This window comes from Lycium barbarum, chromosome 6 (genome assembly GCF_019175385.1).
Source record: "Lycium barbarum isolate Lr01 chromosome 6, ASM1917538v2, whole genome shotgun sequence".
Taxonomy (NCBI): domain Eukaryota; kingdom Viridiplantae; phylum Streptophyta; class Magnoliopsida; order Solanales; family Solanaceae; genus Lycium; species Lycium barbarum.
Genome location: NC_083342.1, coordinates 100,091,704 through 100,163,792, shown reverse-complemented (window position 1 = coordinate 100,163,792; position 72,089 = coordinate 100,091,704). Strand labels below are relative to the sequence as shown.

Below are 72,089 nucleotides of genomic sequence, written 5' to 3'. Positions count from 1 at the left end.
TTTTGAATGGAAAAATAATTTCACTAAAATACACTCAAACGATGTATTGCATTTTTTCTCTTGTAATAAAGGGGGAAAAACTCATATTCAAATAGTAAAAAGTGTTCGACTTCTGAACTCATGCTTTTAATTTGAAATATTATTTAATACTATTAAAGTTGAGTAAATTTCACCGGCGGTCATTCAACTGTGTGTTTATCACGCAAAAATCATTGGTATATTTTGTTACACTAGTCTCTACGTATGTGCGTTGCACGAATATCCCTCATCAATCTATTTGTTTTGATTGGAATTTGGAAATGCTTTAAACTTGCATATTAAATTGGTAAAAGGACATCAACCAATATAATATCAGATATGAGCATAATATTTCATCACAATGTAAATTAAATTAATAAATGAAAATCATTTGCTATCTTTATATTTACATCATGTCTAGACATGTTCATATTTTTTTTAAATGATCCCTGTTGTTAATCGTAAAAAGAATCATGGCCTTTTATTCTCAGTATTCCAATTAGCACAAAATAAAAGTAATTTTTTTACCAGAGAGATCTTCGAGTCCGTCTATAAGTGCAATTTATCCTAATCTGGAGATCTTAGTCGGTCTTCTAGAAAAACTTGTAAATGTCATAGATGTTTTTGGTTTTCAATTTAGACCCTAACTTAGAATCTTCACATAGTTTTAGAAGGGACTACGTTTCGATTCAAAGTGGCAAATTCATAGATTTTTTGCGTGGATTGCCCTTCATTTGGGGGTGGTCTTTAATTTTTGCCCTTCAAATTGGTAATCTTTAATTTTTACGCCTCGCCTAACACCCCGAGGTTGTGGTTTCGAACCCCAGCTCAGGTAAAAAAAAAAAATCGCTAGGCAGAATTTTGCAAATTTGCCCAGCAAAATTCTGCCTACGCATAGGCAGAATTTCTGCCTGTGCCATGTAAATTCTGCCTGAAGGGCAAAATTTAAGACCACCATTTTGAGGGGTAAAAATTAAAGACCACCCCCAGTGAAGGGTAATCCTGTAAACTGCCCTAGTTAAATTAAGAGACCCAAATATTGGTCCATTTAAAGTTAAAGAGTTAATTGTGATTATAAATTTATCCAACACGAAATGTAGCTTAATTCAGATTTCGAAGAATATAAAAGTTGATCAACATTTTATTTTACTTGATTTCTTATATATGTGTATGTGCGCGAGAAACTTAATATTTCCTACCCAAAAATAGAAACTTTCTTGATACTTCAACTTTTAGTAATTAGTAATCCATTTTAGAGGTTCAATTTTGTTGTCTTTTTGAATAGTAAGAGAAAAGAACTTGGAGAGGGGCCTGAAAGTATGTTTTGATATAAGAACAAACTTTCAACTCTAATTTATTGTTCGAAACAACCACTTGGCTCCTCAAACATATATTACTTCTACTATAATTAGTCGCTCCACGCAAAAAAAGCATAGAGATGAAAAGTTATCGCATATAAATATATACTACTATACCAATGATGAGAAGGTTTTCTCAATAGGTTGTACACTTAGATTGTTGGAGTAGTAAATAATATTATTTACTAAAATACTTGCGTTAGGTTAGGTTGTCTACATCACACCCAATGAGGTGCGTCTCTTTTCCGAACTCTGTTAATGTCGAACTCTGTTAACGTGGAATGCTTTGTACATGCACCGGACTGCCTTTTTAGTAAATATGACAATGATTAACTAAAATGCAATTTAAGATTTAAGACTAAAACAAAGCAAAAAAATAATTAGAAAGAATATTTAGAAATAAAAGGGAACAACATTTATCTTTTGTACATCTCAAATACCAAAAGCCATCTTAACCCAGTTTTGGTACTCATTCCTCGATCGTGGAAACATTACCCTAACTTGGATCCTCATCTCCATCAAACAAGAGTCTTACTAACCTTTGTCTCGGTAATCTTTGCCAGAAGAAGCTAAATAAAAACATTCCTAATCTTAATTTTCTTTTTCCTAGTGATTATCTCGAACATGGGATATATCTAAATTCTTGATAATAAAAAGGACTTCAAAAAAAAGAAGAGAACATCGTATCATTCGTAAGAACAAAAACGGCTTGTAAATTGAAGTACCTTCTCCAGCATTGGATAGAGAATTAACTTACGAAACATCAATTTTTACATCCAAACCAACAGGAAGGATAAATTTAGGCTAATCAGTGTTTGCAAGAATAAAACTTTGAATCTGCTAAGAAAACTGAAGAAGCGTTTATATTAATTAATTGTTGTGCGGCTTAGGTTTAAGATATTGAGTAACGTTCTTTTAGATTTTTAGGTTTAAGATTTTATGTTTGAAAAAAATTGGATTAGAGCTTATTAAGGACCTAATAAAATTACAATTTTATAAAATCCTTTTACCTGTATGATAATCAAGATGAGGGTGGTATCGAGTAGATCAACAACCTTGAACTTGCTACAAATTAAACAATGGAAAAAATGAAGTAACGGACCTTTCCAAAAAGCAAAGATGCGGCAGCAGCTACCTTCCAGGGTCTGCAGGTACTCAATAAGTTCCTTATGTGCGTTGTTCTTCTAATCCTTAACTCATCAATGTCATTGTCCACTTTCTACTTGAATGGAAAAGAAAAAATAATTATCAGATGCAAGTAATAATTTACACTTGAGTACATTAATTCAATAGTGACTTAACGATACAACATCACGCAAAGTTAAGATTAAATCATCTAGTTAAAAGAAAATAAAAATATTACGGCAAATCAACAGCAATTAAGAAATATAATTGCTATTTATTTAATATTTAAGAGCATAAAGACAACAAACGTTTGTTGGAGAGCAATAATACATGGGATATTATTATATTATTATAAAAAGACAACAAATATAATTGCAATTTATCTTCTTAGGTTAACCTATTATATATGGAGGATTAAGATGATGTAACGACACGTATGGTGGTTTTTACCCTTTAACCCTTGTTGACCCTTCCCCCGAGTCCCGTTAGTATGATTTATGACTTAGTGAAGTCATTGGTTTGATTCCTGCAAGGTTCGAGTGTGATTTGAATCATTAGTGGAAGAACTAGTTAAGTTAACGAGTTAGAGTTGATCACGGTCAACATCGGGTTAAGACAACCCCGTGCCAATGTTTTGAAAGTTACAACAAGTTAATATGATGATTTAACTTGTCCACAAGTTTTGGTGAGGTTCCAAAGAGTTTCAGATGGATTTGGGTTTTGTCGCGCTCGTATTCGATGTTTTCGCCATAGTTCTTTGGATATAAAGGGCTCCATATTGATCAAACAATCTTTGTTTTGTGTTTTAATTGAACCATTAGATCTGTATCGTAATTATGAATCTATAGCAAAAAGAATCGTCGCATTTCGCCTTCGGATGAAGGAGTTATGGTCATTTTAGTGCGGGCTATACCAGCAAGTCCGCTGCAGCAAAGCTAGGGAGCGCTGCAATGACCCGCTTTAGCAAAACTCATTACCCCAGAAGCAAAACCACTGCAGCGAAGCTAGGGACCGCTGCAGCAATCATCGGAGGGCAGAAACCTACTTTTATATTGAAATTTCAAAGTCATTACCCACAAAACCCTAAACACAGATTTCAAGAGAGAAAAAGGCGAATTTTATTCCGTTCATTGGTGAAAGCATCTTTGAGGGTACGTCCCCACCTTTATTTGTTCCTTTACCTTTCTTCTTTAAGTTCCATGGCTAGTTTAAGATTCTCCAATAGTGAAGGAAAATTCTAGAACCCTAGAATTAGTAAACCCTGAAATAATTGCTGGGTTGTTGATTTTATTATTGTCTAATCATCTAGGAGTATATATTATCACTTCCTAGGATAAGAATTCGATTATTAATGATGAAAATTGTGTATTGAGAATTAGGGTTTTCATAAAAAATGAGAACTTTAGCCTAAAATCTGTTTGAAAGGGTTAAATTGATTAGAAAACCCATGAATTGGAATAGTATGATTGTAGCGATAGAAGTTATAAGGAATTCACCATTAAGTGATAGTTCACCCAACTGAAAGGGGTAGAAGTAATTGGGTCTTCTTCCCCAACTGTTATTCTTGTTTGATTAGAAGGTCTATCACTTACTTAGCATTATATTACTAAACTTTCACCGTTCCGAGACACTTCAAAAATAGAAGGCTCGTGTGGAGTAGTCTGTGGCTCCTGTTTTGCATTCAAGGTAGGTTATGACTTACTTTAGTTAGACTTTGATTAGCGAAACGTATATATTGTGTAGAATTAACTGGATAAAGCATGATTAGGTCTTCCGACATGGTGTTTGGTTGGACATTACCTAGGTTGGTATGACTTCTGATTATGTGGGCTTGTCGCCATTACTTTATATATTGAATAGAAGGGGTATTTGTGTCATATAAGAAGGAAGGAGTTAATATATACTCATGTTGTTGATTGTGGCTTGTTGCCCTGTTATGGTGATTAGACTTGTTACCTGAATTGTTGTGTTGTGATACGTGTTGCACTAAATTCTACCTTATGGTGACATATATCATCGGAGAAAGGAAGGCTAATGAGAGTAGACCTGAATTGTGATATGTACTTATGATAATACACAGATGAACATGTGGAGTATGATGTACTGTTAATGATGATAATATGCATGGCATACATTCTCATTTCATACGTATGCTGATATTAAATTACGACTTAGTAATTTTGATGATACATGAGAAAATGGAGCATTTGATGAAATAAGACTTAGTGCGAAGTGCACTTGTTTAATTAGAAGGAAAAGGATGTTATAGACTCTTTATGTAGACTGAGATGGTGTGAATAGTTCATTCCATTGATTTTTATAAGTCTTGATATGGCTTACAGTGTTGTGACTTCCATAGTATATTAATTGGCATTGATTGCATTGATTTAGCAATTTTGCATTCACTCACTCATACATGATAGAAATGGTTCGGAACGATTCATGAAAGACTTGTGGCATGATGCCTTGTGTTTGAAATTGATTGATTAATTATGTGATGAAATGATATGAAATGATAAAGAAGGAGTTCATATACACTCTTCTGGTTGACTTGGAGTAATCCTTTATTCATGCTATTGATGAATTGATTCTTGAGTCTTGATAGGACTTGTGACATGGTGACTTGTGTTCCATGATATTGATTTATTGATTGTTCACATTCCTTATTGATTGTGGAACGGAAATACATTGTGATGAAAAAGATATTATAAATATGAAAAGGCACATTTGACAGGGGGTGTGGATGTGACCTAAGTTAAAGGCTCGTGATCCGAGGTAAGATTCCAGAGTGAGGGCACATGGACACCATGGGTCCTCTGCAGGTTATGACTAATGGGTCAAACATTACCATTTAGCATGTGTGTACGGCTATGTGACAAGTTTGAGATAATTGGCCAGTGCATTGCATTGCATTGCACATCATTATATTTTGCATTGCGCATCATTACATTGTATTCTGCATCATTATATGGCTCGTTTAGTTCTGATTTTGGTGGGGTTGTTGAAATGGCTGCGTGGAATAGATATGATTAATGATGGAGTTAAAAAATGTAGATTAGTGACTCTATCTGAGGCCAGAACTTGGACTTGTGATTATCGGGTGAGATTATTGAGGCTTGACAGACTTGTGGTTTAGAAACTTCATCTTAGGCTGTGATTTATTTATGGGAGATTCTGTGACCTTGATTTGAGTATTATGTGCCTATCTGTTGTTCTTGTTGATTTTATGCTTATGTGTGTGAACAAATCTTAGTCGGCCTATGATATCTATCGGTACATATTTTTTGTACTGATACTATCTTGCTACACCCTTTTTGAGTGCAGATTATGTTCCAGAGATTTCATCCAGACCACATCTCTAGCTTGAAGCTAGTTTGCTTGATTAGATCCGAGGGTGAGCTTCTATCCATGCCATGCCGCCTGAAGATCTCTCCTTTCATTCCAGACATTATTCATTATTATATTTGATAGATATTCATTCTTTAGACATTGTTGGTTAGAGTCCTTGTACTATGACTTTCAGATTTTGGGGATGTAATAGTTAGACTTCCGCACTTACTGTATTTATTATTTATGACTTGATTAGACTATTTATTTATTTATTTATTCACTTATGTATTGATTGTTAGAGAATAAATGATTAAAGTAGTTGAAATTGGCTAGTGATTAATGGGTTAATGGGCAAGGGTTCGCCTACTAGTGATATTAAGGTAGGTACCCACACGATCGGTTGTTAGGGTCGTGACAGATGACAATTACAATATGTTTCCAACATGGACTTTAACATCCTGACATCAACACAGTCTTGGAGAGGAAAACAAATTGTGTAATTGTTATCCAAGTTAAAAACGCAAAGTTGGAGAGCAAATATTACAATTATATCCATATTTATTGAGTAAGAATTTTAATTTAAGGGGTATAAAAGTCGATCAACATCTAAGGGATATTTTGTCTTCAACATTTAGCGAAATTTATTCTTTTAATATATATAGATAGATAGATAGATAGATAAAAGTCATCTGACCTCAAAATCTATCACGCAAATCACTTTTCTATTTTTTATCACATAAAAGCCATTCAACTCTATGAATTATCACGCAAAAGTTATTTTTCTATTTTCACATAAAAGCCATCCAACTTTAGATAAATTATACAAAATAAATATACCATGATTTTTCTAGTTAAATATCACTCCTCTTCATAAATTTTTAGATTTTTCTTGAGTTGTAAAAGTATACTCTCTTAAAGGGTGAACTGAATCTCTTGGGAGTTGACTTAAGAATTAAGATCAGATTCTTTTTTATAGTTGAATGATCACCATAACCAAATTTCTCTGGCTTAGACATTGACATTTTTATTAGTTGCTAAGAACTGTTTCCTGTTTATTGTGTTATTCTTTCGGTACGTACAAGGTTAACAATAGTAAATGAAGACAATTTGAAAAATTATCTTACTTGAAATTAATCTTGAAAGCAGACAGTTTCACAATAGAAGCATATGAGAGTTCATAGCATTAGTGAATTTGTTGATTGGCGAATGTTTTTTTAAAGTAATATGTAGATATCACTTTTTTGGGCGTAAATTTCATAGATGGTCCTATAATTGTTACTTATTTCAATAAAACCACTTAACTATGTTATCTAATACAAAAATCACAAAACTTTGAGCCTACTAGCACAAAAATCACACCTACTGCCACGCCCCGAACAATGGCCTAGACGTAACAGGCACTCGATGCCTGACTACGTATGACTGAGCGAACCACATGGTTTGTTGAATCAACATGGGACATGTAATGACGCGGAATATAAGTTAAAACATGAAAAGTATTAATAAAGCATGTGATACCATAATAATACTAAAAGTACTTTAAAACATGAGTACGGAAGTAGTCTGAAAACATAATAGTGTAGCCCACAAGGCTGAACCTAACTGAAATATCTAACATAACATGCTGACTAGTCTATGAAACCTCTGACATTAGTCTGAATTACTAAACTGTTGCTGGGACAAGGCCCCCAGCATACCTTACTGTCTAACATGATGTGACTACTGCAAACTAAAGACAACGCCCCGAAGGAAGTAGAGCTCACCAAATAGCTGATACGATGATGTCCTAACTAGCAGATCCATCATCCTGTAAATCAATGCATGCATCGTGAAATGCAGGTCCCGGGTAATAGGGACGTAAGTACACTGGAATTGTACTTGTATGTAAAGCAACTAATTGAAAGAACTGTAAGTGAGGTGCTCGAGGAATGGGCAGCCCAAATCAATGACATGGATACATGAAGTAATCTGGAACTGAAACTGTAACTGCAAGCTCAGCATGAACATGAATAACATCTGACATGAATATAATATAACATGAGTAAAATATTTTTTAAGTACATATATATTTATGGGAGAGCATTAGTAAAACTGACATGTAACCACCATATGAGCACCTAACTTCTAATCTCTGCCCGATTAGCTAAGTCATTTTGTACCTTGCCGGGGTATAAGACATGAACATGACATAAATGTGTCCATAAAATATCCCACAATAGGAAACATGAAGGAATCGTCCTAACTGGGCGGAGTGACCCTTATCCTACGCTGGCATATGTAGTTTCAGGTATTAAACCTTCTCAGTAATCTGTGTAACTCCCAAAAATATGAACATCAATATAGGTGGCATTTGAGCCCATGATTTGTATAACATGACTTGTAAGCATGACTTGTAAACTTGAGTTGTAAACATAACTTGTAAGCATGGGTTGTAAACATGACTTGTAAGTATAATATGACATGTATATAGATATTTAATATAACTTGTGTAAAGCATGAAAACATGTAAGATTCAAGGAGTAGAGCAATATTGGTTCATGACTTGTAATTTGAGAACCCATGGAATTCGAAGCATGAGCATTCGTAGATTATAAACAGGTTCATGACAATCATAATGACGTATCAGGAATACAATTAAAGAAACCACAGAATAACATGTATAATCATATTTCATAGATTATTCATGTATTTAGGGTTATCATGAACTGGAGCATAATCTTGATTCTGAGGCGAAATGTGTATCATGGATCAAACGTGGCATGGAGAAGAACAAAGATGTTCCCACACATGGATAGAATCCCTACATATCTTAGTTGCTCCAAAACTTAAAGGAAAAGTCTAAACTTTTGAAGAAGAACCCCAAGAATCTGAACTTGAAACCTTGAGAAGGGTTTTCTTGAAAACCCTAAAATTGTAATGTAGAATCTTGTTAAGAATCCATGTTTACGTATTAGAATTACTTAGTAACACATGGGAGAGACTTATCTTGATGTGATAGGATAAGGAGAGGAGAAAAAAGTCATCCTAAGGCTTAAAGAACTGAAACATCGAATAAAAATTCCAAAAAAGCGACTTCAATGAACCTCAAGTGCGTTTGTGTTGGCATCTGCGCCACATATGGCCTTCTGCGGTCACAGATGCTAAAGCATATCGAAAACAGAATGCTGGAAATTTTGGGATGAAAATTTTGCCTAAAATACGTTGCAGAATGCGTCCTGCGTCACATTTCACAATCTGCGTCGCAGATGCGTGTCCGGCGGACTACTCTGTGACCCTTCAGTAAAATAGTCACAATTCTTTGTATAGATGTTCGTTTGACCTCCACCATATATAGATAGAAAGGTGTTTCAAAGGGATACAAATTTCATGAGGAAGTTTTCCCAAATTCCTTATAGATTTTTCTGCATGCTCACTTTAATTGAGGCCTTGTGCAAACTCGCCTAAAAACATGCTCCGTAGAGTAGCTTCTGACTTTTCTTTGTCCTAAGCTTATTCTTATGCCTTGATTAGGTTCCAAAACCCTTTATACACTCCTCATATCGGTTCCGTTATACCCCCATATTATGAGTCAAGCCTTAGCCAGAAAGTACGGGGTGTTACATTATCTCCCCCTTGAGATCATTCGTCCTTGAATGATGGCCGTGTCTAGAACTGGGACTAACTCTGGAACTTTACAGAAATTTCGCTGAAGTTTCTTTTGTAGATAGGATTATCCCAACATTTCTCAAACGTCTGCTAGCTAACCAGAGCACAACACAAGCCTCACAGGGCATCATAATACATTCGACATGATATAACAAGATAACTGAAACATGATTCTGACTACATAAACGCTTAACTGGCATGAATACGTGAATACTAGCTGTCATGAATACCTTTCTGACATGAACACATGCATATTGAATGAATACTATACATGGAATTTGGAGAAGGATTTGTGGGCAAAATGACATAAGTACTAGAATATGAGCGTGAATGTGACATGATTACATAGATGCGAGGAGCATGAAATGGAACATGAATACTGTATTGACATAAATACATGGATACTAGCTAACATGGATACATGAGTGCTGAATGAACATGAGATCTAAATACGTGAAAACGTATATATCATAACTTGAGATCTGAATGCTGAGTGGAGATCGGGTGTTAACACTGACCTAACCGAGATATGAATACTTGAGGTAGTTACTTAGACATTTTCTGCTCGTCCATTAATAAGTGCGGATATTTGGACTTCATGTCCTCTTCGGCTTCCCATGGAATCTGGAGCTTTCTTGAATAAACTCGGCATAATATTATGTTGAATTGAGTTTCACTAGCTTCTAATTTTAACACTTATCCACGAAATCGGTTACATTCTTCTTCATATCGTTCCACCAATAAACCTCTTTAAGGTCATGATACATTTTTGTGGAGCTTGGGTAGGTATAATATCTGAAGCTGTACGTCTCTGCCATAATCCTCTCTTTGCTTTTGTATACCTTTGGGACGCATAATTCCCTTGGTACCTTAGAGTGCCATCATCTCCCCCTTGTTCAAAAGCCATGAATTTATACATGTGGGTCCTTTACTTTAGCTACAGTAGATAGGGATCATGATACTGTTTTCCTCTTTTACTCAGCTACCAAGGAGGATTCGACTCTGTTTTGTATAACAACTCTACCATTTTTGGGGTCTAAAAGTTGAACTTCTAGGTTTGCTAAATGATGAACTTTTCTTACCATGATTCTCTTTTCTGATTCAACATGAGCTAAACTCCCCATACTTGATTTCTTTCTGAGGCACTTCCTGAAATGTTCATAATATAGATGCTCGCTAAATCTTTGACCAGCACCTTGAAGATTAGAGTCTCGCGCAATGGTAGTATCCTCATAACACTTGTTATGATCGTATACCTTTTCTGCGTCGCTTAATCGACATAACTAATCTTGACACAAATCAATCAATAACCATTCTACTCACTTCGCGTTTATTATACATGTAAGGCACATTCCTCATGAAGACTATCCCACTACGCCCTCATTACTAAACTGAGGTTCTTCATATTCATCCCGACACTTTAGCTTTTCAAATATTCAAGTGGACTTACTAACAATGCACACATCTCTCCCTTAGTGATAAGTTGGTATTTTACCAATTTATCTCTTCTTTAATCTTATATTTTTGCTATATTTGCTTGATAAAATTGTGCATTTAGTATCCTTTACATCTATTTTACAGGTTTTATTTGATTTAGAAATGATCGGAAGAAACCAAGTGAAAATTAAGTCAAAAAGAGGCCAAATGGGACAGTTTTGCAAAAACGGGCCAGATCTGCAATTCCGAAATTCAGTGGGTATTTGTCATTCTTTCAACTTGAAAGAATGAGGTTACTATAAGATGAAAACTAGGGCAAAAAATTAATGATCTTTGGCACAACACACAAGTTCTTGGAGGCTAGGGTTCATCACCAACACCTTGGAAGAGAAGATTTGGAGACACCAATGAGAAATTCTTTACCCATTTCTTCTACTCTTGCTATGTATTGAATATTTATGTGTGTAGTATTTCATTTCAATACTTGAATTTCGTTTATGGAAATATTCTTGATTAAAGTTTGGATTGAATCTCTTGTTTTGCTTATGTGTTGAATGATTTTATTCCTAATGAAGTGAGTTATTGTTTCTTTAATTAATCTCATTTTGAATGATTCTTAAGGGAGTAGCTAACCCTAAGACTTGCCCATTTATTTCGGTTTAAACTTGGAAGAGGCAAACTCGGGATTGGGAAAGATTAATTAACAAGAATTTGGGGCGTTAACCCTCATCTAATGGAAATCGACCTAGGAATAGGCGACACCACTTGTAGCCATATTCGGGTGTTCTTAATGCTCCTAATTGCTTTAGGGATATTCAATTAGGTAGTCTAGTTAGTCTTCGGAAGAAGCTAATTTAGAGTCATTATCCGAGGCTAAGTAATATAAACTCACCATTATTTGTAAATCATGAAGTACATTGGATCGTTACTTGAGCGTAGTTTCCCTTGTATCCATGCTTGTGGCCATTGATCATTTTACTTGCTTTCTAGGTTAGTTTACATTTTTGCATTAGTTATAATTCTCTCAAACAAAACCAAAACATTATCCATCGTTTGGCTTTAGCGTAGTTGGTGAAAATTCCTACTTTTCCTAATCGCCTATATATTGTTCTCTGTGGGATTCGACCCCGACTCATAGTTGGGTAAATTATATTTGCATACGACCGTGCCCATTCTAATTAATAGGGTGGATTTGGACGTTATCAAAAATGGCGCCGTTGCCGGGGAACAATTTGGCGTATTTGGGTTAGTTTGGGATTTAATCTAACTTGCTTTGGTCCAAACTTTCTTTGCTTTAAAAAAAAAAAAAAAAAAAACTGTCCAGTTTTAGCAAAACTGTCCAGTTTCTGAAAAACTGTCCAGTTTTTGCACTTGCAGAAACTGTCCAGTTCTGAAAAACTGTCCAGTTTTTGCTTCTGCAAAACTGTCCAGTTTTTGTTTCTACAAAACTGTCCAGTTTTTGCTTTTGCTAAAAACAAAATGGCATCATATAATGAAAATTGGTTGGATGGTAGTTGTTCATACTTTGATGATCCATGTCCATATTGTGGAGGACCTCACTTTTGGCAAGATTGTGTAAATGCTCCCGGGAGAGAGATGTGTGCACCGTCTCAATCCTATGATGGGAATATTTGTAATATATGTGGTGGTCAAAATGGACATTGGAGTGATTGTCCTAATTATTTTCCTTCCCCTCCCCCAAGTTGTTCTAATGAAAATATTAGTTGTGCTTTTGAGTTTGATAGGAACAATGATATGACAAACGAAGGGAAAAGTACCGGATATGAAGGTATCATGGAATTGCTCCAAGCATACTTTGACCGGGAAAGGGAGGAGGAGCGAGAACTCGTCGGGCAATCCATTTTAGAAATGAACAAATCACTTGAGGATGAAAATTTTTCAATTTCCATGAATGTGCCTATTCCTCAAAATGAAGTAGTTAAAGAAGAGATTTCAAATTTACAAGATGAGCCCGAAAATTCTTGTGACCCCAACAAGAGTTGTGAAATTGAAGAAGTGGTTCAACTTGAAGAAAATGAGTCAAGTCATAAAGAAGAAATCTCCAATACTCGAAAAGAGGAAATTGAGGAAATGTTGAGTGGCATTATGGGGAGAAATGAAAATATGGAAAAATTGTGGCCAAATTGTGGGAAGAAGTTCAACATGGAGATGATGAAACTGTCCAAAAGGTGTATCTCACCATGGATGGATTTTTACAAGAGTTGGATGACTCTCACAAGGAAGAACATCTTGACAAAATGGAAATTTTGAGCCAAGATTGGTTAATGAATCAAGCTCAACAACTTGAAGCCTATGGAAATCACCGTGAAGGCATTTCATGGATGATGGAAGAATTTCTAAAAATACATGTTGAGCAAAGTCAAGAAATGGAGCTGCTTGAAATTACTATCCAAAAATTGGAGGCCGAATTGAATGCAAAGATTGAGGCATGTAATGCTCAATATCAAAGGGCCATGGATTATAATTTTGAGTTGGTTTCCAATGAAGAAGAGGTCAAGATTGATTTTGATGAGCTAATGGCGAATTGCCAACCTACCAACCCAAAAATAGTGAATGATGCCAAGATTGAAGAAATGATACTAGAGTTGCATAAAAAAGTTCATGAAATGGTTTTTGAAGACTCTAGTTCATTTTTGGGTGAGGATGTCAAAAGTCATGCAAGTTTGGAATTTGAGCGCATTGGATCACATTCGAACCATTTTTCAACATTGTGCTTGGTTGATGATATGGAAGTTGAACCAAACAAGCCAATAGAGAATTTTGGATACGAAGAAGAAAGCGTTTTTAGTTTGAAGTTTGCTATGCCTAGAAGACAAAATGGCATTCCTCACTCAAAGGCCAAAAAGTGCAAAATGCGACATCCGAGAGTTGGCCTCTTTGCTTTCCTACCACCGCCTCATGAGCATCACCGGAATCTTGATTCAAAGTTGGGGCGCAAATTCATATCTTCCAAATGGAGGGAAAAGTGGTAAAAGGTAACCGTCGTGCCGCGACGTTAACTTAAGCGCTTGGTGGGAGGCAACCCATCGTTTTAAAAAATTTAAATTATTTTTGAAATTTGATTTTTTAGAATAGTTTTGTTTATGGTTTTTTACTAATCTGCAAAGTTTCAGAATTTTTGGAGTTGTTTTGAGCAGGTCGAATTTTCGGACAGCCCCAAACCAGTAGCTGCTGAAAAATGCAGAAACTGTTCAGTTTTTGCAAAACTGTCCAGTTTTTGCAAAACTGTCCAGTTTCTGCAAAACTGTCCAGTTCTGAAAAACTGTCCAGTTTTTGCTTGTGCAGTGAGGACACTGCAATGTTTTTAGTTGGGGGTGGCATGTCGTAGCACGCTATATTTTGGTTATGCTTGATTGTGTGCCCTTGTCGGGCTTATTTTGTGACTGTTGGTGTGGCTGTGGATAAACGTTACAAATGGAACTTGCTCAAATTCTTGAAAATTTCATTCGTTTTGCATGTTGTGAATTAGTCACTTTTGTTATTTTATTTCTGTTCTTAGTTAGGCAGTTTAGGAGTAAAAATGGTGTTGAGATGTGATTTTTTACCCCTTGGCTAATTTTTGGCTTGCTTGGTACCAACTTATTTAAACCTTAACATATGAACTCTTGATTGTTGAAAAAGAAAAATGATTGAAGTAAGGTTTCTTGTTGTGACTTTTAGATTTAATTTTTGGCTCTTACTTTCACTAATTAGTCTCTTTAGGCTATGAGTGACTTTTTGAGTTCATTTGTTTCAATTGGTTCTTGGATACATATTCTACTTGAGTTTTCATGTGCCATGTGTGATGAGGTTTATTTGTGAGTTCTTTTGCATTATTTGTGGTCTAGAACTTGCCCGGAATGAGTTTCAAGGCCAAATCCTAGACTACACTTGGTTTGAAAAATGATGTTAGGCCTTCCTTGAACCGCTTTTGTGCCTTAAATATCCTACCTTTGCATATTTTCCCTAGTCAACCCCTTTTGAGCCTTTAACCTTTTCTTTGGCAACCATGTTACAAGCTTTAACCTTTTGTTCTTCATTGATCCATCTTTTGGTACCCTACCTCCTTAAGTGCGTTGAAAGTGCAAACATAGGCGAAAAGCCTAAGTTTGGGGGTGATGGTTGGAAAAAGTTGTTATGTGGGAGTTACTTTATAGGCGAAAAAAAAAATTGAACTGTTAAATGGTTCCGTCGTTCAGTGTTACGGACCGTAACGTGTGTTACGGACCGTAACACCCATCGTAACATCATTAAATTTCCAAGTAAACTCTCTGGAAATTTGGATGACGTTACGGTGAGGTGTTACGGACCGTAACGTGTGTTACGGACCGTAACACCCATCGTAACACCATTGATTTCCATGTAAAACTTTCTGGAAATTTGGGTGGTGTTACGGTGAGGTGTTACGGACCGTAACACGTGTGACGGTCCGTCGAATGAGTTACGGTTCCTGTGCTATAAATGAATAACTTGAGTTACGGTTGGAGATACGGCTCGTAACACGATCGACGGTCCGTCGACGGTGTTACGGTGCAATGAAAAAAAAAAAAAACTAGTGTGTGAATAATGGGAAGACTAAGTGGTGAAAGGAAAAATGAAGAAAGGGGTGGAAAAATTTCAAAGGAAGTGTGCTTTGATTGTTGAAAATTGTAGTGCTTAGGGAGGTTTTTGAGTCACTATTTCCAAATTATGTTCCTACCTTAACCATAAGCCTACATTACAACCCTTTAAGTCCTAATTGATTTTGAACCAAGTGTGTCTATATTAGTGGAGAAATACATGAAGGGCAAGCTTATGGTACTACTTGTGCAATTGAACATCTTTGTGAGAGAAGAGAGTTAATTCTTTCTATTTAAATATCCCATTTGTGTTTTGAATTACATTTTCTAAGTGTGGGATTCTCTCTTGAGTGTGAGGGCACATGAGAATTTAAGTTGTGAACTTGTTCCATTTTCCAATTGAGAGGAATGAACAAAAGAAAGTTGTTTTGTGATAAGGAGGCAAATTTTGAAGCTTTATTGTCATGACTTGATTGCTACTTTGATTAACTTGGTGTTTGAGCACTTGAAAAGAAAATGAAGTTTTTAAGAAGAAGTTAGTGATTCATATGTTTTGAATTAATTGTTGGTACCAATCAAAGTCATGTTTTTGTGCTTAAAGTAGACTTCTTAACTTGGTATGATGTTGGTGCACTATTGAGTAAATTCCTTAGAAAGAGATTTTATGTTTTGAATTGCTTGAGGACAAGCAATAGTTTAAGTTTGAGGGTTTGATAAGTTGGTATTTTACCAATTTATCTCTTCTTTAATCTTATATTTTTGCTATATTTGCTTGATAAAATTGTGCATTTAGTATCCTTTACATCTATTTTACAGGTTTTATTTGATTTAGAAGTGATCGGAAGAAACCAAGTGAAAATTAAGTCAAAAAGAGGCCAAATGGGACAGTTTTGCAAAACTGTCCAAACTGGACAGTTTTGCAAAAACGGGCCAGATCTGCAATTCCGAAATTCAGTGGGTATTTGTCATTCTTTCAACTTGAAAGAATGAGGTTACTATAAGATGAAAACTAGGGCAAAACATTAATGATCTTTGGCACAACACACAAGTTCTTGGAGGCTAGGGTTCATCACCAACACCTTGGAAGAGAAGATTTGGAGACACCAATGAGAAATTCTTTACCCATTTCTTCTACTCTTGCTATGTATTGAATATTTATGTGTGTAGTATTTCATTTCAATACTTGAATTTCGTTTATGGAAATATTCTTGATTAAAGTTTGGATTGAATCTCTTGTTTTGCTTATGTGTTGAATGATTTTATTCCTAATGAAGTGAGTTATTGTTTCTTTAATTAATCTCATTTTGAATGATTCTTAAGGGAGTAGCTAACCCTAAGACTTGCCCATTTATTTCGGTTTAAACTTGGAAGAGGCAAACTCGGGATTGAGAAAGATTAATTAACAAGAATTTGGGGCGTTAACCCTCATCTAATGGAAATCGACCTAGGAATAGGCGACACCACTTGTAGCCATATTCGGGTGTTCTTAATGCTCCTAATTGCTTTAGGGATATTCAATTAGGTAGTCTAGTTAGTCTTCGGAAGAAGCTAATTTAGAGTCATTATCCGAGGCTAAGTAATATAAACTCACCATTATTTGTAAATCATGAAGTACATTGGATCGTTACTTGAGCGTAGTTTCCCTTGTATCCATGCTTGTGGCCATTGATCATTTTACTTGCTTTCTAGGTTAGTTTACATTTTTGCATTAGTTATAATTCTCTCAAACAAAACCAAAACATTATCCATCGTTTGGCTTTAGCGTAGTTGGTGAAAATTCCTACTTTTCCTAATCGCCTATATATTGTTCTCTGTGGGATTCGACCCCGACTCATAGTTGGGTAAATTATATTTGCATACGACCGTGCCCATTCTAATTAATAGGGTGGATTTGGACGTTATCACTTAGACCAAAGGTTAAGGTCTTATACTTGTGGATCCTTCTCTCTTATTGGGATCCGACAAACTTTCCTTATCTTCTACAATCCTTTGCACTTTACGTAACTGAAGACTCATCTTTTGACTCACCTCTATGTACTCTTCCTTACTAGGAAAAACTGAATTACTTGCGTAAACGGGGTGCTAACGTTTTCATAACTGATGTATTCTGTCTTAACGACTTATCTCAGCTCATACTAACAATCTCATGGAGACCCATTTTTTTGGTAACTCTTAAAGACCGTTCTTTTGTAGTTTGCTCTCTTACTACTTAGTTGATTACTTCCTCCACTGTCACTGTACTTTAAGTTTAATCTGTACTTCGAGTTTAACTTCAACTCTTTGGGTTCTAACACACATTCAGGGTATTCAAACTGTTATCCCCAAATGAGTTAACATGACTAAATGTCACGAACCAAATAGCCGTGAGTGGCACCCACACAAATCCCCTAGTGAGCGAACCATGCATCTACTTAACCAACTATCCAACTGATTACCAATTAATTAACCACTTTTAGACAAGTCAAGGGTATAACAAATATAATAATCACCCAAATCGTCTAGTCATGCCATAAATAAATAACGATTGCGGAAGTCTAACTATTACAACCCTAAAATCCGAAAGTCATCGTACAATGACTCTAAAACATAAACTGTCTAAGGAAATAACTGTCTGAAATAACATGAGTAATGTCTGAAATGAAAATCGACATTGCTACGAGAAGATCTTCAGGCGGCCTAGCATGGAAAGGAGCTCACACTCAAATCTGTCGGAAACTAGCCTCACGCTAAATATGAGTTCGGGTAGGTGCCGCTGGATCACAATCTGTACTCAAAAGAATGCAGAAAGGTAGTATCAATACAAACATTGCAGCAAAGTAGTATTAGTACAAACACTCTGTACGGGTAGATATCATAGGCTGACTAAGATTAGTATCGTGCATAAATAATAAGATCAATAGAATAGACCGATAGGCACAACAACCCATAATCATATGAAATTATCAACAAGAATCATCTAACACCGAAATCAGATAAGCCCACACAAACAACAATCAACGAAAGTAACTCAACCCAAGTCATCACTAAAATAACCGTAACTCACGAATTATCTCAACTCTGTCACATATTCGCACACACATGCTAAATGGTATTGTTTGCCCAAATAGCCATGACCTGCAGGGGACCCATGGTGTTCATATACCACTCGCTCCGGGACTGACCTCGGATCACGAGCCCATAACTAGGTCACATCCTCACCCCCTGTCAAATTTGCCTTTTCATATTTACATGTTCTTTCTCATCTCAATGTATTTATGTTTCCAACAATCAATAAGGAATATGAATAATTACTGAATCAATATCAAGGAACGTAAGTCACCATGCCACAAGTCATATCAGGACTCAAGAATCAACTCATCAATAGCATGAATAAAGGATCACTCCAAGTCAACAAGAAGAGTATTCATTAACTTCTTATTTATCATATCATAATAGTTCATCACATAATCAATCAATAAATATCAAACTTAGGAATTTCCAACCACACTTTATGTCCGGAGACCTAATCATGTTTTCTCCTATCAATTTCATAACATATACAGTGAACTAATCAAAGTCTAACTCAAATAGATCGTAACCTACCTCCATGCCGAACTGGAACAATGCAAGCTATTCCACGTGAGCCTTTCCTTTCCACAACGCCTCAGAACATTCAAAGTCTAGAAATATAGCGCTACATAAGTATTCGAATCATCTACTAAAAAAAACAACAATTTGGAGGGGAAACCCACTTATTTCGACTCTTTCCAATTGGTTGAACTGACACTTATGGTGAACTCATCATTACCTCTTTCCCAATGATCATACTATTCTAATTCATGGGCTTCTGATCAATTTAACCCTTTTACAAACAGTTTTTATGCCAAAGTTGCCATCTTTATGAAATCCTAAGTCTTAATACATCATTTTCATCCATTAAAACTTGAATTCCCACCCTACGAAATGATAATCTATAACCTTAGATGAATAAACAACAATAAAATCACTAACCCATTCATTCAAAGGTTCTCTTGAGTTCTAAGGTTTCAGTCCTTTCATTCACCATTAGACTACCTTAAACTAATCATGGAACTTAAGATGATGATGGAATGCACAAAGTAAAGGATTGAGACTTACTTTCAAGAGTATTGTAGCCCTAGTCTTAGAAAATCACCACAAGTGTTCTTGGGAACTATTTTGGAGTTATGTGGGGAATGAGTTCGGAATAAAGACTATAAAACGTTGATTCTGCCTCCCGTCGACCACTGCAGCGGTTGACCTCTCGTTGTGGCGGTCCCTTTATAGCGAGAAATATCCTGCTATGGCAGACCTCATTAACTTTTCCCGCTCCGGAGGAGGCGATACCTTACCCGCTACGATAGAGTCGCTACAACGATGCCACAACCGCTGCAGCGGTCCATATTGACCAGTAGCTTGGGTTTTTCCGCCAGTTTTTTGCCCAAAGATCCCAACACCAATTCGAGGCCCTATAGATGTAAACTAAACATGCACACATACATAAAAACACGTTACGAACTCACCCGCAGCCTCGGAATTCTTAACGGAGGTTTAGTTTACTAAGTCACCCCCGTAACGACCTAGGTGGTCGTTACACTAAAGAAATCAAAACTTACTTATGCTAGCTCTGCTGAAATTGTTGGTTTGTTGTATCTACTAAGAAGTTACATACTATTATTCTACTAACCACTTGCTAGAATTATGTTCTCTTATTCTGCTCTGAATAACTAACATGAAGCATAAATTTATTTCTAACTTCCCTCATCATCCAACCCAATTCTGTGATCGCATACTATATTTTCTGAACTATAGACATAGGTCACCTTTAGGGAAATTCCACCTATCTTAAGCGAAATTGGAATACCTAACCCTGAACTTTCTTTACATTTCAAAATCATATCATGTTATACACATCCGGGGAGACACATAATCACATAACCTAAGAGGGAACTATCACATCTCCTTATCTCTTAATAATATTTCTTTCTCGTAGTAATTTACTAATGTAGACACTTGATTTTTGACCCTCCCCGAGGCGTTTCACGTTCTAGTGTCTAAATATTTCTTTTAATTTTGATGTGTCGATTTTGTTCTATTTTATTTAGAATGAAAATAAAAATAAAAAGAACAAAAATATTCACTATTTTTAGAGTACAAGTTTTGTGTTTAAGCGAAAGAAAAATAAAAATAATAGGTTTCTTTTAATCTAGTTTTTTTTTAGTTAATCACCTTTTAAATTTTTCCTTAGTGTAATGATTTTTCTTATTTTTTCTTTATTTACAAGTAGTTGATTAATATTTTATCTTGGTGTTTTATTTAATCAAAAGAAAAAAGAAAACTGAACCAATGATAGCCCACCATATGGCAAAATTCCACCCTATCCAAATCCATGGCATATTCTATTTTGGGGAAAAGAATATCCAAGGATATTTTGGGAAGGTTAAGGTAAAAGTGGCACACCATAAAAGGAAGCTTAGACCTAATTTCTAACCTAGACTCTACACCTAGAAACACACACACAAACCTGTAGCTGCAAGATTTTTTTCCATTTCTATTTTTGCTAAACACACACTACACCCAAGACCCTAACACACCAATCAACTGCATCAACCTAAAAAACGATCTGCCGCAGTGGACCTTTGGAGGAGTATTATTCTTCCTAAAAATTGAAAAACTTAAAGAAGAGTAGACATTTCCATATCTCCTTGGCCCATTTCCACACAAAAGCACCATTTTAAACACCACCTGAGTGCTATGTAAAACGCCATGAATGACAATGTTTCCTTTTCCCCTGTCCAAACATTCATCAACTACAATGAAATTAGCATGTTTGTCGTAGAACAACCATAGCTCCACCCCTGAGTTGAGAAGGTCCAGCGAGGTTTTTCGAGTTCGTCGGTGAGGTTCTCGGTCCAAAGCTGTGTCAAAGTTTACTAATAAAGGTCCCTTTTTTTAGTTTATACTGTCGTTTAATTATTTGATAAGAGTTATTGAAGTTTGAATGAGGTTCTTGATGGAGCTTTTATAATTTGCTCTGTTTTTTTAATGCCCAGCTATTTTTGTCTAAAGAAATGTGTTTCTCTAAGTTTTTGGACTTATTTAGTAGCCTTGCCTCTTCGATGACATTGAATATATTTTTACCTAGAGAGAACTAGCTTGGTCTCTTCATCTATTTCTGTTGATTGTACTTTATTTTTTCGGTGGGCTTATTCACGAATTTGACTATTTTGATTTATTAGTTTTTCTTCCAGTAAGAATATTAGGTTGCTTTTGTACTATTAACTATGTTTGTTGATTAGAAACTTTTAGTTAAAGGAAACATATGATTAACAGGATAAAACTTTATTTTTTCTGATTCACACCAGCAAATTAGCACTTTCTTAATGTTAATATTCGCTATGTGATTTAGTTACGTTGACTGTTCATGAAATAATTTGGAATCATTTTATTACAAGTTTTCCATTCTAGGTTCGTATGATTTTATTGAATTCTCTCTTGGTATTAAATGATATCCATTAATGGTTAAAGTTGGTATGTGTAGAAACGGTACTAGAGTATTATTTTTTTGAATTTTTTCTTAAAAGTTTACTAGTCATCTTTCATTATAGTAATAATATTTGGCTCTGTCTTAGTTTAGGTTCATTTTCAATATTAATTGCTTTGTAGTGGTTTCAATATTCTATCACAAGTTTTTCCCATTTCATGTTTGCTCTTTCTTTTAAACTACATACAATATGCCTGTTACTTCATCTTTGGGTCCGACTTTGACCATGTTTGGGGGACTAGATCAACATTTTAAAGACCCGATTAGTTAACTAATTGTGAGATGAGCGAGATGGGGTGCGAATTATTTCAAACCCCGTTGTCAAGTATTAAAAGAAAAGAGTGAAAATACCAATTATAATGGAGCGAGATGGGTTGCGAACACGTTCAAAACCCATTGTCAAAAGAGTGAAAGTATAACTGAATAACATTATATCTCAAATTTTAGAGACAAATAATTGTTTTTAACGCTAGGTGAGCTTTAGGCACATTTCAAGATGTTTGATTCAATTATGAATGCGGTTACGCATCTTATTTCGTGATGCTTTAAATGACTCAGGGATGCGGTTACGCACATTGGCCAAACTCGTTTTAATAACCAATCTAGTTTCGATTAAAAATGCGGTTACACATCTTATTTTGAGACGCTTAAAAGGTCCGGAATGCGGTTACACATCCGAGTTAAGGCTAATAAAAGTTCAACAATAAAAAGTGCGAGAAAATCAAGGCTTGTAACATAATATATCCAAAAGTAGATTAAGCTAAGTATAAGTCGATAAAGCAACCGTACGAGAACCACGGGACTCGAGAAATGCCTAACACCTTCTCCCTGGTCAACAAAATTCCTTACCCGATCTTTTATTTTAGCAGACCAATAATAAAAGAGTCATTTCCTTTTGATTAGGGATTCATAAGTTGACTTGGAACACCAAAACTCAATTTCAAGTGGCGACTCTGTTAATAAATAATCCCTATTCAAAACTGTCACTTCAAATGGAAAAACCTTTCAATTATACAAACCTGTGTGTCTATCGCGCGAGGGCCCAAAAAAAGGGGTATGACATCTCTGGCGAGTCAGCTGGGGAATAACCAAAATTTGAGCTTTGTAAAATTGATTCGTACTTAGCTTTTAGTATTTATTTTTTGGATATATTGTGTTTGTTGGCCATATGCTACTTGCGGCTCATTTACCGCTTTGATATTACTGAACTGTATTATAAACTGTCCTCTCTCGCGCACCCTCTGAGTCTCTGAAAACACGTCACACACAGTCACAGGAATACAATTATGCATCCTATTTCTGTCAAGATAAAGCCGGAGCGTTTTGGCACCCGGTGAAGGATTTTAGTCACACATGTTAGGCAGGGCTGGATAAGCAATGAAGTCCGAATAACACTGCTACCGATAGTGTTGCCCCTCTCTGGCTCGAGTTGTCCGCTCGGGTGAGTCAGTCTAGATACCTTTTTCCATTATGTATTAAACCTAGCAGAACAGAATCGCAGACATGATTATCCCTAATAGGATTTGCTTATCTGCATCACTTGCATTTGACTTAGAGGGACTCGGCAAAGGGTCCGGGACTGTCTAGGACAGGTATCCCTTTTTCTAACCAACTTGTGCATCTTATGTGCTATTTGTAATATTACTTGGAAGACTTGGTTATGCTAATTAGTGAAACAGACGAGAGAGAAACATTCATTTGATTTTTACGCACTCGTTTTCCTTAAATCTCTAATTCGTCTGGCTCTTGCTGGAAATAAGAAAAGAAGAGTTCAATTCAAGACGAGTTTATTTATTTATTTATTTTTAAAGACAACTCACTAGTCCAATCTGGACGAACTATGCACACCTGATTCCTGTCTTTCGGGGCGATGATACGTAGGCAACCCTCCTCAAGTTCGGTGATCTTTATTCCAAAACAAAAAAAAAAGGAGTTTTGTTCCCTTATTTAAAAAAAGAGTTTTTCTTTATTCAAAAATTCTAAAAAAAAAAAAAGTTTTTATGTTGTATTCAAAAATCCAAAAAAGAGATAGTTTTTATCCTAATTTAAATAAACCCAAAAATAAAGAGTTATTTTAACTCCCTATTAAAGAGAGAGAGAGAGAGAGAAAGATAAAAAAATAAAAATAAAAACTTGTTTTCCTTTTACGTATTTTTTAGGCTTCATTCTTTTGATAATTCAAAATCAAAAAAGTTTTTTCTAAACTTTATAGTGTCTTTACTTTAAAAAAAGGGGGGGGGGGGGGGGGGGGGAAGAATTCAGAAACAAGTTTGTTGATTACTTTACGCCAAGACTTCCCGAACTACGCAAAGAACCCAAGTCGGGTTCGATCGAATTATTTTCAAAAAAATCCCAAAAAAGTAATGAAAGGGCGGAGAATAAAGGAAAAAATAGTGGAGAGAAAAAAAGAGATGATCATAAAAAGAAAAGAGTGGCAATAAAATGTGTGAACCAAGAGGTATGGAAATGAAAAAATGAAAGAGAGAAAGGCCAAATCAAGCGAAATTTGGGATGATATCAAAATAACTTTGTTACCCTTAGAATCATTCTAGAACTGATAATTGTGGATATGTGCATTGCGCGCAGTTCCCTAACCCACTTGTTTTTTTTACTCATGATGTTTGATTTTAGAAGGTGGTTGGTTTGTGCTTTAAAAACCTGGCGACTCATCCTTACAACACAAGGTCGAAAACAAAAAAAGCAATGGCAACCAACGAGGATACTGGGTTGGTTGACGCGAGTGCTGAAATACTGTTGGTTGACCAAAACTCGAGGTTAGCTGAAGAAGTAAGAATGTTAAAACAACACATAGCAAACATGTATCGGCCTTGGGTGATTGGTCAGGCACCTCCTCCACTGCCACCTGGCTTCTCAGACATTTCCCCTATTATGCCGACCTCAACTCGAGCTTTGCTTATTGTGCTTGGTTATCCATTTAACAGTGGGCCCATGTTCAAAACCCTTGATGCTCAACCCTATACTCCAGAACAAACTTTCAATTTCTCTAATTCATATTGTGATAACCCTCACCTTGAGCCTCCCGTGAACGCGAGGGGTCTATCTCGCTCATATACCCAGCCACAACCTCAAGTCTATTCCCAAACTCCATACACTCAACCTCAACACTACTTCCCTCCACAAGACCCTTAATATTTCGTGCCACCTCTCCAATACTTTTCCTGTGGTGCACAGCCATATGCCCAACCACATGCTTACCAACAATGGTGTGCACCAGCTCCATAGGGTTCTTACCCAACCCTACAAGAATACCAACCTCGTATCAGCTCTAACTTTCGACCTAGGCTGGAATACAAGAAAGAGAGACAACAGAGAAGGGAGGCATGTAGAAACTTCTCGGACTATCAATCTCAGTTCCAGAAGTTGATAAGGATGAATTGGTTAAAGAGACACAAAACTTGTTTGCTGAGAATAATTTGATTGAAACTGATAATGGTTCAAGTAATGCTTATGTCTTAGTGGCTAAGATGACAGCTTTGCAATTGAGAAGTCGCTCCTTTCCCACTAGGAAGGAGTCTTGGTAGTTTATTTTGATGTTCTTTCTGTTATCCGGATTATTCTAGGGTTGTAATCCAGATTTTATTTGCTTGTTTTAATGTCCAAAACAAAAACTCTTTTTTTTTAATTAAAAAAAAAAGAGTTTTTGTTTTGTCATTTGCTAGTTTATTTTCTTTAGTTTTTCTTTTGTATAGTTCTTTTTAGGCTGGTTCTCGTGACATGACATGCATATTTTTAGCCAGATCTTGAAGGCCAGTTTAATTACGAAAGAAATGCACCCAAAAGATGGAAAATGGTGAAGAAAAACATGTGAGGAAATAGTAGAGTGTTGAAACATTTTGATAGTAAGTTGAAGTCTGGCTTGAATGAAACTAAGGCGATGACTTTGGGAATTATGAGAATGGTACTAGTGTATAGCAAAATGTTCATCCTAAGTGATTTGAAATGGGTCAATATCAAGAGAAGTCAAAAAGGAAGTTCGCTCCAATTAACATAAGTCGTCCATTGTAAAGAGATACCGTTCAATTTTCACTTCTCATTCTCGAATTGCATGCTTTGTACTTGACATTTTAAAGGATTAGTATGACGAAGGCATTTTATTCTGCTAAACATTGTGTCACCCTTTGCTACCCCTTATGAGCCTTAGTTTTATTTTCTTTCATATCCGTCTTATGGAATCAAAATACAGTAAAAAAAAAGTGTCAGAAGAGAAAAAGTGAAAAGGTAAGGAGAAAGTCAAAATAAAGAGAAAATAGTTGAAAGAAAAAATAAAAAACAAACATCAAAACAAAAGAAAAAAAATCAGCTTCCTAAACTACGTTTGACTTGATTCTTGTCTTGACAGGATACGTAGGTAGCCCTACCTTGGGGTTCGGTCTAACCAAATAAAATCCAAAATTCCCTGTTTCAAAGAAACTGGGCCGAAGTTGTTTTTCTTTTTTGAGTCAATTCCAAAAGTTCTAAGTTTCACCCCTATTATTTTATTATTATCTTCAAGCCTCCATGCCATCCTTTTTTTTCAACCCTAGCCAAAAGCCACATTGCAACCGAAAGAAAGACCTTTAGATCAATCTTTGAGAATGGCAAGTCAAACATGCTTTGAGTGATGATTATCATACAAGGAACAATGTCATGTTACTTGTACAAGGAATGAAAAATCACAAGTGAAAAATGAGAGTCTTGTCGGTGAAAACCCTCACGGGGACCATGAGGTGACGGTGAGTGAGAGAAAGCATCAAATGAGAGAGTCTTATTGGTGAAAACCCTTACAGGTACCATAAAGTGACGGTGAGTGAGAGAACAAACCAACTCTTGTGGCATCACTAGGTGAAAGAGGTTCGTGATGTCGATGCATTTTTTGAAATTTAGAAGTCCGGTTTGGACGTCCAAGTGTATGACAAGAGTTGAAGGAAAGATTGGTTCCACAAATCAGACCACTTAATCCAAAATGCATGTCATAATCATTGGAGCTGCTACCATATTCAGATAAGTGTGCCCTTTTCTTCTTTCCTTAAAAGGGACCCTCTTATCAAGTACTGTTTCTTTTCATTTTTGCATTATTTTCGTTCCTTTTTCTTTGGCTTCTTGAGTCAGTCTATGTCAAAATAAGCAAGAAAGGACTTCAAAATCTGCTACCAACTTCTTCAATTACATAAATCAAAGTTTGGCTGGATCATTAAAGTGACAGGATTTAAGAAGCAGTGATATGCACAACAAGTTTGTTGACAATTGACAGATTTTTAGATTCATGGTTAATACAATGGTCTGGTGATTGGTGAAATGTGAGTACAGTACATTAATTGTGAGGTTTGAGGTTTGAGGTTTGAGATGTCTCTAATGAAAAAGGTTATCGAGATAGGTTGAAATTAAAGCTATATGGAGCAAAGATCCTCAAAGCCAAGGCCACAAACCCACACCATGCGTTTAAACTCACAAATTTTCTTTATTTTGAACAGGGATGGATGTTATCTTTAAATCAAGGGCTCATAGTTTGAATATTCAAAGGTACAATGTCTCATTTTTGTCGACGCAAAACTCAATGTCACAACATAGGCTTGCAAGTAACAAAATTGATCAACTTTTCAATTAAGAATATTAGCACTCCTAGGAGACGCACTTCCTAGTCAGAGTCTTTTAATTTCACCCCTAGGAAATGAACTTCCTAGTTTGGATCTTTTACGTTTAGATTTTAGGAGATACACTTCCTAATTTGAACCAGAATTCCTAGGAGATGCACTACCTAGTTCGAGTCTTTTATGTTTTTGCTTTTAGGAGACTCACTTCCTAATTCGAACCTTTACTCCTAGCAGATGCACTTCTTAGTCAAAGTATTTCAGTTTAACCCCTACGAGACACACTTCTTAGTTAGGGTCTTTCAAGTTTTACTTTTAGGAGACACACTTCCTAATTCGAACCTTTACTCTTAGGAGACGCACTTTATAGTCAGAGTATTTTGGTTTAACCCCTAAGAGACGCACTTCCTAGTCAGAGTCTTTCAGGTTTTGCTTTTAGGAGACGCTCTTCCTAATTCGAACCTTTACTCCTAGGAGACGCACTTTCTAATTAGAGCTTTTCAGTTCAACCCCTAAGAGACGCACTTCTTAGTCAGGGTCTTTCAGGTTTTACTTTTAGGAGACGCACTTCCAAATTCGAACCTTTACTCCTAGGAGACACACTTCCTAGTTAGAGGTTTTCAGTTTAACCCCTAAGAGACGCACTTCTTAGTCAGGGTCTTTCAGGTTTTGCTTTTAGGAGACGCACTTCCTAATTTAAACCTTTACTCCTAGGAGACGCACTTCCTAGTTAGAGTTTTTCAGTTCAACCCCTAAGAGACGCACTTCTTAGTCAGGGTCTTTCATCTTTTGCTTTTAGGAGACGCACTTCCTAATTCGAATCTTTATGCCTAGGAGACACACTTCCTAGTCAGAGTATTTAAATTTCAACCTCTAAGAGACGCACTTCTTAGTCTGGGTCTTTTAGATTTGCACTTCTTAGTCTGGGTCTTTTAGATTTACTTTTAGGAGACGCACTTCCTAATTTGAACCATTACTCCTAGGAGACGCACTTCCTAGTCAGAATTTTTCAGTTTTACCTCTAGGAGACGCACTTCCTAGTTAGAGCCTTTGATTTTACTTTCATCATTGAATTATTTTACATATAGTTTTTGATTTTTTTAACACTCACAAAATTTTCCTGGTGCAAACTGGGGCAGATTTTTTTTCTTCGTGTTGTTTGTCTTTGATGATTTGTAGGACTCGCCTGAACAATGGGAAGCAAGTCAGGGCCTGCTTGAAGAATGGAAAGCAAGCCAGGATCCGCCTGAACAATGGGAGCAAGTCAGGACCCGTCTGAAGAATGGGAAGCAAGTCAGGACCCGCCTGAAGAATGGGATGATAAGGAACCTGCCTGGAGAATAGGGACACCTTCCAATTTCAAGTTCAGGAACCCTCCTGGAGAATAGGGAATATCTTTCATTTTCAAGTTTAGGAGTCCACCTGGAGAATAAGGATAATTTTCAATTTCAATTTCAGGAGTCCGCCTGGAGAATAAGGATAATTTTCAATTTCAAGTTCAGGAGTCTGCCTGGAGAATAAGGATAATTTTCAATTTCAAGTTTATGAGCCCGCCTGAAGAATAGGGTGTACTTTTAGTTAAAAGTAGCAGGAGCCCGCCTGAAGAATAGGGTCAACATTCAACCACCTTTCAATTTCAAGTTCAGAAACCCACCTGGATAATAGGGACATCTTTCAATTTCAAGTTTAGGAGCCTGCCTGAAGAGTAAGGTGTACTTTCAGTTAGAAGTAGCAGGAGCCCACCTGAAGAATAGGGTCAACATTCAACTGCCTTTCAATTTAAAGATTAGGACCTTGCCTGAAGCATGGAGTTTACTTTCAAGTTTAATTCGAGATCGAAGTTTTTATCTCATACTTGGGAAGAAATGAAGATTCAAGTCAAGATTCAAGAGAAGCTGCATAGATAGGATCTTGTACTTGTATTTTCTTTTTGACCCCTATTTTTCATTTGATGTAATAATAGGACCACGGACCAGAGCCTTGATAGGACCTCACTATACTCTCCAACTTAGTATGTTCCACCACCCTTCTTACTCCCTGAACTACACATGACCTGATTCCCTTATAACCCCGAATATGTAGGATGTCCAAAACAAAGGCTCGGTTGCATCCTTTTCTTTCTTCCCCCTCATTTTAGAATAACGGTCGGGTCAAACTAGTCTCTTGGTCTACTTGTTTGTCTGAAAACTCTTCGTGTTCCCAATCAAACAGGGGCAGATGTAGACACGTGATTTTTGACCCTCCCCGAGGCGTTTCACCTTCTAGTGTCTAAATATTTCTTTTAATTTTGATGTGTCGATTTTGTTCTATTTTATTTAGTAAGTTTATTTATGGAAACAAATAAAAAAATAGAACAAAAATATTCACTATTTTTAGCGTACAAGTTTTGTGTTTTAACGGAAAAAAAAAGAAACAAAAAATAGTTTTCTTTTAATCTTATTTTTTTAGTTAATTACCTTTTAAATTTTTCCTTAGTGTAATGATTTTTCTTATTTTTTTTTATTTAAAAGTAGTTGATTAATATTTTATCATGGTGTTTTATTTAATCAAAAGAAAAAAAAATTGAACTAATGATAGCCCACCACATGACAAAATTCCACCCTATCCAAATCCATGGCATATTTCATTTTGGGGAAAAGAATATCCAAGGATATTTTGGGAAGGTTAAGCTAAAAGTGGCACACCATAAAAGGAATCTTAGACCTAATTTCTTAATCTAGACTCTACACCTAGAAACACACACGCAAACCTATAGCCGCAAGATTTTTTCTATTTCTATTTTTGCTAAACACACACTACACCCAAGACCCTAACACACCAGTCAGCGGCATCAACCTAAAAAACGATCTGCCCGGACCTTTGGAGGAGTATTATGCTTCCTAAAAATCTAAGAACTTAAAGAAGAGTAGACATTTTCCATTGGCCCATTTCCACACAAAAGCACCATTTTAAACACCACCTGGTGTCATATAAAACTCCATGAATGGAAATGTTTCCTTTTCCCTTGTCCAAACATTCATCAACTACAATGAAAATAGCATGTTGGTCGTAGAACAACCGTAGCTCCATCCCTGAGTTGAGAAGGTCTAGCGAGGTTGGTCGAGTTCGGCGGTGAGGTTGTCGGTCCAAAGCTGTGTCAAAGTTTACTAATAAAGATCCATTTTTTTTGTTTTAGTTTATACTGTCGTTTAATTATTTTGATAAGAGTTATTGAAATTTGAATGAGGTTCTTGATGGGGCTTTTATAATTTGCTTTTTTTTAATGCCCTGCTATTTTTGTCTAAAGAACTGTGTTTCTCTAAGTTTCTGGTCTTATTTAGTAGCCTAGCCTCTTTGATGACATTGAACATATTTTTACCTGGAGAGAACTAGCTTAGTCTCTTCATTTATTTCTGTTGGTTGTACTTTATTTTTTCGGTGGGCTCATTCACGAATTTGACTATTTTGATTTGTTAGTTTTTCGTCCAGTAAGAATGTTGGGTTGCTTTTGTACTATTAACTATGTTTGTTGATTAGAAACTTTTAGTTAAAGGAAACATATGATTAACAGGATAAAACTTTATTTTTTCTGATTCACACCAGCAAATTAGCACTTTCTTAATGTTAATATTCGCTATGTGATTTAGTTACGTTGACTGTTCATGAAATAATTTGGAATCATTTTATTACAAGTTTTCCATTCTAGGTTCGTATGATTTTATTGAATTCTCTCTTGGTATTAAATGATATCCATTAATGGTTAAAGTTGGTATGTGTAGAAACGGTACTAGAGTATTATTTTTTTGAATTTTTTCTTAAAAGTTTACTAGTCATCTTTCATTATAGTAATAATATTTGGCTCTGTCTTAATTTAGGTTCATTTTCAATATTAATTGCTTTGTAGTGGTTTCAATATTCTATCACAAGTTTTTCCCATTTCATGTTTGCTCTTTCTTTTAAACTACATACAATATGCCTGTTACTTCATCTTTGGGTCCGACTTTGACCATGTTTGGGGGACTAGATCAACATTTTAAAGACCCGATTAGTTAACTAATTGTGAGATGAGCGAGATGGGGTGCGAATTTTTTCAAACCCCGTTGTCAAGTATTAAAAGAAAAGAGTGAAAATACCAATTATAAGGGAGCGAGATGGGTTGCGAACACGTTCAAAACCCATTGTCAAAAGAGTGAAAGTATAACTAAATAATATTAAGTCTCGAATTTTTGGAGACAAATAATTGATTTTAACGCTAGATGAGTTTTAGGCACGTTTCAAGATGTTTGTTTCGATTAAGAATGCGGTTACGCATCTTATTTCATGACGCTTTAAACGATTCAAGGATGTGGTTACGCACCTTGGCCAAACTCGTTTTAATAACCAATTTTCTTTCGATTAAAAATGTGGTTACGCATCTTATTTTGAGACGCTTAAAAGGTCTGGAATGAGGTTACGTATCCGAGTTAAGGCTACTAAAAGTTCAATAATAAAAAGTACGAGCAAATCAAGGCTTGTAACATAATATATCCAAAAATAGATTAAGTTAAGTATAAGTCGGTAAAGCGACCGTGCTAGAACCACGGGACTCGGGGAATGCCTAACACCTTCTCCCCGATCAACAGAATTCCTTACCAGGTCTTTTGTTTTCGCAGACCAATAATAAAAGAGTCATTTCCTTTTGATTATGGGTTCATAAGGTGACTTGGAACACCAAAACTCAATTCCAAATGGCGACTCTGTAAATAAATAATCCCTATTCAAAGCTGTCAGTTCAAATGAAAAAATCCTTCATTAATAAAAACCTGTGCGTCTATAGTGCGGGGGCCCAAAAAAGGGGTCTGAAAACTAACATCGTATTCTCTAGTTCTGGTCCAATCAAACTTAAGCTAACTACTCTCTGATTCTAATGTAATTCAACTTAAACAAACTAAAATTATTCCTTGACGTTTAATATCGTCTGCTCTTGGTTCTCATGTCGTACATAATCTTACACACCTGTATGGCTCATACGGAAAAAAAAATATACTTCTTCTAAAAAGTTATAACATTTAAGAATCATCGACAATTTGCCCTTGGGCACCCTTTTTGTTCAAAACGGTGGCAATTAATTTCTGCCCACTGTGGCTAAAGTCATAACACGCTATCCCGTGGGGTCTTACATTAGAGTTATCACCATCATACCTGTGGCGACATCTGGGGATGTCTCTGGGTCCTGACGACTTAGCCAACTATTGTCTGATTCAATCATACTTAAGCTAACTACTCTCTGATTCTGATCTGATTCAACTTAAACAAACTAAAATTATTCCCTGAAATTCAATATCGTCTGCTCTTGGTTCTCATGTCGTACATAATCTTACACACCTGTATGGGTCATACGGAAAAAAAATACTTCTTCTGAAAAATTATAACATGTAAGAATCATTGGTAATTTTCCCTTGGGCACCTTTTTTGTTCAAAACCATGGCAATCAATTTCTGCCCACTGTGGCTAAAGTCATAACACGCTATCCTGTGGGGTCTTACATTAGAGCTATCACCATCATACCTGTGGCAACATCTGGGGATGTCCCTGGGTCCTGACAACCTACTAAAGCATACAAATGGTTCTGACGGAGGCTGTATCACCACACTTAGCTGCATTAAGCCCTGCTTGGGCTCGAGGGTTACAAGGAGCTGCTGAATTTGTGGATTGAGCCATATTACCTCCGGTACTCTGTCTCACTAATGGGCAGTTTCGTAGATAGTGACCTTGCTTGCCACACCCAAAACACAACATCGATGCCCAAACGATACACCCCTTGGTGTCTCCTATCACACTTGTTGCACACATGAATTTTGAAAATCTTTGTAGCCTACACTGATTTGTGACTTAGAGCATGATGCTATGAAAATCTATTTCTGGCTGAAATGACCTTTCTAATCATATTTGAAACTCAGGACTGGAGCACTGACTGCAGATATAGCGGGTCCTAATGACCTCTTATGGAAAAACTGTCTGCCTCCACCTTCTTGAGATCCTCCATGGCTAAAGTTACCTACAAACTTGGCTTTTTTGCTGATTTCTCTACCTTTCTCTTTTTGCAATTCCTCATCCCCCTTTTTTGTCCTCAAATCTCTTCTGACATAATTCTATGAAGTCATCACATTCCCCTTCTTAAGTATGTCATTATTATATGACTTTCACATCCATAATACAATTGTCCCTTATCAGGCGATTTGCACTTTATCCGACTTTTAATATCATCTAAGTCTCATTCGGTACTATCAGACACTTCTCAATCATTCCCTGATGGGTCACATCATCACTTTGCACCTTGAATTTTTTTTCTCATCGCTTGTGCATTCGATACATAAGGAATTCGATAAGAAGGGAATGTTAGTTACTGCTCTAAGCTTCATAGCACGATCTAGAGTAGAAAGAAGTGAGACAGTTCTAAGTGTCTTGGTAGTTAACCATTTATATATGGGGCTGGCACACACATATAAAGGAAACTCCACTGGACACAGTTTCATAGACTCCCTAAGACACTTGAACTTAGTGTTCTGATACCAAACTTTGTCATGCCCCGAACCATGGCCTGGACGTAACACGGTACTCGGTGCCTAACTGCATGTGAATGAGCAAACCACATGGCTTGCTGAATCAACATGGGATATGTATTGATACGGAATATAAGTTAAAACATGAAAAGTCTGAATAAACCATGTGATATCATAATAATACTGAAAATACTTTTAAAACATAAGTTATGTGCTCAAACCCACAATCAGATTTTCAAATAAAGTTAGGGTTGTAACTTTTGGCGTGTACAGAGTACAGACTGCAGTGTTCTCTTTTTTCTTTTCTTCCTTTTTTCCCTCATTTGTTTTCCTTTTATATATGTTTAACAATTTATTCAAAAACTGATTTTCAATCATTAATTCTAAGGCTATTTTGAGCTTTTATATTTATCAATTTTGCTCGTTTTCCTTTGTAAGTTCAACGCTAGAATCCCCGATAAGCTGACAAGTATACAATTTCTTTCTTATTTCTAATTTTCTTATATAGTGAAATTTTTTCCTTTTCTATAATTCGCAATTTTCCATTGTTGAAAGCATATTTCATATGACTACTTTTTGAAGTTTTGGAGTTTATCCAACTGTTACCTATTGGACTGTTATTTTAATTTCAATTTGCAAAGTTTGCATAATGCACATGAGGTATTTGAGGAAATTCCTTAGTAATTTTATCATTTATATGACTCGTTTTGTTTGTTGTGATTTTATCGCTGTGATTTATTGTAAAATGTTTAGAGCGTAAATCTAGAAAACTCAAAACATATAAGATAATCACAGTAAAATATCCAATTCGAAGTGTTGTTTGTGTTTTGTGATTTTAGGATCTTTAAGCAAGAGTTAAGATGATCACAAAAAATTTCAAGCCTCAAACTCCTTTGAATACCTGATGATGTGATCATTGACCGTTAATAGAACATGACAAGTCAGTGAGTGCAATTATAATGGAAGTTTTTATGTTTATCTAGTGTTTAAGTGGTTGTCGCTTTTAAAATTTATAGTATTTAATATCGTTACTCGTTTGTTAGTTTGACAGTTGTTATATATTAGCATGATGTCATTATCCTGTTTGAACCCATAAACTTAAAATTCTGGCTCTGCCTCTGTGTTCAACACTACAATGTTGTTAGTACCCACAACCATTCTCACAATATCAACACGTTGAAAGACAGTGTAGCCATTTATCAAGATGTCAATGACTCATTTTCGCACACACTAAAGGACCAATTTACGTAAAGTGTAACCAAACAGAGTAGTTTTTGTTGGAATTGACATCTATCATGTACATTAAATCTAGCTCATTGACAGTATTAATAAGAGGAGCTTAGTAAAGAGCTTATGGATATATGTTTGGCACTATAGAAGCTGACTTTATGGAGCTTTTTGTAGATATGGGCTTATCAGAATTTTGATGATACGTCATGATTGATCTCCAGAACCGATTTCCACCCCAATGATCACCACTAAATGATCACCATAAGTTAATGTCAAGTTTTGAGTTCTCATCTCTACACCTTATTATTTTTTAGTTATGAAAATTGTCCCTTGACCAAATTTACCACCAAGATAATACACTATTAAAACATCTTTCGACAATGATTAATATGTTTTTGTTATTAATAATTGCTATTGTAACACTCTGTAGATTTGGATTAGGTGTGAATGTGTTAAATGAGTGTTAACGTGACATTTTAGCCATATGAAATCCCATCGAAATGAGTTTAGGTGGAAATAGTTGTTTTGGAATGAAGACGGATAGTAAAGTGCATAAGATTCGATAGAATCGACTAAGTTTATGGAAGGTCTGTCTTTAAGACTGATTTCGTGAAAATGTGTTAGGAATTTGACAAAACTTAAAACATGAAAGTTGTATCCCTTTGAAATACATTTCTAAGGATATATTGTGGAGCCCAAACAAAGCTCTGTACCAAAAGTTATACCTATTTTACTAAAGTACGCTCAGGACTTAGCTAGGGCCAAAGTGAGGTTTAAGCTGGCCCTGGAGCTCGCTCATCAAGCTCCAGAGCGAGGGGTGAGCTTGCTAAGCTATCCAAGGGGTACTTCGCCCCAGTCCTATAAAAGCGACCCTCAGACGATTTTATGTCATTTTTGACATTCCAACTTCGTTCTAAAGCCCTAAGCAGTCGTTTCTCTCCTCTTCTCATCCTCTAACGTCAAGGTAAGATCGATCTAACATTTCCTAAGTAATTATAATATTAATTCATGATTAGGAACATGATTCTTCAGCCAAAATATAGGATTTCTAAGGTAAATCCTTCTCAAGCGATTCAAAGCTAGAATTTGGGTAATCTTCGTTAGAGAAGCAGTTTCGTTCGTTAGATTGGAGATATTACAGGTATGTAAGGCTAACTCTCTATGTGTGGGAATGTTATTGATCTTCCCCACGCCTCGTTCATCATGATTACTATGAATTACATCAGAAATAGAGATATGCCCTAGTTTATGAAAAGTTTAGAACTTCTATCCTTTGAGAATATAGTTTCGTAGTTGTTCATAACTATCATTCTAAATATTGTGAACTCAGTACGTAATCAGTATAAGCTCCTGTTTGACATTCCATGAGTATTAGTCACATACCACAAAATGCTTATATAAAAGTACTACTTAAATCCCATGAATAGTTCATGAATCCATGTCTCAGTTCAATACAGTGATAGTTAGTACTCCATATCAGAATCTTAGTATGAACTCATGTCTCAGTTCAATATAGTAGTAGTTCGTAGTCCATATCAGAATCTTAGTATGAATACATGTCTCAGTAAGTCATTTCTCAGTATGCCAGTATTGTACTTTTCAGCATGATTCTCAATTGTTTTATGTAAATTGTTTTATGTTGAGTACCTGTGTTTTGGGCCTAAGGCCACAAATATGTATACGTATACTTGGGCCTGAGGCTACATACTTATGCACTTATATGGGCATGAGGCCACACATTATATGGGCTTTAGGACACACTTTATATGGGTCCAAGGCCACATGTTATAAATAGGTGATTCCACATTCAGAATAGGAAGTACTCATAACTTCACTTGTTTGTTTGTTTGTTTGTTTCAGTTATCAGTTATCAGTTTCACACTTGTTACATGTTTATTGATTTGGGCTGCCCTTTCCCCGAGCACCCTACTTATAGTTCTTTATTTAAGTTGTTTTACATATCAGTACAATTCAAATGTACTGACGTCCCTTTTGCCCCCGGCCTGCATTTCACCATGCAGGTATTGATTTACAGGATGACGGATCGGCTTGCTAGGACTCTCGTACCAGCTACTTGGTGAGCCCAGTTCTTTCAGAGTGTTATTTTTATTACATTCATGTTTTCAGTATTTTAAATAGACATGTATGCCGGGGTCTTGTCTTGGTAAATGGTCAGTATCTCCAGTACTTTTCAGAGGCATCGTAGACTAGAGTAGTAGTCAGTCAAAGTCGCATGCTTATATATATATATATATTTAAGCGAATCTGCTAGCTAGGCAGGTGCCTAGGGCTAGTTTTTATTAATAAATAAAAGTTAACCTTACAGAGAAGAGCACAAACAAGGGGGTGGGTATTACCTTACTAATCTTATCACAATCATGTTTTTAGTATTTTAGACAGATAGGTATGCCGGGGGTCTTGTCCCGAGAAACGGTCAGTATTTGCAGTACTTTTCAGAGGCATCATAGACTAGAGTAGTAGTCAGTCAGAGTCGCATGCTTTTATATATATATATATATATATATATATATATATATATATATATATATATATATATATATATATCTGCTAGGCAGGTGCCTAGGGCTAGTTTTTATTAATAAATAAAAGTTAACCTCACAGAGAAGAGCACAAGCAAGAGGGGCTGGGCCTTACCTTACTAATCTTAATGAGGTAACAAAACCTCTACTAACTAACAAGCATGAAGAAAATAAATGTTTTTTTTTTTATATTAGCCATGATTGACAACTTTGTTATGTTCAGACTTTGCTCAGTATTTTCGCATTCGGTGATTTATACAATCAGACTTTTAGTATATCAGCATGTGTTAGTTTTACTTCCGCATTCAGTATGTTTTGTTACCATATGTTAATTCAGCCAGCTAGTTGGTTCGCTTGGTCACATGTAGTCAGCCATCAGGTGTCGTGTTACATCCAGGCCCAGGTTCGGAGTGTGACAATTATAAATTTAACAAATAATCCAACCTAAAATCTTCAAGACTAATGTATTACGAGACTAATTGTAACGCTCTGTAAATTTGGGTTAGGTTTGAACTCATTAAAAGCATGTGGTTAGTACCGAATGGAGTTATAATTGTGTTGCATTAGCTATACAAAGTCCTTTGGAAGTATTTTTGGGGTAAAGCTTTCCTTAAGGCTAAAGCAAGTTGAAAAGTGCATGTAACTCAAAAGTTCCAATTGAGTTTTCACAAGGCCTCATTTAAAGCGCACATAATTTTTAATTGGTAGTGAATCTCCAAAAAGTCTCAGACATGAAAGTTGTGGCTCTTTAAAATAACTTTACAACCATATAAATATCAGGTCGATCCGAGATGTGAGAAAAATGGTTTTTACATTTTACTGAAGTCGCGCAGTATTCGATGCGATGGAGCTTGTTCACATCCCCCATAGGAATCAATTTGGATATGATAGAGCATGCAATGCATCGCGCAATTTGATGCGATGGAGCATGCGGCGCATAACCTATATAATCCAAGTTCTATAAGACGGAGCATGCGGCGCATAGCCCATAGTGTCCAAGGCAAAAATTTGTCATCTTTATAAATACGTGATTTTTCAAGAATTTTCTTTCTGCTTTGTTTTTGGTCGATTTTTTAAGATAAAACATGCTTGGGCTTCCCCAAACCTCATAAAGTGAGTTTCTACTCAAAAACCTAAGTACTATTCCATTACGTTAACAAGGATTAACACCAATTTATCATCCAATCCATAGATTGCGAGAATTCAATTCGAGATCGACTGAAGAGAAGAATCTTTGGGAAATCTTCATGAGGTAAGTCCCTTAAATACTATATCATTTAGGGCTTTGATCATGGGTTCGTGTAGCTATAGAAAAGTGCTATGACCTATGGTTGATTTTTGAGATATCAAGAACACGATTTTTAGCTTAAAAACTCTAATTTTCCAGAAATTCAAAAACTCCTGATTAAAGTTCTAATCTTTATAAGCAATTGTTGAATGCTGGGAATTACATTTGAGAGAGTTTTAGCTTGATTTGGGGCATGTCTCTTTTAAACTTACTTTTCGACTTTGAAGATGGTTTTTGAACAAAGATACATGTGTGTGATGGTGAAGCCCGCGTCGACCCTTCATGTGGATTACATATTATGTTATATGTACGTAATTGTGATTTCCCCTATAATGGAATGGTTGAACTTGATTATCAAAGCGATAATCTTTAAACGTGTTTTGCCCTATAAACGAGTTATTGCCTCGAAATTAAGTAGTGATTTGAACATGATTTCTAAATTGATTAATGACTTGATATACCCCTATTAACAGGATGATGAACATACTTCATAAAAACAATTCTGCAATCATGTTATGACTAGTGATTCGACGGTTATGCCGTGATTTTTGTTGTTGTGTGTTGAGCTAGCTATTCGGGAAAAAAGGTAGTCGTTATGGATCCTAACATGGTTAGCCTAATTATTCGAGAGAAAGGATAGCTATTGTCTGTTGGTATCCCTAATATGGTGCTTTTAAGCCGTTTAGGGAACCTAATGTCACGACCCAATTCGTGAATCGTGATGGCACCTACACTGTCCCCCCAGATAGGCGAACCATTCTCAAATCGTTTTAGTCATTTATAAGAATTATGCTGAAATAAATAATGATTTAGCTAGCAGATTCAAATTATATAGATGATAAGTACAGAAGTAATAATAACCCCAAAATCTGGTCTAGACTAGTACAGGAGCACCTATTACATATATACAAGTTTGATAAGAAGCGCAAATCTTAAATATCAATACTGTCTCAGAAATACAAAGTAGCTAGTTAAATACAAAGAAGAGTCTCCAGGTTGCGGATCTAGCCCAAAAGCTTACTGGAATCTCTGTCAAGTAAACTTGGATCACTCTTGAGGACGGGAACTGGAACTAGTAACAAACTCTACACTCAAAGAAGAGTACAACAAGAGTAGCATAGGTACAAACAATAAGTACTGGTAGGTATCATAGGCCGACAACAATTAGTTCACATATATGAAGAAAGAAAACAACAAATAGGCAGATGAGCAATCAAGCATACTCACAAATCACATTATCATAATAATCAAGGACTTCCGCCCACACATACGTCATATAGAAACTCACTTTCCAAGTCATAAGCCTAGGTGAAGCTTCTAAACCACAAGTTTGTCGAGGCTCAATAATCTTAAGTTGATAATCATAAATCCAAGTTCTGAACCTAGGCAGAGTCACTAATCTACAATCTGGTCCAGTCCATAATCAGATCTATGCCACAATAATGGTACAAACAAATCATATCAAATCAGAAATAAAGAGCCCTATGATGATGCAAGATAAAATGTAATGATGTGCAATGCAATGCAACAACTGATAAGTAACTCCACCGTACACACATGCTAAAGGCCTTGTTTGCACAATAGTCATGACCCGCGGGGGACCCATAGCGTCCATGTACCACTGACTCCGGAACAGACCTCAGATCAGGAGTTCACACGATAGTTCACATCCTCACCCCTGTAAAATATGCATTATACATATCACAAGATAGGCCACATCCTCACCCCATGTCAGAAATGTATTCAAAATATGGTTCAAGTATTCAAAATATACAAGATGAGTATTCAAAATTTGGTTCAAGTATAGAAACCCCAATTTGGAACATCAACACAGATATAAGCATGAGAAATGAGAATGAATGCATAATACTCAACCATGGAATAAATCAACGAACCAGTTTAATCAGCATAGAGAGTCTATGACACCTTTTACTTCTAAATATAGCAAGTACACTTCACAACTAAGTCTTGTGTCACCAAAGTGCTCCATTTCTCATTTATTATAATCAGTACCAAGTCATAATTCGATATCAATATACATGTGAAATGAGAATGCATGCCATGCATGATATCATCATCAACAGTAAATCATAATCAACCGTGTATTATCATAATTATATAACATGGTTCAGGCCTAATCTCATTATCCTTCTTTTCTCCGATGATAAATGACATAACATTAGAGAAATGAGTGTAACACGTATCACAACACAACAATTAAGGCAACAAGCCTAATCACAATTAAGGCAACAAGCCTAATCACAATAACAGGGCAACAAGCCACAATCAACAACAACCAACCTAATAGAATTCCAACCAAACTCTATACCCGAAGGCCTAGCATGCTTTCCCCGTCAATATCTAACTCCCACATATGTTTCACTAACTAGAGTCTAACCGAAAGGTAAACTGTAACTTACCTTGATGCCGAGCGGGTGGCACGAATAGCCAAATCTGAGCCTTTCCCTTCCGAAGTGCCTCAGATCGCTCTTAGTCTAACAATTAGCAATGCTAAGTAAGAAAATGACTACAATAAACGAACCAATCGGAAGAAGAATCAATTTGGGAAAAGTTAATAAAAATAACCCTTACGAGTCACGAGGGCAAAATGGAAAATTAAGGGTGAATTTACCTTACCCAAAGTCTCATTAGTCAATATCCTTAATCACAATCCCAAATGGTACCTCAATTTCAACAAATCAACCAAAACCCCCAAACTAGTAAGAACTCTTATTTCTAGAATGTGATTTAAGAACTCAAAAGAAGATTCAAGCCTAAAAGATAATAATCCTTTGATTAAGTATCAGAAATCAGAATTTACCCAACTCAAATTGATTAAGAGGGGTTTAAAATCAAACTTAGGGAGATGGGAGATGAGAAGTACCATGGAAGCTTAAGTAGAAAAGGAATACAAGATCAGGGAGATGAGAACTTACCCCCAAGATGCCTCCACCAGTTTAACACTTCGTAAAACCGGGTTAGGTGTGAATGTGTTAAATGAGAATTAATATGACATTTTAGGCATATGAAGTCCTATCAAGATGAGTTTGGATGGAAATAGTTGATTTAAGATCAAGATCAAGTAGTAAAGTTCGTAAGAGTTCTTAAAAAGATTAATTTGATCTTTTTAAGTCAATGTAAGACTCAATCAGTCCACTCACAAGGGTGACTCAGTTGATTGAGCATGAGACTCTCATAATGGAGGTCTCAGGTTCATAATCCTTTACATAGGCAGGCAGCGAATGCAGGTCCCCTTGTCATTAAAAAAAAAAAGAGACTCAATTATATACCTACTTTAATTACTTAATCTAGAACACAACATCACTATTACCTGACAAGTCAATTTTTTCTTGTTAATAATTTTAAAATATTTTAACTTCAAACTTAATTCAAAATAATTCTTATGTTTTTTTTTTATCAATATGTAACATTTTGTTTAAAATATGATTAAGATATATTATAAATTTTTACAACCTTGGTCTTCCTACTTATGAAAATAAATTTTTTTTTCTTAAAAGAATAACGTGAAGGAACACGTGATAGAGTTGAATGACACAATACGGTTGGCAAAGTAATTTTGTTTTTGCATGCAAAGAATCAAATGTAAAATCGAGTCTAATGCAACCAACCAAAGGCCAAATGCCGCTTTTCTCGTTTTCTTCTTAGAAAAAAAAAACATCATCAACCCAACCACCCTAATTTTTTATCTCTCTCTACACATCTGATACTTAACAATTATATTTATCTCACACACCCAAAAAAAAAAAAAAAAAAAAAAAAAAAAAAAAGAAGGAAAAAGAATCATATACAGAGGTCAAGAAAGTTGTACAGTTTCCTATTTGGGAGAGAGAAAGAAGATCTTGGGGTTACCTAAATCTCATGGAGCAACTTGTTAACTTTATTATTAGACCCCCAAGGTATGATTTTATAAACCCTTTTTGAATTTGGCTATTTTTTTGCTAATTGTAATTGCAATGATATGTAAATATGTTTGCTTTTGTGTTTCTGTTTGTAAAGTTTGAATCTTTTTCCTAAATTCTGATGTGGGCTAGTTTGAATTTGATGTGGGGTTTTTGTTTTATGGTAATTGCAGATGTGGGGCTCTAGTTTTTATGCTTCTCTTTATTGTGCTAGTTTGGTTTATGTTTCTTGATCTTAGGAGTTATTGTTTTGTACTTTATGTGCTAAATGGTTAGGTGCAAATCATAATCACTGATTACTGAATTTCCTTAAAGTTTGAAATTTTTGGCAAGGTAATTAGTTTGTGTTTATACTTTTTGACACTAGAAGTAAAGATTTTCATCCAACAAATGAAAATTCTGCAATAATTTATGGAAATTTGCAAATTGTTTGCCTTTCCTTTTATCTGGCATTGAGCAGTGCATCTTTTGATTGGATCCCGTATCGAGACTAATGACTGTGTGTGTAAGGTGTGTTTCTGTAATTTGGACTTTGGAGTTGTCTCTTAATATTGCTTTTCCTAAGTTAAACTGAAAAAAAACTACATTATTGTGTTACTTATGGAATGCAAACATGTCGAGTAGGTGATGAGGACTTCATATTTAGTACATTATCCATGTCGTATAGTTGGAATCCTCTTTCCGTCTTACTAAATGTCTTTTGAAATTTTGTATCTTCACCTGCCAATTTCTGTAGTTAATTCTGGACCTAAGAATCTAAAAAAGGAGATATTTCTTAGACTTGGGGTTCCGATTCATCCATGTGGTACATGGAAAAACTAACTTTGGAAAGGATATTTCCAGAAATAATCTGGAGAATTTTTAGCTTGTTATGCACTGGGAGTCAGAAAGGCGCTTGAAGCACCGAGATATCTGTTTCTATGCAAGATAATTGAGGTCACTACCATCAGTTATCTGTCAGAAGCAAAAAGTGTTTTGAGTTCCTTATAACATGCCTTGGCAACTTATGCATACCCATTTTCTTCTTCTAATCTCTTGTACTATAATAGATGTAAATTTGAAACTAACGAGCCTACTTCCTGTGGATTGCAGGGCTGAGTATGATCCTAAAAATGATCTACTAGATGAAGAATTCATGCTTAAAGGGAAATGGTACCAAAGGAAGGATCTAGAGGTGAGTGCATTGGTAATTATTATCCTTTTGTTTTCAATAAAAGTTTGGTCATTGAATCACTTCAATGTTATATTTACTCATAAATAGACTGTATCTCTTTACCCTTGTTCACTCGTGTTCTTCGTTTGACTTTGTCTTGTTAGCAACCAACTAATGAATTGGAAACTAATACGAGATAATTGATGTTGGACAAACAGAAACTGATCAAGAAGTATATGTACAACCTAACAAATAGGTTGAAAGTGCATCACGTAAAGACAGATCTAGTATTCTATGGGAGTGGATGAAATGAACCAAGTAGATATATATCTAATATTCTATGGGAGCAAAAGAAAGAGTTATAGTCATCTAACCGATTCTCAGGCACTACGTATTCAAATATATAAACAGTTTGTTCATAAGACAACAAATGCAAGCAAAAATAATAGCTGGCACTTTTTACTTTGTTAATTTTTACCAACTGAAAGAAAAATCTGTACGATTATTTTGTAGCATCAATATCTTTGGAAATCTGTTAAATCCCTTTGCTCTTTATAATTAGGGTGTGGAAACGATGAACATATAAGAGGCATGTTATTCTCCGCTAGAATGATGTGTCGAGAAGCTACAAGACAATTGCTATAAGTAATGTCCATAGAGGAACATGCGTTGTGGAGAAAATTCATAGCAGAGAAATACTGTCTGCAGCTGGTAGAATTGAGGATCAACCAAATCATGATGCCACATTGAACTGTCTTATGGAACACATAATGAAGGGTTGGGAAACTTCTACTGAAACATCTAGTTAACTTTTGGAATACAGATTGTCTGATGACTTCTCTTATGTGACCCTTCCTAATAATCGACAACGTATCTTTCAAACCACGAGAAAGCACACTACGAGACCTTAGATTCAGAAGAATTTGCAAGATTGGGGAGATAGGGGAGCTTAGTAAACTTTAAACAATTTTCTTTGTAAAAAAGAGGAGCTTAGTAATTGTTCAAAGTTTTATATACAGGCAAAAGATTTCACCTATATAAAGAATACTTGGCATAGACTGAACCAATAAGGGGCAAATTTACAGGTGAAATTTATTTACGTTAGGCTGTTGAGAAGGGATGAAAGGGACTTCCCTTATTCATCTTTGTGGATCCGTAGAACTCCCTGAAAAGTTTGCATTTTACCGGAGCAATTCTGAGCAGAGAATATAAGACAAGAAACATCCTCTGCATAATTTGGTGCTTAATGTCTAAGGACACATGAGAAGACATGAATCATTTGTTACTCTATTGCTCCATAATATATCGGCTGTGGTGTTCCATATGGAACATGTTCTGAGTGGAACAGGTGATACCAAAAAGGGAAAAACCGTCAGAGAACATTAGCAGGATGTAATTTTGGAAGGAGGAATATGGAGGACAAATGTGGGAGATAGCTCCATTTCTACTCACTAGGACTCCATGGAAGAGAGAATCATAAGAGCATTTGAAAGAATAGAAAATGCTTTAGACAAATTAGAGGAACTGGTCTGATACACATTAAACACCTACAAAATTCTAATTGCTTTGGATAATAGGTTGCTACTCGTAGAGAATTATGTTCTCGTATGAAGATCCACAGATTTGTCTGCATCTTCCAATGCAACATTGGCTCTTCCCACAAAGTATCTGCGACTTCTTTTGGGGGAAAGCACAGTTCAGTTGGCACGTGGAATGACGTTTTAAAAAAGATGGAGAAAAGATAACGGCAACAACAATACCTTTCTTTGGTGGTAGAGTCACTTTGATACACAATATTCTTGATGCTTTTCCCACTCATACTATATCACTATTTCCTACCCCTGTTCATCTTAAAGGGAATAGCTAAAATGAGAAGGAAGTTTTCTATGGCAATGGAATAAGGGTTTCAAGGATTTTTGCCTTGTAAGGAACAATGTCTTCAGAGGCAAGAAGTGGTGGTTGTGGCATTTAATACTTAAAGTTTCACAGTGTTAAGTCGAAATGGAGAAGAATTCTAGTTGATAAGTTCACCTTGGGTGGTCCCTGACATACTAAAGTTTCAAATGATCCTCATGGCTTTGGAGTCTAGAACCATATACAAGAATATTGGAATAACTTCGGTTCAAATTTTGGCTTCCTATTGGATTGTGGTAGAAAGATAAGATTCTGGGAAGACACTTGGTTGGGAATACACCTACGAAAGATCTTTTTTATGACATTCACAACATTTCTTCCCCGCACAATGCTGTATTTGCCAATTTTTTTGATGCCTAGGGTGGGAATCTTTTGAAAATGACTGGGAAATCGAAAGAACATGCTTCCTGTTGAACTCACTTAGCACTATTGTTTTGGATTATCACCTTTTTTTTTTGAACGACAAATATCTTACCAGATATGGAGCATGTTGCTTTTTTTGGCATGACCTGGATATTTTTTTCTTTTGAAAACCGGTACATTATACATGACCTAGATAATGCGTCACTCTATTCTGGATTTTCTGCTGTTTGCATAGCTTGAAAAGAGTTGGTTTTAACCAGAAGGCATACCAGTTTGGAATACTAAGTCTTTGATCATTTGATGGATAGTTTTTACAGAGAGAAAAAACAGAATTTTTGAAGTCTTAACAGAGGAATATACATAGCCTTAAGCACATATGTATTGTTTTTCTACCCTTCTGGTGCAACCTGGTCTTTGTAAAATGATGTAGATTACAGTTAGAAATGATCGAGAGTTGAGTAATCTTCAATTTTTAACGCATTATCTTAGTGTTGTTCATGTTTTCTATAAAATTCACCCTTATTGAAAAAACTGTCTTCATATGAAGATTCTCCACCTTTTTGTACATCTTATATGAGGGATTTTTCTTTTCAATCGCTAAAATAACTTATCTTGTTCCACTAGCTTTTTGTACTTTGTTAGTTCTCTGACCATAACATAGCCCCTGGACTGTTGTACAGCAGTCAGCAGCTAACAAGGTTTTTTGTCTACCTACCTTTTGTTTGCATCTACTTGATGCCAATAATCGAAACTATTACTAAATCAAAAAGAAACACCAGAGCTTTTGAAGGCACAGCGATCTTGCAACTTTGTACGACTTTGCTGTTTTTTCGCTTATTTGAGTAGACATAACACCACTACTCACACCACTCCTTGTATAGATAATTAGGTGAAGCTTGTAGAAACTAGAAAGAACTTTAATGTAGAACTCAGTGTTGTCAAAGGCTCATTTAAGGCATGCTTAAGCCTTGGATCTTAGAAAAGATTAGGGAGGGCACTTTGCCTCGCTTAACCTGTGCTTTAGTGTAGGCAAGGCGTGCACCTCAGTGCACATAAGTTCTATCTTGAATTGAGTGGCACTAAACAACAAATACAATCTGCAAATAAGTGTATTAGCGGTTAAGGAGAACATTATGAATGAATGTGTCACATTAATGAAGTTCTGTACCAGAATCCGAACCTCTTTCACTTTCCTATAGCCATAAGTGAAAGGAGTTTACTCTCAAAAAACACTAGGTGACACGCACACTACCTTCATAAAAAAAAGTGAAGGATTTTCCCCCCTAAAATGATTGTTGTAGTCTTTTTATCTCTTTGTTATGTAGGCTCCTGAGATTTGTGTGATTACCTAATATAAAAGCTATATGCTTTTACTATTTCTGTTGCTGGACCAAGCTCACGAAATGGATTGTGGTGAGACTTGAACTCAAAACCTCTATATGGGCTGCAATACCATGATGAATCGTGTGACTACTTCATCTGAGCGTTTAAGATGATATAGAGAGTTTTTTCTTACTTATTTACAAACTTGTCAGATCATTGCTTATCTTTTTGAACAGTTAACGTAATGCTTGAGTTTCGAGTTTCTATTTAGTCATTTTAAATTTAAGGGCCTTACTGTTTTGCAGGTTAAAAATAGTAGGGATGATGTTCTTAAATGTAGCCATTATATGCCTCTTATTCGTCCAGAAGGAAAGCCACTGCCTTGTGTAATTTACTGTCATGGAAACAGGTTAGTGAAGGTTAAGTAGTACTCTTCCCACTGTTATGCTAGAGAATTACTGTACCTTTCCTCTAATGCGGCAAGCATATGGAGAAGTTTATTATTTTATTTTGACTCCATTTAATAGTTTTTTTGCTAAGAAGTTGTTTTGGATGATCCTTTGGCAGCGGTTGTAGAGCAGATGCCAGTGAAGCTGCTATTATTTTATTGCCCTTAAACATAACTGTTTTCACCCTTGACTTTTCTGGATCTGGTCTTTCTGGAGGAGAGCACGTTACATTGGGGTGGAATGAAGTGAGTAGCTGATTATTCTATTTGAGTTTCAAGTGAAAGCATAGACCTGCTAATAAGTTATTGCATAAACTATGCCTATGCATATTCTAATTAAAATACGTTAGAGAAGGCCATCTATGATTAGTTCTTTAAGTCTAAAGCCTTAATTATTTTCTTTATCAGTTAGTCTGAAGCATTATTTGAGATTTTCTGTGCAGGATCCTGTAGAAAATAGAGAAAAATTTGTTTCCTTGTCCGCAACTATAAGCCTGAAAAATAATGCCTTAGCTTTTGCACCATAGCTGCGTTTTTTATGTATTTCCTTTCCTTCTTTTTATTATAAGTCAGGGTTCTGTACATATTTCTTTCTGCAATGTTTACAAATATGGAGGCAACATAAATAGATAATGGGAGTGCATATTTTTGTCTTTCAAATAATATGAGGCTTGATTAGTTGGTTAATACGTGCTCTGGGCTTTATTTTCTATTTCTCAAAAAAGGTTCTGCTTTATTTTCTACTTTTGTCTTGCTTTTCTTTGTGTTTGTGGAATGTTAGTGAATTGAAGCTTGTTGACCTTTCCTTTCAGTAATTATTCATCTTTTGCCCAAATTATAATGAATATTAATAATAATTTGTTCGAATTATATATTGGATGAACTTTTGGTAAATGTCCTTACCATGCCCTGGCTTGTGGAGAGGGGTGGTGGTGGCGGAAATCCTAAAGCAAAAAGAATACAGAATTGTCTGTCTAGCTGAAGCCTGTTGTTATGGTGAATGCTATTTCAAATAATGCTGCATCTTATATTTTATCGGCACTACTGGATGGATGGTGGTGATAAAGCGAGGACTATGGCGTTGAATTCTTGTCTTGTTGTAACCTTCACCTTCTTTTTGTAAGAAAATAACAAAAATGGTCCCTTATGTTTGGGTGTAGGTTCAAAGTAGTCCCTTAAATGACGTGCTGATGTTTTTATGCTGTTGTTTTTGTACTATCCTGTACCTTCTCGGTACTCTATTAATAAAACTTGACCTTGGAAAAAAAAATTGTCCATTAGATATATTTCTAAGCAGTTTTGGTAAAGTGGGCACTTTTGGTCTCTGTCAAATATTCAACGAACTTTGTTTGTTAGATTTGATGGGAACTATGAAATGGGAATTCACATTTGGATGTGTAGTTTCTCTGCTATTTTTGGTCTATTTTTCTAGAGTCCGGTGCAGTTTTTTGAGGTGCAACTTCTGCTATTTTTGGTGTCTAGTGCAGTTTTTGTGTTGTGGTCCTGGTGTTCTGGTTAAATCTTTTTTTTTTCCCAGTTCCCGTCAGATCTAATAAAGAACGTTTGATAAAATATTTGACGGAAACCAAAAGTGCTAACTTTTGGCAAACTGAAAGGACTAAACCTGCTCAGGAGTATTTGTAAGGGTCTATTTTGAACCTATCCCAAACACAAAGGACCATTTTTTCCAAATAGTTTATTCTTTTGTCCCTCTACTCCCTGTTATATGCAAAAGAAGATGGAGTACTTTTTCCTTTTAAATATGGGATATTTGACCTCTCAATGAAGGTACAATTACCTAAATGCTCTTATTTCTTTTCTCCCTTTCACAACCGAAGCTGGGTGGGATGGCTGGAGAGATGGGGTTTGGGGGGGAGCGGTATGTTAATTCTGAGCCATGATTTATGTGTCAGAATCTTCTGCTTCTGCTGGGATGCTTTATTGAGTTACAACTTGTTGCAAAAAACTGCCTGCTGCTGTTCCTGACTTCCTTCTACTAGTAAGGATTTTTGACAGTTTTTGGCCTGTTTCTCAGAAGGATGATCTCAGAGCTGTGGTTGAATATCTTCGGACAGATGGCAATGTTTCTTTGATTGGCTTGTGGGGTCGTTCAATGGGTGCTGTTACTTGGTAATCTAATCTCCTTGCTTTGTTGTTGATCATGCTGCATCCATGTACATTGTTTTGCTTTTAGATTCTTTGCAGCAGAGGTGGATCATCAGTGTGTTATTTCGATGCTTCAAAAGCTCCAACGTGCAGTTTTTGTTTTGTTTTCTTGAATGAACTACTGCAGAAAATTTTTGCCACTTTTATTGGATTACAACAGAACATTTGTTGTGGACATATTAACTTTTGTCTTATTGCTTCTTCTCCGGGAAAAGAAGTTCACAACCCGTGGGTGGTGAAGTGGCGATAGATAGCGTTTTAAAAGGGACTGATCTCTTGTAGCAGAACCTTGGTGAAGGGGTAAACTCTCCAGAGTGAGTTGAAGAGAGTATTCAAAATTCTTGGTCATGGAATAACCTGCTGGTGATCCGATTTGTTGACGAAATAGGGAAATAAAGGCTTGGAGCGGCTTTCCCCAATTTTAATTCCTTGAAATTTTATGGAACATAGGTGGATCTTTCTTAAAAAAGAAAAATAATATGAAACACTGGTGGAGTTTTTATGTTGGGGTAGAAGTACTGGCATGATCAGATGGCCCAGAAGGAAAGTGTCAAATTTATAGATGTCGAAGGCATACTGAATCCCCAAAAGGGGAGAACATTGTTTAGTTGTAGTTCTTTGACATCCATACCAGGCTATTTTGGTATATTATTATTTTGATGTAAGCCATCTAAACTTGGATCTAGCTGAAAAGATTTTCACCAGAAGTTTGTGCTAGTAAGATGTATTTAAAGTCAAAATGTCTTGTTCTATTATGTATCAAGCTTTAGGGAGCCAAGCCTGTGTGTCATAGGCACAATGCAGTGAGGCAAGTTAATGGTTGAGACATGAGAATGCAAAATCTCCAAGAACATATTTAATTCTGTGTTTTGGGATCACAAAATTTATATTAGTAAACCATAGCACGTTGCAAAACATACTTAAATTCAATATTTTAGGATCAGAAATTAGTATTACTCAGCCATTTATCATGCATTCATGTTGCCTTAAGCTAAAGAAAGGTTCCTTGGCCAAAACATAATAGTTGTCAACCACAACAGGTGCGTAGTCAAAATTGGTCTTGATATGCAAAATTTTCGCATTAGATGAGAAATGTTGTTTTTGATTAGGTATATCAAGAGAATATGGGATACTTTGTGCTCTAGATTAAGTCTTCAGTTGGAAAGTGTTGATATTGCTTAGGAGAAAGGTTCCGGTTCTGGCTAGTTAACGCATAGGGTTATCAGTTTGTCTTGATATCAGAGTGCATAGGCATGCAACCTCTATACCTCTTTGTTTGCTGTATTGTCTATACCTATAACATTGTGCTTCACTGGCAGCAGTATTGAAGTGACTGACTTAAAATATTGACTTTGCAGCCTCATGTACGGTGCTGAGGATCCATCCATTGCTGGAATGGTTTTAGACAGTCCCTTCTCCGATTTGGTTGATTTGATGATGGAACTTGTAGACACTTACAAAATCCGGCTGCCCAAGTTCACTGTAAAGTTTGATAGTTGAAATTAATTATCTGGTGCAGTTTGAAATTTATTTTATGTGTTCTTTTCTTGGGTTGTTCTCAAATGTTCTCTTTGCAACTAAAGGAGCATGGCCTTCTTTTCTTCTGTCTTTCACCTAATTCATTGCTCTTTCCAAACGTCCTCCTTTCCTGTTATTTTTAGGTAAAGTTTGCAATCCAATATATGCGCAGAACAGTTCAGAAAAAGGCAAAGTTTGACATAACTGAGTTGAACACAATTAAGGTATTTCCTGCGGGAAGGTGTTTTACGTATGAGTTTTGATAGTATAAGCTTTTTTTATATCTGAAACGTTCAGCAAATGATAAATGAACAGTGCGCAAGTGAAGATATTGTAGGAAATTTTCCTAATCAGTTTCAAGTTTTCATGGGGGGGCATTTTCAGAAGTGACGGTTCGTTTTATTTTTAGCACAATTTTATTTACCATCGTTGATCTTTTCTTTATGTTAAATCTTTATGTAGGTTGCAAAGTCATGCTTTGTCCCTGTTTTACTGGGTCATGCTGTTGATGATGATTTTATACAGCCCCATCACTCTGATCGTGTATTTGATGCTTACATGGTAATTATCTAATTTACCCCTTCCCCCCTTCCAGAGAAAGGAGAAAAAGGAAAGAAATGGATGATGTTTTCCTTGTGTTCTTTTTTCTACATACCTTATGTGTTTGAATGCATTTCAAATGTTCCTTTTTCTTCTTGAAGTAGATTACTGGGTCTGGACCATCAGTTCTTTAATGCTATGCTCTTTTAGTCTTTATGCTCTATGTATATTCTATCCGATACACTTGCATTGTTATCTCTGAAGTTGAATACACTGAAGTTCTCTCTTGAACATTTGTACTATATGAAATTGATGTGCAATTTTTTTGGACGTAAGATTTTTAAGCAGTTAACTTTTGTTTTTATATCACTTATCCTTGTAACTGGTATTTATTGCTGTTTTTCCCAAATGACGTATGTCAATATATCCATCTTGGTTCTTATTGTTTATTGAACTTAATTTTGGCAGGGGGACAAGAATATTATAAAATTTGATGGTGATCACAACTCTCCGCGCCCACAGTTTTATTTTGATTCTATAAGTATCTTTTTCAACAATGTTTTGCAACCACCAGAGGTTGAAGGTGGGGCTGCATTCTTTGACATGCGACAAGATTATTTTGGCCAGGTATAGCTCTATCAATATCCATGTCATTATTGGTTCAAGTGCGAGGAAGCTGCTGGAGCTAGGCTCATAACACTCACAGGATTTGAACTCTAATTATTTCCAGGGCAGTTGGAGTACAGTCCATGACGTGGACTATATGGAGGATGTCCATGATGGTATTACTCTTCTGTTCTCTTTGATATGTCGTGGGTGTTTCATTTACTCCAATTTTTCATCTTAGAAAAGGGAAAAACAGGTTTTATTGTGATGCTTCACGCCATACAAGTATTGTGTGTGATACATGTTTAATTTGTTATCAGTTGCAGCTGCACCGACTAGTAGCACTGAAGATGTAATAAAGCAGGTTCGCTCCAAAAGACCCATGAGTCGGACAGAGGTAACAGAAAAAAAACTTCCAGTTATTGCTTTAATAATTGGCAAAACAGATGGCATGAGCTCCATTAGGTTATGAGAAAGCTGCGGTCTTTTAAGAGGACAGATTCAAATGGTGGAAAAGAAGTTCATATGCGGACACGTTTGCTTGAATACCTTGTCCAAGTTGAAAAGAGTGGGTGAAAATGTGTAGTTACTGACTGTTGAAGACATAATTAAATATATAATTGTGTGCTTTTTTCTAGCAGCTTGACCTTGTAGATGAGATGGTCACACAATTCGAATCAGGCTCACGTGAGGGGACGGTGTCTTGAAGATATAATTAAATATATAAAAGTGTGTTCTCTTTAGCAGATTCAACTTTTAGATGGTGGTCACATGGTTCATCATTTACGACTTGCATTCTTGTAACTAAATGCATGGAAGTTGAAAACTTTAATATCCTTTAACTTTCTCTTCGAGTTCTGGAAGGTGGCTGATTCAAAATATATATTTTGCTGTGACCTATATTTTTAACATAGCACTGTCAAAAGAACTTTTGCATTCATAGGACAAGCCAAAACAGATTTGGAGGACTATCCCATTGTCCATAACGTGCAATATTTGGTGGGAAAGAAATAAGAGATGTTTTGAATAAAAGAAACAACATCTATCTGTAGTAAAATCTAAATGTATTCATAGCTTGTTTTTCTGCTGCAAGGAACACAGGATAGAGAAATTGGAACATCTTTTTGATTTTTTGTACTCCATGTGTCAAAGATGTAATGGAGTCATTGTAATGCTCTTTTTAGACCTTCTTGGTACTAGCTTTAATAAAATTACCTTTACTTTGTCAACCCAAAATAAAAAAGAGAAAAAGGATTTCATCCGAGGTGCCCCCCTTTGCGTTGGAATCCAAGCTTCTCCATTTACAGTACAGAGGTGATTTCCCACAAGTTAAGACTATGACAGCTAGTCATACCCACAGTCATTACTATAACGGCAAGGAGATGGTGGCAATTTCAAATGTTCAACAATTGAATCCAACCCTCTTAGTATGGGGCCAACGTTACTTGCTTTTTGTTAAGTCAAGGTTGAGAAAATTCTGTTTAGGGTAGAATGACGTCTTCTATATTTTGTACGGAGAGGGTTAGCTGGGATATCCATGCTGCTGAGGGTTTTCGTGATGGAAAATGAGTGATCAGAGGCAAGAGGCTACTTCAGGGATAGTTACCGGTGACATAAAGGGAAGGGAAGGGGTAGGCGTCTACAGGGAGAATCCCAGGGATGGTGGATGGGGAAAGCACTGGTGGAGCCATGATTTTCACTAAGGGGAGTCAAAATATAAATGAAGTGAACACATGTTTTTTTTTTTTTTCAAACCTATCTACACAATGTAATTTTCCACCCCTTTAAGCAAGGTGGCTCCGCCATTGGAGGAAAGGGGGGTGAGATAAAAAAGGGGAGATGCTGGGGATAAAGGAAAAGTCATTATTTATTTATTTTCAACCGTGATCTGGGCTAACCCCAGTTAATGCATCTGGTGGGTTTCGAGTGGTTTATGTGTGTCCAAGTGGTGAGAAACACAGATGAGTGTATAGACATGTCTTAAGAAACCACTCTTCCAGTAAGTCTATTGCATATTTGCCGTCTTTTAAGTTAATGAAATCATTGGTGAGCACAATTTTGCAAAAAGATCAGTTTTTTGATAACACACCCGTGAAAATAGTCTATACTATATTTGATGTCTCATTCTTGTTAAATTCATTTTGTTCAGGTCCCTTCTGACATGGCTGCTCAGGATAACCAGACTGAAGATCAGGTAATACCACAAATTTCAGAGTTATTTATCTATCGAAATTAGACAAGGAAAACTTTCTTAGAATGTTTATATTCCTCTTGTTACCTTCCCCCCCCCCCCCCCCCAAAAAAAAAAAAAAAAAAAAGAAGAAGAAGAATTGTTTACATTCCTCAAATGCTCTTCCATTTCATCAAATTCACTTTAAATATAATGTTACCAATGTCGAAAAAAATATCCACTCTAACTGGAAGGAATTTGTCTGCTTTTAAGAATTTATGGAAATTTCACGTTTCTTTGGCGATTTGGCCTCCAATAGAATATGATGAGCAAGGATGCCCCGATTACTTTTTCGGATTTGAAATGTTAGTATGGCTTGGCAAAAGTAAATTGTGCTGCTGCAACTAATCCATGCATTTTTTTTTCTTCAGGAAGAAGGTACTGGAACCGACTGTGCCCCATCATCTTCAAAGATGATCAGCTTTGAACTTTCCAATGGTGACCCATTGGGTCCCAATGTTCCTGCATCAATAGATGATGATGACTATGTAGAATACCCACTTGATAATATGGCAGATTTTCCAAGTAATGTAGAGGAAGAAGAAAGGGTAAGTATGTTGAATTTTAAAGAATTGCATCGCTTTAGTATAGGCTTCAGTATTCTTTCTCAGCTTTGACATTTGACTGGTGACAAAAATATCAGATGTTAATGAAAGCAGTACTCGAGTCTTTAAAGGACTTGGAGGTTAAACCTGCTCCTGCAGAACAAGCGTCCTCAAATGTGGTCAAAGAACTTCCTCAACCTTTGCAGGACACTAGAGAGTCGTCGTCTACCGTAAAGCAATGTAACCCCTCAAAAGAAATTAGTGCTAGTGCCGTAGTTGTTAATGTGCACAATTCAGACACCAAAGTCCAAGTTCCAGGTACTGAAAAAGCATCAGTAACTCCAGCTAATAGCACTTCATCAGCGAAAGAAGTGGAACGCAATGGAGCTTCTCATCGTGAGACGTCTGTTAGCAATCAAAGTTCGTCTAGTGTTGACACGGTTGATGGTACTAAAGCCACTGTGACTGTTGTAAAGAACCCAACAAGTAATGTGATAGATGGATTGTGGCGTCGTTGGGATCTCAATTTCTTCAAGAATAGATAATGGTTTGGAAGATTGACTTTTTACAAATATAACACTTGGAGCGGATTACGGGTAGCAGAAAAAAGTTATAGCGGTTATAGAAATTTGCTATTTGCTGGTTGTACATTTTTTGGGGAGTAAATATTTGTACTTTCTGTCATGAGTATTGAGAAAGTTGGGGCTGGTGGTTGTGGGAAATGAAGGGGGTGGGTTTGGTTGTCGCTAGTTTACAATACTCTACATAGCTCTTCCTTCTTTGAGTACAAGGATTCAGCTGTGTATTTACTCCCCTGTGAAGAAATTAGGCCCATTGTTTGTTGTAAATTATGGACTGACCAGAATGTGTTATGTATATGTACAGGTGATGTGCACAATTTTTCTTGACAAAATTGGAATTGTTAGCCCCGTCAAGTTTTCCGTACTTCATTCCTTGTTATGGTGATTTGTTCAATGCATGCAAAATGGAACACATTGAATCTTCCAACATGGTACATGGTTTTACTTTTCGAGATGTCTGAATTCCTGTCAGTGATGGCTCTATTTGTTGGAATAAGTTTAACAAAAATGATTTGCGGGTCAGAACATAGCTGTCCTCGTAGAAGTTCAGATAGATAGCAAAAGACTTACCTCGCAGCAAAAAGGAGTGGATTCAGGATTTTCACTTAGGGATTCGGAAAAAATAACAAAAGTTAAATATAAAAAATAATGTTGTCCCTGGAAATCAAACCTAGGATACTAGAGGCAATTTTGAACACCCTGAATCACTTGAGCTAACTTTTTGCATTTATTCAGGATATGCAAAAGTTAATATATGTATATAAACACAGAAAGTCTATCATATATATACATTGAGAATTTTTGTCGAGGATGTTCGGATGGACACCCTCGGCACCTTCTAAATCCGCCCCGGCTGCAAATCCTGGCAGTTCACCAAGACGAGTACAAATAGTGTGGTACTTTGAAACAAATTGTTCACAAATCTTCGCAGATTGCCAAGGTTTTAGTACAAATGTGTTGGTATAAATAGCGTTGAAACTTTAGAATGATTTGTACACAAGTCTTGGCGGAATACCAGGACTTGGTACAAATTGTGTAAAGGAGGACAAAAATTTCCTTAAAGAGGACAGCTTTAGTGAAAGTGCACCACAATCAATCAAACAATCGATTACTTTTTTAGTTCCTTTTTACTTTGTCCTTATTGACTTGATACTCCCCTTAACAAACAATTTATAAGGATTTTATTTTACTAAATTATCCTTATTAATTATGTTTTGAAAATTTAAGTTTGACAAAAAGAACGGAGGAGATCTTAATCTATTGAAAGTTTTTATTCCAATTTCCAACAAATCACTCATTTACCGAAGTGTGTTGAACCCTATGTTTGCTTTCCTCTTCTGCTGACAGAACTGTCAAAGAGATCTAATAGTCAGCATCATTGAACTTTCTATAACTGTCAACTGGTATACTTCATTTATGTTTTGCTGGTGCCAAAAGTGAAGCACATATAAAGACTACTCAAAACATTTCTTAGATGTTGGACATTATGCTTGCTATCAAGTATCATCTGCCGAAACTTAATACTAAACACCAAGATTTGCTCTTTTTGGCTTTTGATGCTGGTTTTAATGTATAATTTATTGCGATAGAAATTTCATTTTGGATAGAGTCTACAAAATGTAGTAGCAATACTAATTTGCCTTCTGCTTTATCTCAGAACCTTGTTCAGTTCTTGTTTAGCAGGATCTTCCTCATCTTTGTGTTTGGCTCAGTAAAACCAAAAGCAGTATTTACTACAGTAGACACCAAGGAGCTGCTTGCGAATTACAAAATGTTACTGTTACTGCTGATGTATAGTTCTCTTTATAATATTGAATTAGAGAAAAATAATGCTCCTGATATATATCAATATTTACAACATAATTGCCTTTGAATGGCTCTGAGTATTTACCTGAAACATTGCTTGTGCGATAACAGTTAGAGTATTTAGGAATTTCTTTTATTTTTTTATTTTTTTATCCAACTCCACCATCTCTAAAACTAGAGAGGCAGCACACACACACACACACACACACACACATATAAATATAAAATCAAAACACACCAGAAGAGCATGGCTCCGTGCACCTACTTTTAAATGGAACAGGCTCCATTCATCAAGATATGTAGGACTTCTATTTAGCTCACAAAAAATTATATCATATGCGAGAGAATGACATCTCGCCTATACAAAAGAGTATGCGCTATCAAGGCACATCAAAGTTGTAAATCCTATACAAGTTTTTATCCAAGCAAAAGGAGTTCTTGTTGAATTTCTTCCTAAAAGAAGGGAATTGCAGTCTACCCAAATTGATCTCCCCGGCCTTTTATCTCCTTTAGAAGTATGTGAAAGTCCGATGTGTGAAAATCATCTATACATTGAAGTCCCCAGTTTCGGAAGTGTTTAACACACTTCCAAAGTAACAACGTCCTGTATGATTGTATCTACTTGACGATTTTTTAAAAATTCAGTTTCATGAATAAATTGAACAATGAACATATTTTTTCCTATCAGCCAGATTTGGATTGTCTAAATACAACATGTATCCGTCCATCGTGGGCTTTAATGCAGGTTTACATTTAATCTATGCTTTTAGTGTGGTAAAGAATTCAAATTTGGATAGTCTGCGAATTGTAGTGGCAATACTACTTTCCTTTCTGGAGAGTGATAATGTGGCTATATCTCTATAACACATCAATCTTCTGTAGAATCAGCAGAATATAACATCCTATACTGATGACCTCAAGCAGTAAGTTACATTGCAAAGCAGGGAAATTGTTGTAAATTACAAAACAATATCTCTTAATGTATTGTGTTACAGGTACTATACATAAATATTAAATTATAGAAAAAGAATGCTCTACCATATACTTGAATATTTACAACATTATTGACCTGAAACAATTTCTTGTGCAAGAACAGTTGAGGCTTCTATTATTCCGTTTCACCAGCCAACAACTTCATTGCAGTATCAACCTGTGAGTGGATTGTCACGCTGTGTCGATTCATTCCAACTGTTCCTGAGAAAACATTAAAGCTCTCTAGCTCCGATGTTGTTTCTATGACGTACTCAAGCTCCATCTCCATTCCCAGATTTCTCAACACTTGAATGTTTATTCTATTATCTCTCATCATCCAGATAGCCAACTCTATGACAAATCTCCTAATTCTTGGAACCTTAATTGATGGATGCTGATGCTTCCTCAGAATCTCAACAAGTTTTTCAGCCAATTCAGCTTCTTGAATTTTCGCTCTCTGGAACATGATGCTTGATTCTTCTGGTGTTACAAACTTGAATATATGTGCCCCTAGTCCCATCATTACTTCCTGTAACTTGTGTTCCTCTGTCATGATTGCTTTGAGTATCTGAAATGGTTATAAATTTGGTACAATTATATGCTTGGACCGGTCGAAAGAATAATATCCAGCACATGTATAGGTTTTGTATATTAAGCATAAATATACATAAACTATACATATTGTATACACAATAATATACATATAATATACATAACCAGTGTATAGGTTTTGTATATTTTGTGGTACTTACAGTTGGTCCAGCAGCAGCAAGCTCCCTCAATTCTTCAAAGTAACCTGATCCACTGTAGACACACAAGTTTCTCAAGATTCTTGCTGCATTTATTCGAAGCAATGGAACTTCCAATGCTTCGACAAGCTTTCCAGTCACCTTCAGTTTCAATATCCTATGGCAATTGTTCTTGCTTTCAAGTGCCAGCATAGCTAGTGCTTCTCCTGCTGCACTTCTTACATGGCCATGATGATGAGGCATGGCCTCCTCCTTGAGAAAGATATTGCACAACTCCTTAAGGACTCCGCCCGTGCCTCCAATTCTCTCTGTTGCATCTTCCTCCAATCCCAAACTTCTCAAGATATCTATTCCCAAGTGTTGCAAAGTAGGGTGTCTCTCCCCATATTTCAATAAGTCCCTGATATTGCTAATGCTGAAAACTATTTCTGAAATATCTTTCCTTAGCTCTTTACCTGTCGCACCTGCTGTGCTAGCCAGCATCTTCACAACCTGGAGAGATCGTTTTAGTGTCAATATTTGTGTTGGTGTTGCTAATTCATCTCTTAGTAATCTCTCTCCTGCTTGTGTGAACTCTATAATCTTGGGCAGAAGACCTCTAGTATTTCCTATCTTTCCACAGTTATCGTGGTCACGAGCAAGTTTCTTCAGAATGAGGAGCCCCAAATGGTTGAATGTCCAAAATCCATAGTTTTCATTGTCAAAGATTATCCTCTTTTCACAAATTTCATCACTTGCTCCAGTAGGGTCCCTGCTGATTTGGAGAAGTGAAGATATGGACTCCATAGCACCAGGTATACCCGCAACACGAAGAGAATTTTGCTTTTTACCAGTAAGGTTTGATATGACCTCTGCTGCTGATAGCCTTAACTCTTCTTCTTGGATGTCTTTCCAATTCAGCATCTCAACCAACCTCTCCATTACTATTATGTTTGTACCAATCTTCTGAAGGGTGTCATCACAAAACCGTGGACTGGTAGCAAACTTTCTCAAGATTTGAGCACCGATGAGCTGTTCATCAGGTGAGCTAGAGGCTAAGAGTTCCATAGAAAATGATACCATATCCATCTTAAGACCATCAAATATGCTCCCATTAACACATCTTGAATAAGCATCATAAAAGAACCTTCTGACAGAAGTCATACCTGTTGAAAATTGCTTCTGTTACTGCTGATTTACTAGAATGATAAGTAGTTTAATTGTAGCAGGAGTCTTTGTCTAAATTTAAAACTTAGTTGAGATATTTTAAGTTTTCTAAATTTTATTCTGCATATTTTCTGTTTTGAAATTGGCTATTTAAAGCCATCTGTGTTTAATTAAAAAAATGAGACAATTTCAATCAATACTCAACCTCTTTGCTGCACCATCTTTTAGAAAAACAACATACCTGATGGCCCCAATTCACACTCTTTGTTCACCTCCTCCAATAGTCTACAAAAGTTGATCTTCCATTCCCAGTAGGCTTTTTCCAAGAGAAAAAGCAATGCCTCCGTGAACGCGAGGGAGTAGAATATAAGTAGCGCGCTTTTCCTGTTCCTCTTGTCGGTATCTCCTTTGGACACTTCACCAAAATTCCTCAAGACAAGCTTCATCAATGATAGTACCAAACATGCTGTTGCAGATAATATTTGGAGCCAGTAAAGCATCTTACTAACATTTCTTGCTATGAACATCCATCGCGCATATGGAATCAGAGGAACCTCCGAACTAGTCCATATTCGAGTTGGGACCCTCTTCTTGTCCCATTTACCGCGAGTTGTCTGTAGTGAATCCCTTGCGATTGCAGCCTTTGTAACATCAGAAATAGGCTTGAAAATTGCTTTTGCAGCTTGAATAATGGTTCTTGTGCTGGATTTAATCGCGCGAAAGCTGCTGATTCCGACATCAGCAATAGACCATGTTGCTTGATGTTGCCACTCAAGCTCATGACTTCTGCTAAAAATTCTTGTTCCTTCAATCAACAAAATAGTGGTTATGACCCAAAAATCTGTTGTGTCCAAAGTGATAGCAAAGCCACCAAGAAGAACAACTGTTGCCCATATGAAACCAAGTGTTCCTAGTCCAGTTGCTGCTTTTTCTAACACTGCTAGCCTTAGAGCAAAAAGGGTAATCTTTTTCTCCGGTGCACGAACAGCTCGCCTTTTCGGAGAAACAGAATTTGTTGTGCTGCTGTTCTTTGTCTCAATTGGACTTTGAGTTTGAGGTTCAAAGATTGTTGGACCACCACTTTCTGTGAGACTCAACATACCATTTATCTCTAGATGAACACTTCCTTCGCGCTCTATCGATGATCTATGATCCATTTCTCTCTTCTTCTTGTTTTTGTGTACCAAGAAAGATTGAAATTTAACTGTACAATGGAAAATTTGTTATGAAAATAATTCAGAAAGTTGCACTTAGGCCTTTATGACATGAAGGAGAGAATGTTGTGTTGGTGTGTTGATAAAAATAGTGAACGTATATATACATAGAGAGAGAGGGGAAATTGAACTTAGAGTACACGTTTAAGTTGTGGAAATGAGGAGGAAAGACAAACGTGAAGTTGTGTCTCTTTCCGCCATTTTTCCAAGGAAGTTAGTTTTAACTTTCTGCTCGCTATTTTGTTTGGCTGCCCTGCTTTTAAGTTTGGCAACATGGTTTTCCACTTATTTGAATAAAAGGCATATAGCAAAAAAAGAACATACATGACTCAAAAAGATACTAGTATAAGACCAAGTTGTTAAAAGAGTACACTTTCCGTTGAAAAATTATACTGTGTAGCCTATAGGTCACATATTATTCTTTAATTATATGTGTATATAATCCTGAACACTCTTAGCGAACCGTGACTTTGTTACTCTCGATGAACCGATTAAGAACATTTTTTAAGTTGGTCCGTCAAGACTGGCACTTTCCCTTCACTGGAAAAATTCATAAATAGCTTTTCCATCCCTGTAGTTCAGAAATAGTCATTGTCTTGATTCTTGAAATTTTAGTTGTGAAATTTGGAACTCCATTACCGTTGTTACTTTTGGATGATAGCGCTATTTCTACTCCCTCGCTCCTTCTTCGGCCTAATTAATCTCTCACAAAAATCTATTTATAAGGTGAGAGTTACTAAAATCCCAATCATGTTTACCAATAATACGAGAATGGACTAGACAAAAATAGTAGTAGTAGCTAGAAAGTAATTCGAAAAGTAACTTTTCCCCGTAATTTTTGATAAAGTTGTTTCTCCTTTATCTAACGAATTCTCACTCCTTTTTTAAACAGATTTTTCCTTATCCGAGGTTTCTTCTCGTGAAAGCAGACTTTACAGATATGTTTCATTGTTTCGTATACAGTTAAATTAGAACAGTAGCACCTAAAATAGTAAGTTATTTATGAAGTCAATTGAAAAGTAGCTTAAGCCCATGATGTGGGAAGTGTCATTTTCTTGGAGAACAAGCAATTGTGAGATAAGAATAGGCATTCATTCTTCCTCTATTCCCAACTCAATGTATTAAATATTATGTTTGTTTTAAAGTGTTGTTTACGTAAAAAAAAATAGGGGCCAACTCTGGTGCATTGAGCTTTCGTTATGTGTGGGTCAAGAAATGACCGAACTATTTTAGGTCTATTGTATACAATTTTGCAGCTTAAACCCACTGATTATATTTGTGCGGTAAATAGCTAAAACAAAATTTACTCTATAATAAGTGACGTGATAGATTTATATATTATATATTCAACTGATAAAAATTGACAAAGATTTTCTATCATCGATTAATCAAGAAACTTATAGATTGAGGAAATGATAAACGGTGCTACTTGTAGTGTATTCACAAATTTTGCTTATTATATAGATCTTTTAGGCCATGTGGATTAAAATACAAGGCTAATAGTTCAAAGTCAAGAGAGAACTAGCATTATGTATTAATTGCCCAATTTGACATAAGCAATTAACTTGGTACTGTTTTGGTTATTTCTATGATAAATTGAGCATAATTTGACTAATTATATGTGATTGTTAGTACCAATTTGGCATCTGAATGTGAATTGTTGTATAATAATGTGCAAAACAGGCAATTGAGCTGGTCCTGTGGCTTGCAAGACTCCACTACAAGTCTTCTTGTGTCAAGTTAAAGGCTTATAATGAGTCATTCATAGTCCACTTTTCCTTTTCAATCACACAACTTCAGAATAATAACTATATCATAAAAGAATTTTATTATTAGATACATGCAAAAGGAGTCCGGAGCCTAAAGGTATAAAAATATACGGTATTTATCAAAAGGGGATGCCCAAAAATTTATATACCAAAAGGGGTATATCGTGGGCTGATCCACAATATACCCCAAAGTTTTTTTTCGGCTGTCAGAGCCAATCAACGAAAAATTAAAAAAAAAAAAAAAAATTGAATGTATAACGTGGACTGATCCACGTTATACAATATATTTTGTATAACGTGGATCAGTCCACGTTTTACCTCTAAGGTGTTTTTTTTTTTTTTTTTTTTTTTTGCGTGAGCACTAAAAAAAAAAATTGGTAAACTTTTTTTTTTTGTGCAACACTTAGTGTGTTTTTTCATACTTTGACCAATGATTAATCGTGTGTGAAGACTCCGAAACGTCAATATTTTGGACAAAGAAGAAGTATGATTCTTTTTCTCCTTTTTGATTTCTTCCTTTCTCTCTTTTGTTGCCTTTTTCAAAAATGGAATGACCGATCATGAATTCTATGACGTTTTTAAGACCTCACTAATCAGCCAACCACTTTTCCATGAAGCGCCAGGGAACCATGCATTCCTCCCGGGCTGAGCTCTCGCGTGTCCGGGATCCGATCAGATCATATAGAACCTGATATTTTTTTTCTGCGTACAATAATGTAGGCTCAATACATCAAGGATACGTAGACGTTCGGATCGTCATTTTAGGGGTTGAAAAAGTGCCCGAAGTAAGTTTTGTTTGAAAAAACTTAGTGTTTGACTGTAAGGTTATTTTAGTCAACTTTATATGTCGAGAAAATTAATCAGCTTTATTTTCAAAAATTGAAACCGCAGAAGTGAAATTGACATTCACAGATACATTACCCCGCGATTTTTACGTTGAAATCTATTGCGTATCATCATCATCTTATAAGTAAATAAAACTGAAAATTTCACCCCAATTTGGGGGAAAATCGAAATTGAATGGGATAAAAGGAGTTTTTTAAAAATCGGCTCGGCCAAACCGCCTTGCGGCAGTTTGTCTGCGTAGATCTCGAAAAAATACGCAAGTTCAAAAAAACAAAACGCGTAAAACGGACGTCCGAGCGCAAAGTTATGACCATCTAAAGTTTGACCACTTTACAATAGTTTTTCTCCCTATATCTTGTAGAATTATATTTATATTCAAAATAATGTTTTGTCGTGATTAAAAATAACACACTTAAATCAAAACCTTAAAAAACAAAACACTTAAACCTTAAACAAAACTTACTTCGGGTACCTTTTCAACCCCTAAAATGACTATCCGAACGTCTACGTATCCTTGATGTATTGAGCCTACATTATTGTACGCAGAAAAAATATCAAGTTCTATATAAAATATTGACGTTTCAGAGTCTTCACACACGACTAATCATTGGTCAAAGTATGAAAAAACACTAAGTTTTTTCAAACAAAACTTACTTCGGGCACCTTTTCAACCCCTAAAATGACGATCCGAACGTCTACGTATCCTTGATGTATTGAGCCTACATTATTGTACGCAGAAAAAAATATCAGGTTCTATATAAAATATTAACGTTTCGGAGTCTTCACACACGATTAATCATTGGTCAAAGTATGAAAAAACACACTAAGTGTTGCACAAAAAAAAAAAGTTTACCAATTTTTTTTTTTTAGTGCTCGCGCAAAAAAAAAAAAAAAAAACTTTAGAGGTAAAACATGGATCAGTCCACGTTTTACAAAATATATTTGTAAAACGTGGATCAGTCCACGTTATACAAAATATATTTGTAAAACGTGGATCAGTCCACGTTATACAAAATATATTTGTAAAACGTGGACTGATCCACGATATTTTGTATAACGTGGACTGATCCACGTTATACAAAATATATTTGTAAAACGTGGACTGATCCACGTTATACGTTCAAAGTTTTTTTTTTTTAATTTTTCGTTGATTGGCTCTGACAGCCGAAAAAAAACTTTGGGGTATATCGTGGATCAGCCCACGATATACCCCTTTTGGTATATAAATTTTTGGGCATCCCCTTTTGATAAATACCGTGTATTTTTATACCCTTTAGGCTCCGGACTCCATGCAAAAGCATGAAAAGAAAAAGAAAAAAAAAAGATTCTAAAGTTTTTTGAATATACGTCCAAGGAAAGAAATAACTAGATTTTACATTTCTCATCGATGGAGCTTCTTAATGATCGATATACCCACAATTTAATTAAATCATAGTGTCACAAGATTGAATATCAATGGCTTTCAAAATATTATTGCCAGCATGGGTGGATTGATGTAGGGTAATAATATATACGGGTTCATCTGAATTCAGTAACTTTACATCAGATTTTGTATGTTTTAAAACAATCACTGAATTAGTAGATATAAAAGTTTTTCAAAATGAAAAAAAGAAAAAAGTTTTGGTTGATAATTTTTACGTCTATAGACGTGGGGAGGTGCTAAAAAGACTTGGAAGATAAGTGAATTATTCCACTTCATCATGGCTAGCTGCAGTTCCCATTTGTTTATGTGTGCATATATATATATATATATATATATATATATATATTGCTTGTCATCTAATAAACAAATGCATTTCTGTTTTGGTCATTAAAATCAGCTGCTTGTCGACCTTCTACATGATCAAATAATGAGAATTTCTGAGGGTTTCAGATATAAGAAAGGAATAAAAATGATCTGGACATTACTATGTAACTCAATCATTCATCAATTGTAGGATCGTAGTAATGACTTTAAGACATTGTTTATCCATTGAATCGTCTCCTAGTTTATAATGACTCAACAAAGGAATTAGAATAGACATCAAATGCGAATAAGCTGATTATAATGAGTCAAATAAATTAGATATACGTTAAATCGGTTATTACCGTTCGAGGGAGGGGGAGGGGGGATTAAAATCAATAAACTAAACAATCAATTCGAAAAAATTACAATTTAACATAATGGGATGGGGGAGCAACTCTGCTTATCAATGTTAGCTCTAGATACCTGACACGTACTCTTGTAAATTTGAAAGGTTGAAATTAGTTTTTATTTTACTCTATTTATTTGGTTAAATATCTATTTATGGTAACATGGAAAAATTCAAAGAGCTAATGTGACGATTACTTGTGTGAGAACTGGTAAAATCTTTATCTACTTATTTTACATATACTAGTTTTTTAGTGTTGTTAACATAGTTCTTGATGGAGAATAGAATTTTGTTTGAGACGTATATATTAAAGACATTATTTATAAGAATATTTTAACCACACAGTAAAAAAGTTATTAGTCATATCCTTCAGAATTCAAAAAGCTCTTCAAATGATTAATTAGAATCAACAAAAGCAGATTTCAAGAAAGAAAAATCAGCTTTTTTGATAGGAAGGAAGAGAATAGATAGACGAAGTTATTTAATTTGTGTTCAACAAAGTAGGGTATATGTGTTGTTTTCTCCAACTACTAGTTAACGGGTAGCTAATGGCTAGTTTGACCGAGAGAAATCATTTACTAATTAAAATAAGTAAAAATAAAAGATAAAATTTCAAAAAGATATTTTTCAAAATCAATGATGGACATATTCTTCTAAGATAACAAAAATCCCCCACATATTTCAAACGGATATCAAGGAACATAATGAAATAAGAAGTCTTGCTGGGTTTTCACAAATTAGCACAATGTGTCGAATCTGATGTATCTTGGACTATAAACCAGACCTAGATAAAATAAGATTAAATGTACAGAATAACTAATGAAGTTTTGAACTTCTATGAACCAAGAATACTTTTGTAAGTTTAGTATCTCAGATCTATCACATTATATCCCACAATTTCGGTAGTTTATCGCGGTTTTGTGGTAATATGCCATGCGAACGCCTGATATTCATGAGTGCTCTAGAAATTTTGTCATAGTTTCATTGGAGCGACTAGTTAACGGCTAGCTAACGGCTAGTTTGACCGTATTAAATGTTAGATATTAAATATTGTTTTACTAAATAATAAGTCAGAATAAAAAATAATATTTCAAAAAGACCGTTTTTCCAAATCTATGATGGACATTCCCTTTTTGAGGTAACACTAGTTTTATAAAAAAAATAGGCACGTGTGTTGCACGTCTATGTCATGTCTTGCAATATACGATTTTATAAATAACATAAGTATTATTAAAACTAAATGTTGTGTAAATAATTATACATAAAAGAATAAAGTAAAATTTATGTGACTGATCAATGCTGATCGGCGTATGGTGATTTATTTGTCGAGGTTAACGTGAGTGTATACATGTAATTAAGCGCATCTCACATATTAATTTTTTGTTGAAATTGTCCAAACCGTAAATACATCAAATACTCCAATAGTAGTAGCTTAATTAGTTAACATATAATCTCGGAGGACTGAAGTTTGTAGACATAAAAAGAGAGGAAAAACCCTAACCATTATAACGTTGAGCTTGCCTAAAGCTTGACCGTGTAACAAAATTCTCATGCTCATTAAAGGAAGTCATTTAATTTCTAATCGCTCTGACGAATTTCTATTTCTTGTTCTTTCACCTTTTTTGTGCTTTTGCACTAATATTTCAATAATCAAATAGTAGTGAAGAATATAAAAACAAAGCTTATCGAATGTGTAAAATACACTATTCCTACCTGAATGTAGATCAGTTTAAAATGTCTTTTTGTATGACTTGCCATCAATAACACAATAATACTAAAATAGTTACATATCATTTTAGATTGTAAGAACCACTATCTACCCAATAATTCTAACGGATGTTTGGTGGTGGAAGTTGAGAACGAGCAACAATTAAAGCTTAATAAGCAGTGGAAGATATGATTCATGCACTCGGTTTAGTATAGCAAAATTTCATTTAATAAAAAAATCTCGTTTTTCTAGGGGAAGGGCATACCTGTAATCGAACATTAACTTGAGGGCTTCCCACTTATAAGATATGGACACATAAGTTAAACGTGTATCTCTTTTTAGTGCTTTAGCACTAACATTTCATCAATCATACAGTTGTGAAGAATATAAAAAACAAAGCTTGTTGAATGTGTAAAATACACTGTTCTTACCTGAATATAGATCAACTTAAAACGTCTTTTTGTATGACTTGCCATCAATAACACAATAGACACTAAAATAGATTGCAAGAACCACTGTCTACCCAATAATTCTAATGGATGTTTGATGAAGGAAGTTCAGAAAGAGTAATAATTAAAGCTTAATAAGCAGTGGAAGATATGATTCATGCATCCGGTTTAGTATAGCAAAAATTTCATTCAATTAAAAAAATCGTTTTTAAGGAGAAGAGAATTTCCGTAATCGAACATTAACTTGAGGGCTTCCCACTTATAAGATATGGACACGTAGGTTGCACGTATACCTTTTTTTAGTGCTTTGGCACTAATATTTCAGCAATCATACAATAGTGAAGAATATAAAAAACAGAGCTTGTTAAATGTGTAAAATTCACTCTTCCAACCTGAATATAAATTAGCTTAAAACGTCTTTTTGTATGGACTTTCTATCAATAACACAATAGATACTAAAATAGTTACATATCCTTTTAGATTGCAAGAACCACTGTCTACCCAATAATTCTAACGGATGTTTGATGGCGGAAGTTCAGAAAGAGCAACAATTAAAGCTTAATAAGTAGTGGAAGATATAATTCATGCATCCGGTTTAGTATAGTAAAAATATTCATTCAATTAAACAATCTCAATTTTTTAGGGAAAAGACATTTTTGTAGTCGAACATTAACTTGGGTGTTCCCCACTTATAATATAGTACTAGTATATGAATACGTACGTTGCACGTGTATCCTTATCAACTAATTATTATATATATAATAACATATTTAAATAGATCCGAGTGTAAAAGTCAAAAGACAACAAACAAATTTTCAACATTATATTCAACAAATACAAAAATAGAATGGAAAATATATATATATATATATATATCGTAATTAACTAGTAGATAAACTTAAATATTCCTAACCCAAACAACTAATTGGATTTATGTCTACTCCCGCAGTATTACAAAGGTTTACCTTGCCAATTAAAACCATGCCTCCACGACATTGGCCACTTCACGACATAGACATTGGCCACTTCACGACATATGTATAACAACGACGCATCAAAGTGCATTTTGTTTTCTTCACCTTTTCTTGTGAAGAGAATACATATATATATATATATATATATATATATATATATATATATATATATATATATATATATATATATATATATATATATGTGGTTGTTGTTGTGAACTTGAAGTTCCCACATCGCTCGCACACGGGATTGTGTGCGTGCTTATAAGCTGGGCCTGAAGCCTTTACTTGTATACGCGTTTTAAAGCCGTGAGGTGCGCCAAAACGGACAATATGTACAAGCAGTTTATAACACGTTATCAGCACGATGCTCGCGATGAGGGGGTGTGTTGTGAACTTGAAGTTCCCACATCGCTCGCACACGGGATTGTGTGGGTGCTTATAAGCTGGGCCTGAAGCCTTTACTTGTATACGCGTTTTAAAGCCGTGAGGTGCGCCAAAACGGACAATATGTACAAGCAGTTTATAACAGTTGTTGGTTTTTTTGCCTTTTTTTTTTTTCTTCCTTTATCTCATTTTTTTCTCTTTTTCTTTTGTGTCGCTTCAACTTTTATTTGGCTCTTTCTTTAGATAACTCTCGTGTTTTTTTTTATAAATATTACCCCCTATTATTTTATGTTCAATTAGTTTTCACTTGTGTTAAAAAAAATTATTATCCGGGCCTAAATTTAAAAAATTTGACTAAAACGCAAAAGGATTTTATTTATCCTACCACAATCTTTGGTGGTAAGTAAAGTTAATATATACTATCTTAGAGAAAGAGAAGATAATCAATAAGTGTGAGAGTGATATGTGTAGATAGTTGTGATTTATGAATACAAACTTTGCTGACCTCTCCTGATCACTAACCCCAAAAATACATTTGTAGCGTCATTATATTCGCCCTTACAACAAAAGACATAAATTAAAGCATAACATTAACCATAATTCAACATTAGCTGCAACAAGAAACACGTATATATATATATATATATGTATCAAAGCTGCAGTCAGAGGCGGACCCAGGATTTTGAGTTCGGGGGTGCTGGATCCAGGAATTTTGAGTTCGGGGGTGCTCTATTAACTATTTATATCTGTTTCCTTTATATTTTCTATACAGTTATACACTCCGTAACTAAATTTAATGGGTGTCGGAGCACCCAAAAAATGTACATAGGTCCGCCCCTAGCTGCAGTAAAATTCAAATAATAACAATTATGACCACTAATGAAAGGCCGCCCTTAGAATCAAATTCTAAACCGGCACGCTCCGCTCTTCCCACGGATATTTCAAAACCCGATAATTCCTTTGTGTCGGACTCCTCGTTCTATTCCACCAAGGGAGCCCTCCCTCACAGACAGTCCAACCAATTGGGAGAGAATCAATAGATTCCTTTTCATGAGCGATTCATTCTTCCCGAACGCAGCTATCATGAGGTCTAAGTGTAAGTGCAATATTAATTGCACAAAAGTTTCAAAATGGCAAGATCTATAAAAAGAGAAAAACAAAATAGATAAATGATTCATTCAAAGAAGGTACATGATTCTGTCATGACCCAAGTAGCTGCGAGTGTCACCCACACAAATTCCCTATTGGGCAAACCATCTACTTAACCAACCATCCAAACGATGACCTATTACTTAACCACATTTAGACCAACCATTCAAACTATTACTAATTACTTAACCACTTTTAGACAGGTCAAGGGTATAATAAATATAACAATCACCAAAACGGCTAGTCATGCCATGTCTAGGGTATAATAAATATAACAATCACCAAAACGGCTAGTCATGCC

At 35.6% G+C, this 72,089-nt stretch overlaps 2 protein-coding genes across 4 annotated transcripts; one reads left to right on the top strand and one right to left on the bottom strand.

The window, feature by feature from the left end:
• Positions 1-42,803: 42,803 nt before the first annotated feature.
• Positions 42,804-56,851, top strand: LOC132645018 (uncharacterized). 3 transcript variants are annotated; one of them, XM_060361748.1, is made up of 14 exons: positions 42,804-43,097; positions 44,193-44,274; positions 48,159-48,262; positions 48,421-48,547; positions 50,337-50,431; positions 51,826-51,949; positions 52,129-52,209; positions 52,448-52,546; positions 52,994-53,152; positions 53,256-53,307; positions 53,452-53,528; positions 55,281-55,325; positions 55,733-55,909; positions 56,005-56,851. In XM_060361748.1, the coding sequence occupies exons 1-14, from the start codon at positions 43,060-43,062 to the stop codon at positions 56,449-56,451; spliced, it is 1,707 nt and encodes a 568-aa protein (XP_060217731.1). In that variant the 5' UTR covers positions 42,804-43,059; the 3' UTR covers positions 56,452-56,851. The 3 variants fall into 3 exon arrangements, with proteins under 3 accessions (XP_060217731.1, XP_060217732.1, XP_060217734.1); XM_060361751.1 differs by lacking the exon at positions 42,804-43,097 and adding an exon at positions 44,816-45,030 and having other exon boundaries at positions 44,195-44,274; XM_060361749.1 differs by lacking the exon at positions 52,129-52,209.
• Positions 56,852-59,148: 2,297 nt separating this feature from the next.
• Positions 59,149-62,463, bottom strand: LOC132645017 (uncharacterized). Its single transcript, XM_060361747.1, has 3 exons — positions 61,402-62,463; positions 60,018-61,159; positions 59,149-59,833 (listed from the first exon to the last, which is right to left on the bottom strand). Exons 1-3 carry the CDS (start codon positions 62,315-62,317, stop codon positions 59,402-59,404), a joined length of 2,490 nt encoding a protein of 829 aa, XP_060217730.1. The 5' UTR covers positions 62,318-62,463; the 3' UTR covers positions 59,149-59,401.
• Positions 62,464-72,089: the final 9,626 nt, after the last annotated feature.

Coding starts and splice junctions, on each gene's coding strand:
- LOC132645017 (XM_060361747.1), bottom strand. CDS start 62,317: ATGGATCATAGATCATCGATAGAGCGCGAAGGAAGTGTTCATCTAGAG. Junction 61,160..61,401: donor GTGTGAATTGGGGCCATCAG/GTATGTTGTTTT, acceptor AATTTTCAACAG/GTATGACTTCTGTCAGAAGG. Junction 59,834..60,017: donor TTGCTGCTGCTGGACCAACT/GTAAGTACCACA, acceptor TAACCATTTCAG/ATACTCAAAGCAATCATGAC.
- LOC132645018 (XM_060361748.1), top strand. CDS start 43,060: ATGGAGCAACTTGTTAACTTTATTATTAGACCCCCAAG. Junction 43,098..44,192: donor TTTATTATTAGACCCCCAAG/GTATGATTTTAT, acceptor TGTGGATTGCAG/GGCTGAGTATGATCCTAAAA. Junction 52,210..52,447: donor CTGAGTTGAACACAATTAAG/GTATTTCCTGCG, acceptor ATCTTTATGTAG/GTTGCAAAGTCATGCTTTGT.